Below are 71,340 nucleotides of genomic sequence, written 5' to 3'. Positions count from 1 at the left end.
ACATTTATAAACAGAGAGGCCATCAATCTACCTCTGTTCCTGAATTTGATAAAGCAGTTTTAGCTGATGCACTCAACAAGCAGGTTATATGACCAGTCATACAGCAGAAAAAGGGAGCATCGGCAGAAAATCACTCAGCTCAATGAGTAGTGCAAGCTTTTCCAAAAGGCACTGGAGTGGACTAGAAAATATCAATCATCTATAAAGTCAACAAGCTTAAAGAAACAAAATTGATGATGAACACAGTCTACAGTTCAAGACAGGCAAACACTTAAAATCAATTGACATACAGAGATATTGCAGTGAAAAGGATAGATCATGCAAAAAATAAATAAAGTATGATGTTAATCTCAGCCCAGATCAGATTTTTCCAGTAGAACATTAAATAAATTTTAGCTGAAACCTTGATTTAAAATAAAGCACTGGCACTTAAAGAGTCAAAATAACATAAAGACAACATATAAAGTAGTGTAAGAAATTAGTCTGTTTTGACCCAACTTCCACTCTAAATGGTTGATTGATGCTCATTTCCGAAAAGGGCTGACTTATGAGAAAAAAGAGAATCTCTGCATTGTTTGACGTGACTACATCTCGACCAAATGGTACCAATTGTAGAATGGGGATGGGTGTGGTGCACAGAGAACCAATTCACCAATAGCGTTGAAACTGCATTAACATAGAGAGATAGAGAGAACAGCTGGGTCAACAGCCAAGGAGCAACTTCATTAACATCTAAAGGCAAGTCTAAAAGGCAACATCTAAAACACTATAAAGGTTTGAGTCTAAGCAGTTTTAGGGTTGGATTCACTCCGGTGAACCCAAGGTACAGTTGTGTATTTTGAGACTGCTATGCTGAATAAACATCTTTATTGAGATTTTCTTCGTCACCATTTTTTCTAACAGTAGTGTTGTCACAGTACTGGAATTCGATACCAATCGTTACTGGAATTTTAAAAATGTCCACCAACATTTGAGCGCTGTTGAGCATGTTCTTAAACAGCCCTGATTTGCCATTGTGTTCATTTGTTCAATAGAAATGACTGTGATTGGCTGTGAAGGTCATCAGTTCACCAAACTCACCGCTGTTTACAGAGTGTAATCACAGATACAGAGACACTGGAGCATTTTAAAGTTGTAAAGATTAGCTGGACGAGCAATCCACTGATGAATAAACTGATCTTCACAGCTTTAAAACGCTTCAGTGTCCATGTATCTGTGGTTACACTCAGTAAATTGCGGTGAGTTCGGTGGACTGATGATCTTTACAGCCAATCACAGTCAGGACCGGAGCAAGCTAAACTGGTTCTCTAGGCAAACGACAATCATGCCCCCCTCATTCTGAAAGTGAAAACGAAAGTGACCAATTCACAAAGTGAAGACCAGAGGTGGGGGTTGTGTTGCGGACACCGGCCTCATTATTCTGTGGACTCTATGGACACGCCGGCCCTGATCATAGTAATTTCTGTTAAGAATGTGTCAACAGCGCTCACATGTTAGCGGGAAATGGATGTTTTTAACATGTCAGTACTGATTAGTATCGAATTCCAATATCATGACAACACTAACGAAGGCAAAACACAATTAATTGAACATCCAGGGGTGCCCAAACTTGGTTCTGGAGGGCCGGTGTCCTGCATATTTTAGTTCCAACCCTGATTAAACACACCTGAACCAGCTAGTCAAGATCTTTCTAGGTATACTAAAACTTCCAGGCAAGTGTGTTGAAGGAAGTTGGAGATAAACTATCCAAGACACCAGCCCTCCAGGACTGAATTTGGACATCCCTGCTGTAGGCTGCTAGAATGGGTGAAGAATAAAAACAAAAGTTGTAAATAATTTCCAGTTTCTTGCACAAAACCGAACCATGAAAACTCGTTTATCATGTTTATCACCATGAGCCACATGTTAATTTTGTTTAGCCTGAATGTTTTTTAATCTCAAAGTGCTGGTAGCTGTATGTTTGCATTTTAGGATTCCCCAAGTATTAACGTTTTACTGAAGAAATGAAAAAGTCAAGTCACCTACATCTTGTATAACTTCTGAGTAAATTAACCGCAATTTGTAATTTTTGGGTGAACTATCCTCTCAAAACCTGTGTCGTGTTAAAGGCACCTAGTTTTAAAAAGATCAAGCAACCCATAGGAAAAAAGAGTAGAAGGTAAATACAATAAAAATACATTCTAAACCATAGTGTGTTTTTTTTCTGGTGATGTTGAAACCTGATAAAATCTGAAGGCACAGAAATATCCCTTAATGCCTTGCATGCATTTCTGACACGTTTTTGGCATATGATCAACAATATGCTTTCATATGCTTGAAAGTGTCAAACTGTATGTGTTATTAGTAATACATGACATTTGAGGTGAACACAAAACCAAAAACTGGCTGGTAGAGAAATATATTAATTTTCAAAAAGCACAGTATATGAGGTTGCTGCATATTTTGGTGTACATGCACGCTTCAGTGATAGCTGCAAACTGTTCCTCCAGACCCTGCCTCTCCTCCAACAGAGCTCGGATTGTTCTTTCACACCTCTTCGTAGAAGGCCATCTGAGCCATGTAGGCAGAGTTTCTCTGCAAGACACATAAACGGCAGAATAACTAGATTGTTGCAGTCTTTTGAGGAATGTGAACTATTTCATGAAAAGAATTTGAAAGAAAAGAAAAATAAACTTTTTGGTTCAGCACACTTTTACCAAGTAGCCCAATTTCTAAATCCATTAATTATTTGAACTACTGAAATATTTATTACACATTAAATATTAATAAATGTATTGTGAATAAGTAAATCAATAAAAAAAAATACACTACCGGTCAAAAGTTTGGGGTCAGTTTTGTTTTGTTTATTCATGTTTTTCGTTTTTTAATTGTTCTGTTCATCAAGGCGGCATTTATTAAATGTAAAAAAAAAAAATTGTTAGTTATTAAATATATATTTATTACTTACTGTATGTAGTTTCAAATGAAATGATCTCTCTAGTCATTATTGCTTTTATTACTATTAGCATTATTAATAATAATATTAGTAATGATAATAACAATAATAATAATTAACACTAGAGTGATTTCTGAAGAAACTGGAGCAATGAGGCAAAAAAATCATCTGTAAATTCAATGGAAAAAAATGTTAAATTATAAACTACTTTTGTACAGTTATTTTATAGTGCAATAACATTTCACATTTTACATTTTGTACTGTATTTTTAACTAAATAAATACAGCCTTGGAGAGCAGGAGAAGCTTATTTTAAAACATTTAAAAATCCTACTGACCCCAAACGGTAGTGTAGGTTGTATTGTATTGAACAAAATGCATATTCAGTGAGCATAATAGAAACTACAAAACAAAATCCTGGTTTGTAGTGTGCTGCCACTTTTGATTAATTTAAAATTTTCTTAAAAAGACTGCTTGAATGGTTGTTTTAGTGAAAAATATTTATAATATAGTATAGTATACGTATAGTGTAGTATAGTAGAGTAGAGTATAGTATAGTATAGTATAGTATAGTATAGTATAGTATAGTATAGTATAGGGCGATGTAGTGGCGCAGTAGGTAGTGGGTTGTTGGTTCGAGCCTCAGCTGGGTCAGTTGGCGTTTCAATGTGGAATTTGCATGTTCTCCGTGTTCATGTGGGGTTCCCTACAGGTGCTCCGGTTTCCCCCAGACATGCGGTACAGGTGAATTGGGTAGGCTAGATTGTCCGTAGTGTGTGAATGAGTGTGTGTGGATGGATGTTTCCCAGAGATGGGTTGCGGCTGAAAGGGCATTCGCTGCGTAAAAACATTCCGCTGTGGCAACCCCAGATTAATAAAGGGGCTAAGCCGAAAAGAAAATGAATGAATGAGTATAGTCAACAAAGTACAATAGTATATAGTGTAGTATAATAGTTGTTTTCATACAATTATTGCTTTTAAACCAATTATACTTAATTAATTCAAGAACTGGACTGATCCAATTCTGTTCCTGAGTCAACAACTCACTGATGAGTCTCCAGGTATTGAATCACAAATCTGTCTCAAAATAAACTCAAAGGCAGAAATCTTAAGAGCTTGAGTGCCCACGACCTGTTTTAATGTGTATTATTGATGTATTAAAACTTTAAATTATTAATGATAAATTGTACAGTATCCTGTATCTCTTATTGTTTATTTCATTTGAGCATTCATATGGTCTAAAAGCTGCTTTCTCATCAAAGACATTTTGCTTTTCAACATTTCAAGTCAAATCAAAACCTGATGGCCATTTATTTTCATATTTTATAATGTGGAAAAGTAGACATGCACTAAGCAGGATAAAGTACATGTTCTTACATTGCTGGGTGGGATAAAAGGCGGTTCTGCATAACTTCTGAGATTGTAAACGCCAGCCTGCTGCTGTTCTTCCAGCTTCAGGGATTCAATCTCTGACTTGAGCTCCTTCAGCTGGTCTTGAAGATGTTTGCTCTTCTCCATATACTCGAGCCTGACATAAACAAACACAAGAAAACCTATAGTATGTTCAGCTTAAATTCAGACAATCAAATTAAAAAAACCTGTTCAAGTTCATACCGTTCTCTCTCAATCTCCATCGAAAGTCTCTTCATGTCCGAGTCTTTAAAGTCCATTTGGATGGGGTTGCCCATCTCTATTGCCATTTCTGGACTCTCTGGTCCAGCAGGTGGAGGAGGGTTGGAGTATGCTGCTATTAACTGAGAACAGATCACATGTTTTAAAATGACAATGCAGGCAATAAACTGAATAGTAAATTAGTTACAAATTGTTGATTACAAATCCTTACAGGGTATGTTGTTTTGGTGATTTCTAGAAGTTTCTGTTTTGCCCTCCGTTCTGCATCTTTAGCTTCATTCAGATCTTGTTTAAGGTGGTCTGCCTCTTTTAGCCTAAAGGTCACAAAAAACAAAAAACAAGCAAAAATTAAAATAAAAAATTATAAGCTCTTTGGAAATCAGTGGTGAATTATGGCACAGTGTGGAGAAACATTTTAGCATTTTTTTTAAAGAAAATTTTATTTTGAGTTTGTGCGTTTAAACCTTTTTAGTCAAGATAACCCTAGGGCGCCTTTAGTATTCAGCAACAATCAAAGCCTGCAAGCTAATTTTTTTAAATAGTTTTATTACCATTTATAATAATATGAGTAAACACATAATTTAATGATCAAAATTTTGTTACAAAGCCCTTAAAATAACCAGGGTTCTATACCAAGACTAAACAAATTCAGAATTATTGCATGAGTTTTGAGTTTGACAAAGCTAAACCAGTGCAATCAGGCCTTTTCAATACCTGACACTAATCTTTGTCTGTTAACTCAGGCTTTGATCCTGAGGCCAAGAGCATGTGTACATGAAGGCTGGACATCAGCAGTAAACAGCCAGTCACATGCCTTGAAACATAAAGATGCTGTGACTGACTTCTCGTGAGAGAGGCAAAGATTAAATAGCTTAAAATACAAATAATTTAAAAGCATTAATACAGCAAGATGAAAAGAGCTGTCCATAAAAGAAGACCGCTAAAATAAATAGCTAGCATTATTGCTGCAAGTGTAGTAGTTTAGTCTAATTTAGCTTATACAGTATAGCTGACAAAGAGACTCAAAAACCTAAGCTCATGTGTAATCATTTTTAAAGCTTTAGCTAATGATTAAAAAATAAGGCTGTCATGTTGCAAATATTTGTATTTATTAAACAATGTAATAATTGTGTAAATTATCTATAATAATTACAATAAATATTCTTTGCTAAAATTAATTTTATTTATAAAAATGTTTTTGATATATAGTGATCTATAATTTGGAGCAGGTGAAACTGGGGGAGTGTTTTTATCGAGTCAGATTTATGTTATGTCCAAAACATGTCCTCCACCAGAGAAGGTCATCCATGCCGTGTAAGATGTCATAGCAATAAAGAGTGAATAAAGCCTAGCTAACTTTGTGGTACCTGAACCCAAGGACGGATGCAAACTAAATTGAAACTTAATTGGCTAAACAGCTAATCTGGCTTCATGGTACGGGCCCCAGCTAAACAAGTATGTACGTGTACATATAATTGTACAAATAAAACCTGACTCTACATTCATATAAAATTGATTCATGGTTCATAAAGAATTGACACATACATGTTCACTGGCGTTTCAATTTGAAACTTTCCAATTAAAAGGTGTGATTATTAATTTAAAGGGGAGATAATCTTGTTAATCTTCAAACACAAATGAAAATATTATTTCAAAAACAGATCTACCCCTCCATTTCAAGTCAGATCTAAAATACTCAACCCAATACTGTGACACGTCAAAATGTTCATAGAGGGATCAAAAATTGAAATTGGTTTAATCCAAGTCTTTGAAGATATTTTATGAACATTAATCAAGCATTAAAAAGGGTTTCTACAGGTTTCACAAAATCGAATTTAAGACTTTAAGACCTTTTTAAAACCATTATGAATTAAATTTCAGCCTTCATACAGGGTTGAACACCAAGGATTTAAGACGTTTACTTGCAGAAAAGATCATCCAAAAAATACGAGTTATTTCCTTCATTTATTCATTCATTAATTTTCTTTTTGACTTCATCTATTTATTAATCAACAGAACAACAAAATATCGCAATGTTAGATTTTTCCAATATCGTGCAGCCCTATTATGGATCACAGTAACATTTCATTTTTGTAAATAAATTATGTAAATGGCATTACTTGTAAGCAGTTACATAAAATAATTAAACTATTATGATAAAAAGAGTTTAAAATAACCCTTTTTTTTTTTAAAAGTGTAGTTAAAAAAATTTAATAAAAAGTTTTATTGAAATGATTGTTGGTGATTGTATGGGTTTTGGCCAGATTTGGTAGCAATGCATGAACAAAGGAAATTTAAGACCTGTTTAAAAAAGATTTAAGACCAACAACACAATATTTCAGTAAATTTAAGACTTTTTAAGGCGTAAAGTTTGGATTTTGAGATTTAACACATTTTAAGACTTAAGACCCAGCAGAAACCCTGTTTAAATGAATATAGAAAAATCAAGATATAAATGAAGACCTACAAGATAATATTCCAGTGAATTTAAGACTTTTTAAGGCTTAAAATTTAGTTTTTGCAATTTAAGACTTTTAAAAAGCCTGCAGAAACCCTGTTAAATGTAAATAAATGTCTAAAAAAAATTATAAATCAATGTGTCTCTTCAAAAGATATTGAAAAAAACGACTTGATTTGTTTTATTGAACTTAGATGTTTTTGCTTTTGATTCATATGGACACATTTTATCTATGTTTTGACACATTAAAGTTTTGAGTAAACAGGTTTTCAATGAAAAAGAATGTTCTGTTCTCTCAGATATCTGTGCTTCAAAGATGAACAAAAATCATATGGGTTTGTGATGACATGAGAGTGAGGAAATGCTGACATAACTGGCAATTTTTGCTGATTTAACACCCTTTATCAAGATTATTATTGATACAAATTTTTCTCTAGTACTGATATCAATGGCCTACCTCCTCTCTGACTGCTCAACAAGCTTAACGGCCAGTTGTTCTGCTTCTCTCATCTTTTGCTCCATCAGCCTCTTCTCTTCTTTGGTTTTAAGAGCCGTGACCTCCAGCCTCTGCCTCTCCTGTTCAGCCTCAGCCGCTTTGTGGGCCAGCAGCTTGGCCTCCTCCTCAGCGATCTGGGCTTTCTCCGCCAGAAGATCGGCTGTTTCCTCAGAGCGCAGCTGCAGAAAGGAAAAAGCGATAAGAAAGACTTACAGACTCAAGCACAGGGAGTTTCACAACCTGACTGGAATTCTAATGGGAGCCCAGGACAATGGTTTAGACCTCAATATGTCTGCAGTTCATCTCAAATTTACGTCTGGACCACATACTTCTATACTTCAGGGCCTTTGAGGACATAAAACACAAGCTGGCGGGGGAAAGAAAGCTATTTGGCATCGCTCAATTTCAATCTTGGCAAAATCCTCACTAGAGCTTCATTGGCCATTCGAGCCTCGTCTTGCAGCTGAAACATACGCCGCTCCATCTCTTCTTTCGCTCGCTCTGCTTCCTCTCTCATCTGCTTCTCCCGTGCAAGAATCTGACGTTCAACCTAGACACACAGCATAAATCAAAGGCAGACATTAGAAAAAAGAGAATGCTGAATGAGAAACATTTTAATATAAATCTTCAAAATGATTTTTAGTCTTAGTCTTTTGAATAAAATTCCAATTTAGTTTTAGGCATATTTTAGTCTTCTGAATCATTTTAGTTTTAGTCTAGTTTTAGTTTTAATTTATAATATTTAGGTTGACTAAATCTACTCAAGATAGATTTGATCAAATACATTTGGTTTAATTTAAGTGTGATTGTAGCTACCCGCAGGTTATTAAACAGTCCACGCTTCCCAAATACAGATAGCCATGCATTTTATTTATTGAACATTGTGAAAACTAAAAAGATAAACAAACAAACCAAATGTTTCACACAATCACAATCAAAATAAACAAATAATAAACAAAATGTTTACCGTTATAATGTTTACCGTGTTGGCCTGATAACCAGCAGTGGAATAATCAGGAGCATTTAACATGTGTCTGCATTGAGATCTCACTATGCTGTCCATACCAACTCTTGCAGGGTACATCAATCAAAGAGGATCGTGTGACCTCTGACTCAAGCCAACCGGAAACAAGGAAGTTTATAAAATAAACAAACTAATACACTTTATTTTTTTTAATTACACTAATTGTTCTGTAAATCTGTACTGTTTATTTATGCTCAATATATGTTGTCACAAATACAATATATTTACAATATACTCCTTTTATTCAAAGCTGAATTTTCACAGCTTCTTAATACCTTTGAAATAAAAAAAATTGTTTCAGGACTCTTTAAAACAAGTATTAATTGTAAAATAAATGGTACTGGCCAAAATAACATCTTTAACAAATGAAACATGTACTGCATGATAGGGCTGTGCAATAAAGACAAAATAATCATATTGCGATTTTTTTGAACGAATATTGTGATTGCGATTTTATTTGTGATTTTGGCAACTGTTTTTGCTTTTGCAAACAAGCAACATACATACATTCTATATGTATTCAGTGCACAATATTTGCTTAACAAAACATAACATAGTATTAAGTTTAATAAACAAAACTGTCGTAAAATTGTCTTTAAAACAGACAACATAAAATAAACTTGTTGAAATACACCTGCTTAATTTAATTCATCCTTATTTCTATAGTGCTTATACAATGTAGATTGTGTCAAAGCAGCTTTACATAGAAGATTATAGTAAATTTAAACTGTGTCAGTTCAGTTTTCAGAGTTGAAGCTCAGTTTAGTTCATTTCAGTGTGATTTTTACTGTTGAAAGTCCAAACACTGAAGAGCAAATCCATCTTATGCGCAGCTCCAGAAGTCCTGAACCATGCAAGCCAGTGACGACAACGGCGAGGAATAAACTTCACCAATTGGAGAAAGTGAAAGAAAAACAACTCTTGAGAGAAACCAGGCTCAGTTGGGTATGACCATTTCTCCAATGGCCAAACGTTTTGTGCAGAGCTGCAGTCTAGGCACCAGAGGTTGGAGAACGCTGGTCATCAATCAAGGAGAAACTGCAGGTGGGAGAGGTCACTGGCTGGCGTACATGCTGGCCCTTCAAGATCAATTCAAGGACTCGTCTGTCACTGGGGTCTTACAGGAATCAGTCTCATGCTCTTCACTCCTCCATGACCACCACAGCAGCTGGTGATACAGCCTGGTCCAGGATTATGGAAACCTCGGGAATAACTTGTTGCTCTTCACAAAGCATGATGGTAAAGCTTCTTTAAAACCTTCAGATATATTTTCTCTAGTGTGGTCTTCTTGGAAGAATGCTGTTTGCAAACAACCACTTTTCATTTCAAAGTTATCATTAAAATAGTGGACCGTTAAACAAAGTATTTCACCTACTTGAGCTTGTGTTCAACGCCCGCCATACATTTCGGAAATAGCAAATCGTGTGAAATGAGTGCGAGATGGCAGCTGGTATCTTTTGTCAAGCGTTTGTATTAATTTTCGGAAGCTGTCTTTACTGACAATGTGCGCAGGCATGATATCTTTGCATATATGATAGGTGATAGCGTCGGTAATTTCTTTGTGCCGTTTTGATCCTTTCTCATAAGCCATGGCGCTTGCAAATGCTTGAACAATGGATACTTGTACAATCTGTTGTGCTTTTCTTTGTTTCATTGGATTTTGTCGACATGCATTGATCATGCAGTTTTTTATGACGCTGTTTTAAATGTTAGAACAGTCTTGCAAATTACCTTGCTCTGTGACACATCCTCTCTTCTGAATCCAAAATACTCCCAATTGACTGACGTTGATTTTTTTTTGCCACCAAATTATTTTTACTTTGACCTGCATCCATATTTTATGTTCTGTCCTCCCGCTACTCTATTCGGTTCCCCACTCAACTTTGTTGTGCACAGAGTGTGCTGGTTAACATCTTTCTCCCGCTCAGCTTATCTGTGATTGTATGCGTCAGCTCTATTTGGTTAAAATTAAAGTCGTGCGAACAAGAACATTTTCTGGATAAAAAGAAGTAAATTTTAAAGTAAATAGATAAAAATCGCAGCCTAATACGGTTTAGAAATACCATGTGCTTATATTGCGTTTTTTTCACGATTATGATTAATTGAACAGCCCTACTGCATAAGTTATATTTTAATGTTTAAACAAATAAATGTTTACTATATTTCATTGTATATCTGCATAAACATTAAATTCATAAAGAAAAGAATTAATTTGGAGTAACACCACTATGGTTAACATATGTAGAATGGAAGAAAATTACCTTCTTCCTAGCTTTCTCCTCTTTGGCCTGAGCCTTCATCTGCTGCACTTCTATTGAATCCACCTTCCTCCTCCTCATGAACAGGTCATGGTTCCCAATACACAGCTGTAAGATCTAAAATATACAGTAAAAAATTTATGTGAGCAACTACTTGAATATACTTTATTACACAAATACTCATAGAAGTAGCTCACCAGTTTGTTAACTCTAAGCTGGGATGAGTAGAATTTAAACACTTCCTTTTTCTTGTCCAGTGGTTTGATAGTAAACTGAGAATAGACAAATACAGAATGTTTAAATATTTTTGTGAGAGTTCTGTAAAATTATTTGCATATTTTGTGTTTAAAAAAAGAGGTAATCTTTCAACCTCTTTCTCGCTGTAGGAGATGTTTCGGATTCCACTCCAGGGGAAGGATTTGTTAGGGCTCAGCTTGTTGTTGGGGTTGTAAATGTGAAGACCCTGAGCATCAACTCCAAGAAGAAGCTCTGTGTCCCTCTTATTTTGCTGTGAAACATCATGGTGGGACAGTTTGAATTGTACATTAGAGTCAGAAATCAACCATGTTGTGGAAAAAAAATGGCTTCACAATGTCATAAAAGGTCAAATTAGACAATATCTATTATCAAAATGTAAAAAATAAAGAAAATATTAAACAATTATAAATATTAAATCTAAATATATATATTAGTGGTCCTTCACTATAATGCGGTTCACTTTTTGCGACCTCGCAGTTTCGCAGATTTTTTCACATGTTTTTTTTCTACAGTGCCTGACTGGCTGTAGACCGTTGCCAATCAACATTCTCCGTGCCATGTCTTCTGTACAGTACAGATCGCTAAAGGTGTGACTCTGAAGTGCTGTACTGTATGCAAGCTTTCTCCCCACAATATCAATGAAACGTTCTGCACCATCAAAGGCACTTGTGGTAGCACTCAAAAAGCAGAGGAAGATGCTAACCATTTCACAAAAAGTTAAACTTCTGGACATGCTAAAGAAAGGTAGATGTTACGTGACGGCAGGGCACCATTATGGAATAAATAAGTGAAGATCAGTTGGTTTTGATCTTTGGTTTTATTCTACAATACTAGACTTATTTTTCTACAAAGGTTTGAACTTTGAGTGTTTAAACAACAGAAAAAAGTGTGAAAATATTATGCTTGTCCGAGAAAAGTGTATAAAGTGTGTAGTGATGGGGTTTTTTAGCCTTAAAACATCTATAATTGTAAAAATAAAGCTGACAACTTTACCGATTTCACCTAGTGCGAGTTATTTTTAAAACATAACTCCTGCGAATAACGAGGGACCACTGTATACATATAAATGTATACAATTTTTTTTTTTACATTTTCAAAAACCCCAAATGTATGGACTCCACTATACTTTTATTTCATGTGAGGTTAAAATTCAAATGGATAAATCTTTTACAGTCAATATGGAATCAAAATTTAAATTCTTTTAAAATTGGATCCTTCATTTATTATTTTATTTTCTGTTCTGATGATGCGTTGACTGACATAAGGGTGGGATCAATCTGTCACTCACATGACCTCCACCAATTACAACAAACAACCATCCAATCACATTAACAGTTACTTATTTATCAGACTAAATAAATGTAAATGTGATTAGATGGTTGTAATCCCTAATATACTTAATTCTGGTTCATTCATTACTAAGGATCTCCAAATCTGTTCACGTGATTAGAAATCAGGCTTGATCAGGCAAATTCAGACTCGATCGGAATCCGACATTACCTCCGGATCAGCAACGTGTGTGGTGTGACATCACTTTGTTGCAGAGACGCTACTGGTAAAATGGCGGAAAACTAGAACACAGAAGCTGCTTAAAACGGACAGGGCAAGTATGTCTGCAGTCTGAAGGTATTAAAAGGTTGATGAGACAGCCTCAAACCTGACAAGGTAGAGATGTTAGTTTTCATTAAAAAAACATTCATCTCCTTCTGTGAAACTTACTACTGTGATGACAGTTAGAGTTAAGAGTGCAGTTCCTAAAAGCAATTTACTGATTTCGCAAACACTTTGGCACTTTTATTTATTTTTTGTTTACAAATCTGCCGGGTATTTTAAGTTGAGGTGCTATTTTTTTTTTTTTTTTACATGTGATTGTTTTTATATTTACTGTTGCACTTAAGTCCAAAGGTGAAGAATTCATGTTATTTATTAATTGATTGTTCAAACTACTTTCCCATAGATGGGTTGCAGCTGGAAGGGCATCCGCTGCGTAAAAACTTGCTGGATAAGCTGGCGGTTCATTCCGCTGTGGCGACCCCGGATTAATAAAGGGACTAAGCCGACAAGAAAATGAATGAATGAATGAATGAATGAATGAATGAATGTTCAAACTACCTCACATAAGTGCTCTGTTTGTTAACAGAATTGTTGAATGTTAAAATAAGGTGAATTAAATAAAAAATAAAAAAAACATCCTGGATCTGTTTCTTTACTCATCTTTATTTTTTTAATGTATTATAGAAGCATCGGATCGGGTTTCAGTATCGCTATATGTTCAAAATCAAATGACTCGGGGGCAAAAAAAATAGGGAAATCCCTATTCATAACTATATGGAAAAATGGACTACTGAAAATTCAATTTCAAGCCAACTTTAAAAAATAAAAAAATACTTACTGTAATCGAAAAGTAGCTAACTCCATACATGTCTAGATCCTGGGCTATTTTAAGATATTCCATCTCAGCCTCGTCCCTACAAACAAAGCTCAATTGTAGTTCATCTTTCATGAGGAAGGTGGTTTAGACACACACACACACACACACACACACACACACAAACAGCAGCAGGACGTGCACAGTTTTACCTTGTGATGTTTCTGTGTTCAGCATACCAAGCGGTTATCTTCTCCTCCCACATGTCTGGTGTCATCTGATACTGCATCAACACCTGCACAATAAAGCACACAGATCACATAAACCATCTTAATGAATGCAAATGTTGGCTTATTTTCAAGTAGTCAAGTAGAGCCATTACTCACTCTTTTGGGCAAGAGTTCATCTTGAGCTAAGAAACCTGGTTTGTGAAAGTTTGGATCGTAGTCCCCGTACTGCAGAAAGAATGTCATATTTAATAAAACGATATACATTGAGTGTGTCCCTTCATAAAACACTGATACGGAGACCTACCTTGGCTTGAACAGCATATGAGGCTAAAAGAACGGAGGCTTCTGGAGAACAAAATATCTCCTCATCTAGTATCTGCTTTTTAACCTTTGTAAAAAAAACAGAAGGGATTTTAATCTCAAGAATTTGGCCTGAAGAAAATAAGATTATTCATTCCCCCAAATGAGGTTTCTGTACAGCGGAAAAGACCATGATGGAGAGCAATCATGCCAAATTCACAAGAACAACTCCCACATACTTGTAAGAAGAAGAGGTGCTGAGTAATTTCCTGAACGAGCTCGTCCTCAACTTTTTCTGGGAAGAATTTAGCAAGAAAGTGAAATGTTATCGGAGAGTCCTTTGGAACCTCTTGATCCAAAACCTAGATGGATTTAAAAAGTCAACAAATATGTTAGGGGCCAAACAACATCAAAATAAATTTCTCCTGAAGTCAAACCAAGGTGTTATGAAAATCAAAGGTCAGTCTGTAATAGAAACTGTATGCACCAACACCACGAAACTTGACTGCCATGAACTTGGTTAGTACTGTTTTTCTAGGATTGTGGATTAATTTAGTAAATTACGTTCAGTTTTTAATACAGACCAACAATTCAATTTGCTTTACAAGATTTCAATGTCACTATTCCCTCTTGCCTATATTTCACTTGGTTGTACTAATTGATCTTGAAGTGTACATATCCACTGCACATACATGTATACATGTTTTTTATCTATCTGCATACTTCTGATTATTAATAGCAACCTGTACATAAATTCATCTATTGTAAATCTCTGTTCACAGTTAATACAATCTGTTTATAATGTTCATAGTACATCCATATGTAAATATCACCATAGTTTTTCTATAATTGCACTTTATAACCTATATCCTGCACTTGATGCTATGGCACTCTTGGTTAGGCCAAAACTGAATTTTGTTACCTTGTACTTGTAAATTTGTTATGACAATAAAGCTGAATCTAATCTAATCTATTTTGTAACTAATTATTTGTGTTATAATTAACACCAAGAAGCAGTTTGAGCAGAAATTAAATTGTATTCAATGTTACACTGCACTTAAAAAGTCAGCTACATTGTGGATAACCTAAAATGGGGAGAACTTTAACAACATATTTGTATTTTGGGTACTTGTTCATGCTTAATGTCTTCATGGGTCACATAAATCTAAAAACCCATGGTCTGAACGAAGAACCCAGATGGGTTTTGTGCCTTGGACACAGGTTAGGTTAGTAAGTTAGTAGCCTCAGGTCTCGGTTAATTTAACATTTAGTGTGCTTTTGAAAATGCACCCAATAAGAAGGCCCATGCGGAAACTGCGCGTGCAAAAATCCATCAAGCCTATTTATTTACTTCTGTAAATGTGTGTAAATTTATATTCATTCAGTTTTTAAATTAATTTCAGTAATATTATTGACTAATATGAAAATTTTTATATGATTTTTAACTATTTAATTTGTAAAGTAATAATTGTCTTTTAGTAGATCAGTTATCAGAGTTGCTTTGCTTACCAAATAAGTGGATCTAATTGCATTTGCACTGTAAACGTTAAATAAAAGTTAAAATGGTAATATTTAAAGTTTTATTTTTAAGTTTTAATATTAAGTTTTTAGTTACGATACTACCAAAATTATTTTACATAAATCTGCAAATTTTTCATTACAAAATGCTGCGTAGAAATAGCAAACAATGTCTGAACATTCTCGCTGGTACTACCAAAAAGACATGAAAACTTATAGGATGTGATCATCATAACTGAGTGATAAGTAAATGAGCTTTAAGAATTTCAGCAATCAGCATGTACTTGACCAATTAGACTACTGGTATTAAATTTTTAAGAAACTTATAAAAAAATGGAAGAAGCATTTGAAACCTCAAACAAAGAAATATATCCTCATTGAAAAAAGATAAAAACCAGGAAACGCCATTTGCTTTATTATGCAGTGTGTTAAAACAATGTGTTTGTGTGTGTGTGTGTGTGTGTGTGTGTGTGTGTGTGTGTGTGTGTGTGTAGAAGCCACTGGTCACAGTTAAAAGCTGGGCCCAGGAATAACTGGTTTTCTGGAGTCAAAACTATTCAGTTACAGAAATTGAATAATAAAATCAAAATAACATTGTATAGTCTTTATTGTATAAATAATTCAGTTAAAGTATTATTCTTTAAAGTCACAAATTAACTTTTTGTGCCAAAATGTTTTAAACTCTTATGACATTGCCTTAAGAAACACATTCAAATTATAAACTTTCACTCTGTTATGCTTATACTTTGCAAAGACTCCACAAATCTCATTTATTCTCAACTGTTGTGCTGATCAACTATAATAACAACTCAACATTGCAGATCCTGCGATGTGACTATTGCAGACACACACATAGAGATATAAACGCTGAAACAATATATTGTGCAGCCCTACTTCAATGCAGTTTACTTTTGGGTTAAAAATAAATGCCATTGGGTCAGACTCAGGTCTAATTTGATTGACTTTGTCTTGGGTCAAGATTTCCTTCTTTCATTTCTGTAGATTGGGTTCAGTGAGTAGTGATTTGGGAACAGATTTTAGGCTCTAAACTACAATTACATCTCACCCGTTTATCAGGCTTCAGCCAGGCATATGTGTCTTTTACTGTGTATCGAAGACCAAAAAACCACGTTTCCCTCAGGCCAATGGTCCGGCATACCAGGTCAAATAAATCTTTCCCTTTCCATTTGACCTAGAAGTTATAGACAAACATTAAACTTTGTAGGTAATTTTAGGACACAGAATCAGACAGACACATGTATTAAGTATTTCCATACGTTTACCTCACAACTAAACTCCATTTCAGCATCCATAGTGCTGACTTTGACTTTAAAAGTCTTTGGTTGCTTCTTTTTCAGACCCAAAATTGACATAGTGACTTTATATACACCTGAAAACACAAATAATTACTTTAATACCTCAATATAGTAAAGTATATTTAGCATTTAACAAAATGAAGCTAACATTCATTTACTTTAATATATATCTAAAAACTAAAACAAAGTGCATCAATACATACATAAAAAGATAATTTAGACATTTTAAAAAGTCTATCAGAGCTTTAATTAGAAAATTACTTCAACTTATTCCTTCCCTTATTATGCATCATTATTATTATCATCATTTATCTAACGTACTAGTGCTACTATCACAAGGCAGATGAATGAAGTCAGCCACAGGTAAGTCGCATTCACGAGTACTTTACGCAAAGTGCTGTAACTTAACAACTGTAACAATGCCCACTCTCCTTAAAATAAACACATTGTTAGTTTTCAACCTTTATAAGTAAGATATAACACAATCTGCCTTGTTATATCGAGCGAGAATGTAGAAAGCGACTCACAAAGCTTAACGTTAACGTTACATCCTGGCTAACGTGACAGAAAGTAAGCTGGCAAATTTACTCCCTTTGCAGCGACACAGTATACGTTTAAACGATAAGTATAATCCATTCTGAACACTGTTAAAAATATGTGAATGAAACTAGCCAAATATCAGTCAGTTACCTTGATTAGGTTATGTGTTAAACCAGGCCCGATCCACAGCAAGGAGTTTCCAGGCACTCCGCTAAACCACAACAATGCAAACCGGATTTCGTCGGTCACCTACATGGAAATGGTTGTAAGCTTGTCCGAAACTGTAGAAATCGTTTAAAGAGTGTCCATTTTGGTAATAAACTATTAACTGGACGATTGTGGAATATAAATACGATGTTATCTTGAGTAGAAAATGTTGGATAGGGAGTTAGCAGGACTTTGTTGTTGGTTTTCTTTGCCGCCCTCTTCCTGCTGGATGGAGAAGAGCAGTTGAGGAATGTTCATGACGGTGTGTATACAGTGATTTATGTCACTCTTTCTATGCTCAATAAGATCAATTAACGTCATTTATTATGTAAGTGTTAAATGTTTTATTTTGTTTAATTTATTATATTGGTTTGTTTTGTAATATCATGCTGTTTTATATCAAGTATTGTACAGTCAACTACACAACACAATTACTGCTAATTTAGCCCTCTGAAGTTGTTGTGATTTAGTTTATTATATTGGTCTATTATGTAATATCATTCTGTTGCAAGTATTGTATGTACAGACCATTTTGAAGCATGTAAACAAAAACAATGTGCCCTTTGCATTTCCTGTTTTGCATTTTTAATTTCTATAGCTTCGGAGAATCCAAAAAGAGCCACATATGAATAAATAATGTTATGATAGCTGTTTTAATATTAAGTTATGATTGAATTGCCTCTTTACATTTCTGATATAGTTTGATAACAAGCAGGAACTGTTCACGGGCCAATGATATGACCACATTGAAATGATCTATAACAGTTACTATTTTAGCCCTTTGATATTATTAGAGTGGTTTGTAAAATGAGTGTAAAATTGTAAAAAGTTTTTATTTTAGTGAAATGACTGTACTGTATTTTGTATTATCTGTAAAAAAATCTGTAAATCTGTATTTTGTTTTATATTTTGTACCAATAAGGGAGTTTATGCTTTTTTTAATAATAAATTTCCAACTTTTAAACAGCAACTTCCAAAATATTTATTTATTTATTTATTTATTTATTTATTTATTTATTTATTTATTATATTTTCAGATAAGACACTTGGTAAATTATTGCTTAGTTATAAAAAGTTTTATTTAGTTTTAGAGTAAATCATGATTTATTTACACACACACACACACACACACACACACACACACACACACACACACACACACACACATAGCCAAAATAAAGCAAATAAGACTTTCTCCAGAAGAAAAAATATCAAACATACTGTGAAAATGTCCTTGCTCTGTTAACTTCATTTGGAAAATATAAAAAATCAAAGGAGGGCTAATAATTCTGACTTCAACTGTATGTATGAATATATGATTTACTCTAATGCTAAATAAAACTACTTTTTTTTAAAATACTCTTTTAAAATATTTTGGTTGAGTGCAGTGCCAATTTATTCCACTCGATGAAATGTCATGTACTGCATAGCAATGGTCTCAAACTCAATTCCTGGAGGGCCGCAGCTCTGCATAGTCCCAACCACCTCCAACTCACACCTGCTTAGTTTCTAGTAGTCTTGAACACCTTGATTAGTAGGATCAGCGGTGTTTGATTAGGGTTGGAGCAAAACTGTGCAGAGACCATTGCTGTATAGTATCTGCACATAACTACATATTATAATAAAATGTCTGTAAAATGCTTCTAAAATTATCTGTAAGATATTGTCCTATAGATAGACCATTTCAATATGACAATACCATTAGTCCATGAACAGTTCCTGCTTGTCCTAAAACTTTTTCATAACTGAAACAAGAGGTGTCATAACTAATGTTAACACAGCTGTCATTAAAATTGTATTAACATGTGAAGCTTTCTGGTTCTCAGAATCTTTTGAAATGAAAGATCTAAAACAGAAAATACATTTGGACTATTGTTATTGTTTACATCCCTCAAAATGGTAAATAATGTTTCATTTCCCCTGAAGGATGGCAAACACCAGCCGGACCTTTTCTGATGTTAGGAATGTGATTCTGTCGGCTCATAAAAACACAGAGGCCCAGGATAAGGTGGGCTTCTATGACACCTGGGCTGATAACTATGAGCAGGTAAACTTTAGGCTGCAGGAATTTCTTCCTTTTTCAGAAAAGCTATTTCAATTCTAATGTTTTTTTTCTCAGGATGTAGCTGTGCTGGATTACAGAGCCCCGTTGCTGGCAGCCGAGTGTGTGAGCTCGTTTTTCAACGATGACAGAGAGAAGGCCACTGTTCTGGATGTGGCCTGTGGAACAGGACTGGTCTCCAAACACGTAAGTATTGCTTCATTTGGATTCTGAGCCTGCAATGAGCCTCCTAAATCAAAGAGTAGTGTGATTTTATTTTCTCAATTGATAATTCTTCGAGGAAAGTTGAAGAGAATGGGGTTTCGTCACTTCGATGGAGTAGATGGAAGTCTGAGGATGCTGGAGGGGGCAAAGAAAACAGGACTTTATAAGCAGCTTATGCATTGCATGCTGGGTCAAGACAGAATTCCTGTTAAAGCCGGTAACGAACCATACCATGCTGGAATGTTTTTGACGTTTACTGTCAAAGTTTAACTGAATAATCTAGGTTTTCTTATCAGAATTGTATGTTTGGATCTCATTTTTTCAGTTTATGGCTGTTGTAATAATGATAACCAGTTAGAGAGTTGTCACTAGAAATGCTGGTTTAGTGATTAGGATATTCTCAACAAAATATACTGCACATTTTAAGTAGTTCTAAACAAATAATCCTAACTACAAAACAGCACTTTCTGCTGATGATCTTTATGTTGATAAGCTCTGTTTGATTATGTTTTCTCTTTTGTCTCAGAAACGTATGATGTTGTTATAATTGTTGGAGCTCTAAGTGTTGGACAGGTGCCCTTGAAAGTCATTAGAGAGCTCTGGGATGCTACAAAACCAGGTACCGTGTAAATTTCACAAGAATAATCATTGTTACATGCATTTGAGTTAAGGACTAAAAATGGGTTTCAAGCATTATAACTGTAACAGTCCAATGCAATATCATAGATTCTATCATAGATTTTACCATGATTTACAGAAGACATCCACTAAAATGTCATTCAAATCAACCATTGGCAACTTATATATCAACAGATCTCGTCAGAGATATTTAGCAAATTAGTAAATGACATATTGATACACTCTTATTTAATGATCAGACCCCAGTCCCAAAAATACTAATGAATTGTTGTTGCTGTTTTAAATCTTTTTACTTTGCCAATATTATTCAACCCACCATGTTATATATCAGTTTTTAAATGATTTAAAATATGATTTAGGATGATCCCTTTTGTCATTATAAACCATTTTTTCAAATAATATAATTTTGTTAAGACTGTTAAGTCAGAATTTTCCAGAAATAAATCAGTTATGCAATGGAGCATTATTTCACCCATCATTTTTTTCTTCAAAGATAATTTGAATTATAAAAAGTAGATTCATTGGATTTACAATTTTTTAGGTATATGTGCTAAATTAAAACTAGCAAAAAAAGTTGTTCAGCTAAATTTATTTGTTTAAATTCAACCCATATACATTTTTGCAACCATGTACCTTAAAAAAAAAGAATCAATCCAAGGAATCATTTTATTCAGTGTTTTTAATTTGATGCAGACATCCAAATGGGGCATCTTGCTTTCCAATACACAACAGACCCATGTCCAGCCTGGGAAATATTTATCTTTGCGCTTTATATATATTGTGATATAACAAGGAAACATGCTTATCTGGAAATGTGGAGGAGAATGGCTGCTAAAATAAAATCCACTGACTTCTTTGCTAAATAATTATCAGCTAAATACCTTAAATAGTCCAGCGTTTACCGAACATTACCTCAACTTTTGATGGTTTAACTAAACACCACATTTGGCCACTACTGTGCACGTTTAGTATTATTATTAGGAAATTTTTATAAAGGCATAGTTCACCCAATAATGATCATTCTGTCATCATTTACTCATCTTTCACTTTTCTTCGGTTCAACAAAATCAGATAGTTTGAAAAAAAAATGCTGGTTGCCGAAGAGGGGTCTGGCTGCAGGTTCAGTGCAGATGCAATCTGAGCTGCATCCAATGTTTTTTTATTGCGCTCACCTAACACTACCCCTCACAGTGACGTCACTAGCTCCATTAAGTGCATTCATTGTGTCTAACATTGAATTTCTGAGTGATGCAATCTCAGCTTGCATCATAAAGGATGCATCCAGATACTATTGGGTTGCTGGGACCAAGGGCGTAGAATTGGCATGAACGGAGGGGGCATGTCCCCTGTAATATCCACCAATTACTGAAATGTCCCCACCAATAATTTAACCATCTTCAAAATAAAATATTGCTATCAACCTTTAGTACCCTAGATTTGCTCAAAGGGATAAATCCAAAGACATATAAAAGATAACAGGTGATAAATTGGTTAGGTTGTGTCACATAGCTATCTATATTTCTATACATTCATACCTCCTCAAAGCCATACTACAGTAAAATCATAAATTGACATTAGCAGCATATAGGACGTGCTTCATTAATTGTTATTTTTATTATTAAGTGTTTAAATGTTTTTAAAAGCACAAAATATAATTTGTGCTGTTCAATACACTCTACTCAAGGGATCTACGTCCCCACCAATATCAAGAGCAAATCTACACCCTTGGCTGGGACCCATTGACATCCATAGTATTTTTTTCCTATAATGAAGTCAATGAGTCCCAGTAGTAACAAGCATTTCTTTTTTGTGTTCAACAGAAGAAAGAAATTCATAATGGTTTAAAATTACATGAGGGAGTGTAAATAATGATGTAATTTTACTTTTTGGGTGAACTATGCCTTTAAGTGCTCTCAAGTTTGTATTTTTGAAAGAGTGTAATTAAGGTGAGTGATTTTCAGTTATCTTCCCTAAACCCATTATTCTCTGATACAGGCGGTTATGTGTGCATGACTACAAGAGCCAACACTGATAACAAAAAGTACAAGGCTGAATTGGAGCAAATGATCAAAGCATTGGAAGAAGAGCAGAAATGGAGAAGTGTGGCTGTTGTTGAGGTGGAGGAGTGGGAGAGAGGCGTATCAGAACTGGACACCGGGTACATTCCAGGAGCCGTTTATCTGTATCAGAAAGGGTTTTTATAATTTTAGGAGCACATGATTGCAACCAAACACTAAAACTTTTTAAAGGAATTCATAATCCACCAGCAGGTGGCGGTAGTTAATCAGAAACTGGACGACCACTTGTTTATTTTTGAAAGTTCTTTTGCTCCCCAGAGAAGCGCCTGAAATGTCAAAACCTGATCCATTAGTTTAACACACAACTATTTTCACTTCATAAACACTGAAACACACTGGGTACATTTAAAAATACATTTGTTCAGCCGAAGTGTATGAACCTAAAGGAATTTGTGAGAAATGTCTCAGGTGTATTATTACAAAGCTTTCGATCCCAGTTACATCTAACCTTTCAGTTTGCCACTCCTCGATACTCCGACCACAATTTTTTTTTTGGAGCCGCCATTTGCATTTGTGTCAAGTAAGTGACGTAAATAAACGAGAATCTGTTTCATCTTATTGACCGCAATTTCAATATCCAATTTGAAGATTTGTATTATAAATAAACACACTCCAAAAGTTTACACAGTTTAAAAATAATTTATTAGCTTGCATTTCCGGAAACATGCAACATCACAGTGTTTTCATTAAACAGACATTATAATGGCATACATAAAAGTATTCAGGAAGTGTTGTATTTATACTTTATAAACTTTTGTAGCTAATCAATTTATTTTAAACGAAACTGTTGAATATTGCTAACTTTTGTCTAAACAAGTAGCCTCATTACAGCACACTCCATTGAACTCTTTTTAAATGCTCTTTGTACTGACAAAATGCAAAGCGCTATTACGAGGTGATACTCTCTGTTGAACCGGTTTTGCCTGGATCTGCCGTTTCACTGAGGGCTCGAATTGACGTAGAAGAAAGGCTAACAAAGAAGAGAGTGTACTTTTCCCTCCCTTGTAAAATCTGAACCAAACCATTGTCCAACTATGAAAGACCACCAATGTCGGCAAGGTCATAGCAGTGCTTCATACATCAGAAATATGTTCATTCTAGTTTCCTAACAGGAAGCAAAACATGAGATTTGAATGAAACAAAAAAAATTCTGTATGCTTGTTGAAGAGGCATCAGCTTTTTTATGTTACATATAAGAACATGCTTTTGTAAGTAGCTTACTGATGGCCACATTGTCCATTGAATTTTGTAGGTAACATGAGGCTTATATAAGACACACAATGAAGAATATGAATTACTTCGAGTAGGTGTACACACATACATACTTTTAGAAATGAACTATAATAGCAACAACGATAATCTTGGCTCCTGAGGTTTGAGTGTAGTTCAGTGCAAATCCCCTCAGTCAGTTTCCTTATACCTCAAGGACCTCTTAAAGTGCCTCCACTTCTTCAAAAATGCCTAATAATTGACAAGCAATAATTTCAGCCTTCATTAGAATCCTTCATTTTATCAATAATAGCAGTAATTAATAGTGCAATGGCAGATATATGACTGTCCAAGTGCAAGTCTCTTGATCTGCATACTTTTTGCAGTCTCCACAATCAAAAGCATGTCAATGGAGCATCTCTCTTGTTGAGTTGGTCAGTGTATGAAGCCATCATGAAACAGCTGGGACTTTGTTGACATCCCCTCGTCCTGCTCAGACACTAGCATTGATTCAGAACTGGCAAGCTGCGACTTTGTAGGTGTTGGCCTGCTCTGGTTGGAGCCTACTGACTGAGGTCTGCCCTGAATAAAAGGGGCTTTCTGACTCCACTGGGACCTCACAGATGGGGCACCACTCTGAAGTGACCTCACAGAGATTGGATGCATCCTTTGAGAGCCCGGCCTGCTGGATCCTGCCTGCGAAGATCGCACAACCAGATACTTCACCGAAGGACCATGGTCATCCTCTGGTTTGTCTTTACATTTGGAGGTGCAAAGAATTCCTCCACTCAATATGAGGACAATGGCTCCCCCCCAACCAAGATAAATGGCCCCTCCAAGCTCTCTGCGCTGTGGATCCGCTAACTGTGGATTGTAAAACGCCTTTACCACCATGCCAGCCGACCATGAGGGTGGGATCAAGCAGAGAATTCCTGCAATGATTAAAATGGCACCTGCCGCTGTGACAATCTTCATTTTGGATCTTTCGGATCTGATCAGAAAAATGGTGCACTTTCCTCCAATGAAGGTCAAAATGAGGCCCACAGCTCCAACAATGACGGACATAACCATGAGGGCCCGAGAGGCCTGCAGATTCACATCTAGAGCGAGTGTCGATTCATACGGCTTGCACTGGATTTGACCTGTGCTCTGTACCACGCAGTTCATCCAGATGCCTTCCCACATGATCTCTGAGGTGACGATGGTGGTTCCGATGAAGGCTGTCACTCGCCACATTGGCAGGATGCAGCACAGGAGGGCTGCGGTCCATCCCATTAAAGCCAAAGCGCTCGCCAGCATGTGCATGCCGAGGGACGCCATTGTGCCGGGGTTAAACGTCCACAGCTATTTGAGGCCTCTTTGTTTTTCTCAAAGCCTTTTTGAAGGCCTTGTGATGTTTGCTTCCTCGCTCATTGCTGTCTACAGCTCAGCTTTCACTCTCAGGACGATGGTGAGGTGTTTATGTGCTAAAAAAAAAGAGAGAATAAGAGAGGAGGTGTGTGCAGTTAAACAGACCATGCCTCCAGTAATTCAAATACTACCAGACTAACCAGATTCCTCCTTCTAGCTCCGGACAATATGGGTGGGTCATGAAAAAGCAGGTAGATAGGCTGCTGGAAATTTGCATTAGATGCTTTGGATGTTTGTGTGATATCAGAGGAAGTTTTGATATCACTTTGTTTCTTTTGTTGTATCCGAGATTTTGAAGACCTTTATATAAGAGCACCAAGTCTCTATTTATTTGTTTAAGTGTTTATAATGGATGTAACAATCTTTTTATACTGTATTTTAAAGGGAAAGCTCAGTCATTTGGAAGAAAACTGTAAACCTGCAACCATTAACTTATGGAGGTCAATATTTGCAGGTTTTATCTTTCTTCGAAATATCTTCTTTTTCTGCTCAACAAAAGAAAGAAAGTCAGACAGGTTTGGCACAATCCCTTTAAAAAGATAATAATAATAAAATTAAAATGGTGCCTTCATATATTCACTTTTATATGATGTTGATGTACAGTTGAATTTAGAATTATTTCTGTTTAACAGTGAGATTTTTTCAACACATTTCTAAACATAATAGTTTTAACAACTCATTTCTAATAACTGATTTATTTTATCTTTGTCATGATGGCAGTAAATAATATTTTACTTGATATTTTTCAAAACACTTCTATACAGCTTAAAGTCGCATTTACAGGCTCAATTATGTAATTTTTAGTTATGCAGGTTAAGGTAATTAAGCAAGTCATTGTATAACAATGGTTTCTTCTGTAGACTATCAAAAAAATATAGCTTAAAGGGGCTAATCATTTTGACCTTAAAATGGTTTTTAAAAAATTTAAAAAACTGCTTTTAGTCCACCCAAAATAAAACAAATAAGACTTTCTACAGAAAAAAAAATAATATCAAACTGTGACAATTTCCTTGCTCTGTTAAACATCATTTGGGAAATATTTAAAAAAAGAAAAACAAAATCAAAAGGGGGCTATTAATTCTTTCAACATAGATATTTAACAAAAGTTGCGATTAAAGTTCTAAACTAGTCAATTTAATGGCAAACAGGAAAATTGCTCACTTATTTGCTTTGAATGTCTTTCCATGAGTCACTGATTATTTATACAATCTTAGGAGTTCTTAAAATGACAATGAAGCTGCTCATTGCATTTAGGTTTCATACCTAAGTGTTGAAACACTGGTTTTGAGTTAGACACGGTGTGGAAAATACTTGCTGTAAACAATACTGAGGTAAGCCTCTTCTTGATGCCGAAAAAAAATCTTTATGACACATTGTATGTCGCCATTTTCTCGTTTCATGCTTTATTTTACATTTTGCACAGATTATTGTTTTATGATGGGTTTGTCTGTCTGTTCTTTGTTTTTCTGTCTGCAAAAAAATATTCAAAAATATAATTAATTAATTAATATGAAACTTTTTGTGTTCTTTTATGAGCCGTTTTCCTCACGGGCATAAAAAGTATGTCCCCACAAGGTCAAAACGTACTTGCTTTGCTATACTTGTGGGGGCCTCTGGACACACACACACACACACACACACAAAGTAGAAGACAATCAGGATCTTGGGATTTTACTATTTTATGCAAAAAATATATTTATACTTTTTTGCAAAAGAAATGTAATCACAGATGTACAAAGAAAATACATAGTATGATATAATTAATGCTAGATCACCAATCAAATCAGCTGATTTATGACCATATAAATGATGCAGTTTTACAAGCTAAATAACTTTACACTGTAAAAAAAAATCCTGGTTGCCTTAAAAAATTTGATTTTAAGCTGAATCAAATTAATATTATGAGTCCATTGAACCTATATTATGTTGAACTGACTTAAAACAGCTTGCATAACTTATCAAATTAAGTTAGAACATTATTAACTTAGCTTAATAAGTTACAATGACCTAAAGCATATGCTGTCAGTACTAAATAATCATTTTTACATTGTACTTTTTAAAGTGAGTAAACCCGTTGCCATAAACCTATTAAAGTAAATGAATTACATGCATGATTATACAGTTAAACTGTCAGCTTAACCGTTCCAAGTTACAATTGATTATTTGATTATTATTTTTTTCTTTTGGTATACATGACAAAATAATACAGACACATATTACAAATGATCACTGGTAGGCCTACTAAATATAAAGCCAGAGTGCATACAATGCTTACTATCAACAAAAGTGCAATATTATAAAGAAAACCTGTTGAGTGATTTTCAATTGTGTTACAAGACGTCGTCACATAAGACCAAAAGTCTTCCCACACTGGGATACAGGGACCTGTGTTTTGTCCTTGTTATTTCATTAATAAAGTAAACATTCACAGGAAGCTGTTTTAGTCATTATATTGTCCCATTATTTTAACTTTGGAGTTTACCAGTTTTTTAAGATGACTCTAGCCGTTACTGAAATCCTCGCCATGATCACTGTGAACTCTCTTTTTGTAATATTTGGCATCTGTTCCCTATTTCCCAGTAAGCTTAACCTTGGTGACAGTGCTAATGTTTTAAGCCATTTACTCAGAATATTTAAGGTTTGATGCCAAAAAGGCTGAACTAGTGAACAGTTCCAAATACAAGGAATAAATGTGCCTCCCTCTTTTGACATTTCTAACGAACATTATTATTTTCCAAGCCCATTCTATTGAGTCGAACAGGTGTGAAGTAAAACCTGTGTAAAATTTTATACTGAGTAAATTAGTTTACTCGATTTTTAAAGTAAAACCAATAATCGCTTTTTACAGTGGAGACATTCATTGAAACAGTTATTGAATATTATTGCATGTAATTCTCAACAAATGTATGTATTTATTTATATACTGTGCTACATCTGATGGTTTTTTCTGTGCAACTAGTAGCCGTTCTACAGCTAAGTGTTTAATCTGAGTCAATATGTCAAAACAGCTGGCATAAGTAGCCAGAGAGGTTTGGGTGGTTTGAAAGACCCATCCCCTTTCCCACAAAGTCCAGGTTTTGACTCCAAACCGAGCACATTTGTCCAATTTTTGACAGTATGCCATCATAAATTGTGAAAATAACCAAGAGAAGAAGACTTTAAGAAGAATAAATAATAAAATAAAGAATGAAAGAAGGTTTTTATTATTTAAATAGGCAATTTATACCTATAGTTATTGGCCTATAGGCAGGGCCAGACGGAATCTGCTGAGATTTTTTGCTATCTCTGGGCAGACTTAAAAATCTGTGGATTTATGCAGAATTAATCTAGGGGTATCATAACTAGTACTTTGCGGGTTGTAAAAGAAAGCGTTACCAATATATGTAATAAAAAAGTAATAGCTTTTAAACTTTTATCTAATGCTTACAATGCAAATCCAATTAGGATCCACTTTACTTGGTAAACAAAGCAAGTCTCACATATATCTACTAAAAGTCAGAAAATATTACTTTACAAACTGTATTGTGAATAAATCATATGAATATTTTCATATTATTCAATAATATTACTGTAATTAATTTGAAAACTGAATAAATATAAATTTAATCACATTTACACAAGTAAATAAACAGAATCAATAATGGGCTAAAAATCTGTGGAATTCTGCATGTGCAGATTTCATGTGGGCCAACCTATAGGCTAAAGTTTTTCATCAAAAACTAGTTTTAACATATTCTTAAGTTTTTGTTGCTTGTTTGTTTTTTTGTTTGTTTTTAATGATGGATGATAATAAATAAGCATTTAAAAATCAGTATTTTTCAATATTTCTAAAAATTCTAATCTCAATACATTACATATAAAACTGTTACAACTTGTGAATAAACATACATTTTTGTAAACAAAAAAATAGTATTATAAGCACTTTGATGAAAATGTAGGAAGTATTTTTGTTGGATCAAAAAATGTGGTAATGAAAAATGTGGTAATGATAACCACCCAACAAGCTAATCCAGCATAAATTAGTGCTTAAAATGTGTCTAAAAATACAGTATTTAAACCTTGAATAACTGTAAAAAGATTTACTTTTAGTAGGCTGGCTACGGGCCTGAGTAAGTACTGATACACAGTATTACAAACAAACATTTGACAGTCTTAAAAACAGCTCTGAAGAATTGGGGGATCCAGAAAAAAACATTTTATCCTCCAAGGAAAAATAGAAACAATCCGGCGTCAAACTGAGTCAGTTGAGTCTTATTAACCCCAAATCTGGTCAACAACATCGGTTGGAGTATGTGCTTAAAAGCAGTCCACCGCCAATAATTAGCAAAAATCCAGCGACCCATCCTATATAGATGCAGGCTCCCAGCTCTCCTTGTGTCCCTGCTATTACTTGAGGATTATAAAAGTTCATGACAATAATAGACGTCTGCCAGCAGACAGCAACAAGGCACATTACACCTCCAACTATATACAATGCGCCAGCTGATATTCCAATGTTGGTCTTTTTAAGTTGATCTTCTCTGTAAAACCGTGTACAATTGGCCCCAACAACCATCATTCCAAAGGCAATTGCACTGACACCGATAGAAGCACAAATCAAACCACGAGCGGCCTGGAGATCTTGAGTCAGTGCCAGAACAGAGTAATACGCCATGCACTGCATGTGGCCAGTGCTTTGCAAGACGCAGTTCATCCACAAGCCTTGCCAGTAGACCTGTGCAGTCACAATGTTCGCTCCGACAAAGGCCGACACTTTCCACATAGGCAAGGCACAAATCAGGATGGTCCCGCACAGGCCAACCAAAGCCAGAAATGCAGCCACGAACTGTCGTGTCCTCATTTTTCATAGAGCGAAGACAAACCATCTGCAATGAAAGGAAGGAAAATGTGGTAGTTGTGCAAGTGAAAGACTATTTACAATGTGAATTCTCTTCCTTGTTGTGCCTCAGGTATTGGTATTTGAAAGCAAAGGGAGGGGAGGAGACCTGTGCTGAGTTTCCTGCTCGACTTGATTTTTCAGCGCTATATGTCCACAAGGATTCATGGACAAAAGACTTTGACCTACTGTATAGTGGGCCGCAATTCAAAACATTACAATCACTAGATCCTCATTTAATAAGGCTAATATCATCCCAAACCAGCAAATAAAGAAAAACCTTTAGGCATGCACTCATTTCTTTTAGAGTGTGTGCTGCTTATTTGATAGCTTCCATAAAATGATCAAAAAGGAATTTAATAAGCAGACCACATTTTATATTAAAGAGCTGGATTTACAATCCCCTCCTCTCTTCTGGTGTGTTAGAATCAGTGTGTGTGTGTTGATGTGTATTGAATGTCTGACCCATTTCAGGAATGCACCAGTGCTCTAGTTTTATAATTAATTAATTTCATGAATCATTCATTAATTACTTTTTCTTTAGTTTAGCTTTTTATATATCGGGGGTAACCACAGCAGAATGAACCGCCAACTCATCCAGCATATGTTTTACACAGTGGATGCCCTTTCAGCAACAACCCAGTACTGGGAAACACCCACAAACATACACTATGGCCATTTTATTTTATTCAATTCACCCACGCCAACATGGGAAGAACATGCAAACTCCACACACTCTGGCGCTTGAACCAGAGATTTTCTTGAAGTGGAGCAACAGTGCTAACCACTGAGCTACCAGGTCACCCCTATATATAAAGTGTGTTCTCATTAATTTTCATTTAAAAATTCACAGCTGTCAAATTAAAATAACAGTTTTATAGGTTTTATGCTTTAAATTTTGAATTTTGGTTTCCTCAAAAGAACCTTTCAATATTTCAAACATGTTGGTCAAAGTCCAAAGTGGATTGTTTTACATGAAATATTACTATTTTGATTTCCACTTTAAAAGAAATTTTGTGGACTTTAATGAGAACAATGATCAACGTTTATTGAACCACTGATGCCAATGGAGCCCTTTCACAAGACTTTTATAAAACGTTTAACGGTCATCATCATGATTTAAAAAAAAAAACAACATTTATATGCATTTTTGTATTATATCATCTTTGGTCTAGTTACAAAAAAAAAGACTCATTAACGCCTATGTGAGGCATTTTTAATGCAGTGTCTATTAAGTTGAAAGTAAATTTGATATTTGTCAGTCTCACACTATTCTTTTCCTTTTTCTGAAAGTCTTGATAACAGCATTATAGTGTTTTTCTTTTACTTCAGCAAATATAATTGTAAAAAATAAAATTGTACTTTAACTCTCTGTACTTAACCCAACCATGACGCCTACTTATACTACTAAGAAACCCAGAAATGTGGAAAGAACGTTTCAATTCTCTAAAGAAGTCTTCAACCATTTTAAAATTTCTTTAGTGCAACCTGAATATTTTGTGGATTTTATAGAACTTAAAACATTAGATGGGATAAAAAGTTGGTTAAAACTCATTGAAATGATTTACTGAATTAAATAATTGAATGAATTGAGTGCCAGTCTGCCCTTTCATATTTTATAATAATAATTATTATTATTATATTTTATTGCAAAATGTTTGTTGCAATATTTAAAATACCTTTTCATCTAACCAGTGGTGTAAAGAAACTAATTACTCAAATGACTGTAATTGAATAGTTTTTTCTCAGGAATTGAAATTTAGTAAGTAGTTTTAAAAAAAATGTGTTCTTTTACTTTCAGTCCTGCAGTCACTGTTTTATTTTCTCGTCTATGGGGATTAGAAAAATCAGTCATGTGATTCCTGTTCAAACAAATCTCACATAGAAGGTATATCGCCTCATAATGAACTACCTCAAAATAGGGTTGATCAAAAGAAATATATTAATGCAATTCAAATTTATAATATATGAATTGATGTTTACTTTAAAGTTATTATAAATATAGAATTACATTGTTCAATGATGATTAAAATATTTTTGTCAAATAATTTTGTGACTAAGAAGTATCGGTTCAGGCACCGTTTTGATTTAAAAGTATCGATTTAGCACCGGTATTGAAATAATACCCAACCCTATACTTTAAAACATGTGCACTTTATAATTGCAGCAAACTGTTTGGAAGCATTAAAAGTGTACAAGATGTCCAAAATCTATACATGCATCGGACAAAGAGACTGTTAAGATGCATGTCACTGATGAGAAGATGACAGATGTTTACTGTATGATGATCGAAATGGCCTTAAACATCCAGCAGGCACAAGATGTCAGAATAAAGTTGTACCCTAGTGTCATGGGGATGTTGCATTTGGTTTTTCCATGAAAATCATGGAAGTGTCAGCATGTGATCCCAAAATGACATTGGATATTTGCTCGACATTGGATTTGCTCACTTTCCAACATCCAAATATCAATGTAATTTAATGTTATTGAACAAATAACACTGTCCTTAGACCCTGGCTAGACAATCTAACCTAATGGTTATGTCTTATGATGTTGTGTGCCTGCTGGGCAATAACTCGATGCACTACAGAATGTTAAGTTTACACACGTGCACAAATTACATGTAAAACCATCAGCTTTTAAAAGCGTAATACTCCATACTCTAAAGGGCTACTTTACTCATACTTTGAGTAATATTGACAACAGATACTCTATTTAAACTACATTTTTAGGCAAGTATTAGTATTTTTACTAAAAGTATGATTTCAGTACTTACCACAACTGCTAGAGAGAGAGCTTAAAATGGTCACTAGTCATGCCAAAGCAGTAATAAATCCAAACTTCTAAAACCACTGCAGGAATTCAATTCAAAAATTAAAGCTTCTGGAAATGGGAAGATGCACTCCAACTGTTAATGTTAGTACAAAAGCAAAACCAAAATAGTTTTAGCAGAGCTCACAGAATAGGCATATTGCTAAAGCTATAGACTGAAAGATTCCTCTCAAATAAGTGTAATAGTTACTATTTAAAAGTAGTTAAATAGACTTTAAATATTGTTTTTCAACAATTGTGAATTTACCAGCATGGCAGTGTAGTTAAATTTAAACCGTTAAGCATGTTTTCAGAAACACGTTACCAGATCAAATTGAACCAAATCACTTAAGCCTGTTCTGACTTTTGGAAACGGAGCAACTTCACTTAAAATAAATCCCAAGAGACAAATATATAAAAATCATTAAGACGTTTATTAAATTAAAAACGGTCATGCAAGACCAGAAAGTAAAACATAAAATCTCTTCCTACACAAACAGGAGACGATAACACTAGTCCAGAAAGTCGGTGCGTCACACATAAGCTCCTGGAGCAGACCTGGGAGCAGAGTACTTAACAGAATAAGCGCGACCCTCGTTCTTCGGGCACTGGCAGCAGAGCAGTGCTCCGCCGAGCAGCAGCAGACCGGACGCGCACCAGCCGATGAAGAGTGACGCTCCCAGCTCCCGTTTCTGAGCATCGGACAGGGTGGGGTTGTAGAAATCCTTGATGACGGAGTTCGCGGACCAGCACACCGGGATCAAACAAAGAATTCCACCAACCAGGAAGAACACTCCAGCGGCGACCACGACTTTAGCCTTCGCGTCCTGGTCCTCAATGCAGTTGGTGCACTTTCCTCCAGCGATGGTCAGGAAAACGCCCATGAAAGTGACGATTATGGAGATGACCACGAGAGCTCGGGCGGCCTGGAGGTCTTGAGGTAGAGCCAGCATGGAGTCATAAACCTTGCACTGCATCTGACCTGTGCTTTGCTGCACACAGTTCATCCAGAGGCCTTCCCAGAAAATCTGCGCGGTCACGATGTTGTTGCCAATGAAAGCCGTCACCTTCCACATGGGCAGCGCGCAAATGACGATTTCACCCAACCAGCCGATGATCGCCAGGACAGTGGCCAGAAGCTGAAGCCCAACAGATGCCATTGTAGATTTTGATAATGTAAAGAACCCGACTCTATCTTTCGAGTAGACGGCACGATTATTTATAGTGGCCTTTGGAGGTTGGGTTTTAATTAATGGGATTGGATGCAGCTGGTGGTGGTTCACGCGCTCGTTGCCTAATTGATTTCACGTACAAGCTCTTCCGAATACTAACTAGCTCGGTATTGCAACTGAAGACTTTTTTACAGTCAATAAAGATGAAAGATTTGTTTAACAAATATAATAAAATAATAAGTATAAAAAGGTGTTTAGTAGGTAGTGAATGAGGTGCAGATAATTAGCTTTAAAGGCCATTTATTGTTGATTGATTAGATCTGTGTTAGATTATGGTTGTGTGGTATACTGGGTCAGCAGCAGAGACATCTCTGAGAACATTAGACAAAAAAAAAAAACAACATGAGGTATAAGATTATGTAGAAGAGCAATTACATCTACACCAATTGCAGTACTACAAATTGAAATGGGGACATGTGTATAGAAATAAGAAGAGTTCAGTTATCAGTTATTGGGTAAATTTGAAAGGTCATAGTCAAGAACATCCAGAAAACACTAAAGTCATATTTGGGGAAAAGTGAGGAGGCAAAATAAAAGTTTTGCATAGACTTTTAAAAAAGCAACATAAATCTATGTGAGTCATTTGAAAATTAGTCCTACTGTAGGCTACCTTTGCCAGTAATTAAATCATGGTGACGAGACACAACAGTATACGCTATTAGAGAAGAGACAAGGATGAAGAATGTAATTTGTTTATATTTGTTTTATAAAAAATATTGCTAATATTGTTAATCTATTCTCAAAGTTGGGTTGGGAGCTGGGTTTGTTCTACGCAAGCTATTATGACTTTCACCTTAATATTTTAGCGTACGTATACCTGGCCGAATTGCACTGTAGGTGGTGAGAACGAGTCTTCCAATGAAAGATGATAAGATGATGATGATGATGATGATGGTGATGAGTCTTTGTGTGTATTCCTACTGTGAAATTACTGCATCAAATGTGACGTGCTTACATGGATGCAGTTCACTAGTGAATCTGATCAATGTTAGCTCCACATCTAACTATCAGGCACCTTTAGAGTTTATGCGTTTGAGTACAACATATACAAATAAAATGGACCGAGTACTTTTTAAAATGAATGATGGTGAATGAAAGTCCAACCGGTGAGCCATCTGACAAAAAAAGTGACCTTCTGAATCAAATCAGCAGGATCTGGATCTTTCACTAACTTTGAAGACACTATTGGCCACACTTAAATGGACATGACCTGTAATCTAGTTATTTTAGCTGGATTTAGCTGGTCATTTATCAGCCTGTCCAGCCAAGACAGGGCTGGAAATGGCTGGAAACCAGCCTGGAAGTGGCCAAAACCATGTTCAAGTGTTTTTTAGTGCAAAAAAATGTTTTTTAATTTTTATTATGTTTTTAAATCTAAATGATCTTTTGAAGAACCTTTAATAAAATGTTTTTAGGGAACAATGCAGGTTATTCTCTGGTAACACTGTGAATCACTCTTTTGGTCCTCGTTTTTTTGTTAATTGTGCCATTTAAATTGTGGTGAATTTGCCCTGATCTGATTCTGAATGCAATCTGATTGTGATCATTTAAATTTTTTTATGTATTTTTAGAAAGAATCATCTTCATCATTACAGTATGATGACAGTCTCCCAGAGTTTGAGGAAATAAAAATGTAAAGCAGAACAGAATCTTCATCAGTCATGAAAAATCTTGTCTACTTTACCAAACCCACCCTGAGCCACATGCTTTTTTTCTTTCAGAGGGTATTTACCAAAGCCGGCAGTGTCAGTGAAGAGGAAGAGCAAGATATTTGGTGTGTGAAGACAACACTGATAAAGTAAAGGTAATTGTCATGACATTTTGTTGTTTTTATGTAGAAGAAATTTATTGCTGTCATTTTACCATGATGCAAAATAGTATTGCTTCATTTGTGTAAATTTACAGTAATCTACATTAAATTCAAGAATATCTATTTATTTACTAAAAAATTCACTTTCATATTTGACCATGGACTACTGAGGAGTCAATAACTAATACTAGTTCATTTTAAGAAACTGAGATTATACATACATAAAAGCTGAATGAAAAAAGCTTTCCATTTCTGTGTGCTCTGTTAGGATATAACAATATTTGGCTGAGATATGCAACTAATCTAGAATCTGAGGGTTTAAAAAATCTAACTATTGAGAAAATCCCTTTAAAAGTGTCCATTTAGCTTTTAGCCATGGATATTACTAATCAGAATATAGGTTTGGATAAATTTAAAGTATGTTTGTGGACCAGGGTCACATTATTCAGCATGTTATCAAGTTTGTATTTATATTTAAATACTTTAATGCATTCAGGGAATATACATATTAAAAGCTGCAACAACCAATAACCACTGAATGTGTGTGGTAAATATGAGGAAAATTAAAAAGGCTGTGATAAAATTACTTGATTGTTAAACCTTTTATTATTTTTTACCCTTTTATTTTTTATTGTTTGAAATTTTTGCTTTCATTGAGAACAAGTAAACAGAACCATTTCATGTGTCTTAAACATATACATGCCACAATTATTGAGAATTGCCTCTCACTGAACTCATATCACCACATTGTTTTGAAACTTTTTTCACATATTTTACATAAGGGTTATTTATAGGCATTTATGGCAATAACTAAAGCCGATAAATAAATAAATAAATACATATAAAAAAAGGATCTGAAGGAGAGTTTATGTGACCAGAAAAAGTCTCTCTTTGATAGTTCGGTTGTTCAAATCCCACCCCGAACAGTTGAGTGGGTCTTATATAACCCCCCACTCGTGCAAAATACAGTTAAATGAAAGGAGCGGGACAAAATGGCATCTTTGGGGATGCAGATTTTAGGAGTTGCCCTGTCGTTTGTTGGGACGCTTGGGTCGATCATAACCTGCGTCCTCCCTATGTGGAGGGTCACAGCCTTCATTGGCAACAATATCGTGACGGCGCAGATGATCTGGGAGGGTTTATGGATAGTCTGTGTGGTGCAGAGCACTGGTCAGATGCAGTGTAAACTCTACGAGTCGATGCTCGCGCTGGAACCGGACCTGCAAGCCGCGCGCGCTCTGCTCGTGCTCTCCATCCTGCTCTCAATACTGGCTGTTCTCCTGGCGGTCGTCGGAGGCAAATGCACCACCTGCATCGAAAATAAATCCGCCAAGGCAAGAGTTGTCGTATCTGCAGGGGTGATTTTTCTACTCTCCGGACTGCTGTGCCTCACTCCTGTCTGCTGGACGGCGCACAACACAATTCGGGATTTCTACAACCCGCTGCTGCAGGACGCGCAGAGGCGCGAGCTCGGAGCTGCGCTCTACACCGGCTGGGGCTCCGCGGGGCTGATGCTCATCGGCGGAGCAATTTTGTGCTGCCAGTGTCCTGCCAAAGACCAGCGAGCGTTCGTGGCCAAATACCCGGCACCGAAATCAAACGGATCGGACAAAGAATTTGTATGAAGGACATTTAGGGGACGATCAGAACTTTGGTCGAAATGTGCCTTTTATTGGTGTTGTATCGAGCATGCTTGCCGTTTTTATATAGCTTATGTGTTTTTTAGTTTTAATATAGAACAGAAAAAAACTTTACAATAAGGTTTAATTTGTTAACATTAGTATAATTAATCACCAACTAACAAACTTTTACTTAAAATCAAGTTAGTGCTGTTATAGTGATGTTAAGTAAATGTCCTGTTAAACATGCACTTGAACATTTTAATAAACTAACCTAGCAAACTTCATGCAAAAATGTATTTCGAATTTTTAGATAATGCATCCACTTATGTTAACACAAACTTTATTGATATCTGTTATACCATTTTATGCAACTTTTTTTCTAACTAATTGCACAAAGCAAAAATAAACCTCTGTTGAAATAACAGTCAAGTGACAATCTTTTTTTGTTTTTAGTTGGTAAAATACATTAGATTTAGTGCATACAATCATTCAGCTCCTTTATATATATATATATATATATATATATATATATATATATATATATATATATATATATATATATATATATATATATATAATTAAAATAAAATCAGCCTCTTTGAGGTCAAGTTATTTTCATTTAATAGAATTGTACTGTATATTGGCCTGTTAATGTTATATTTTATTATATATCCATTATTATTTTATAAAATATTTATGAAACATCTCATTTAGAAACAATGTTTATTTACTTATGTAAAAAATCAAACATTAATTCTGCATTTCATAACCAAAATAAATATTTTGGTTTATGAAACAACACATGCATTTTTAAAATAGAGTTATAATATTTTTAATAATTTCAGGAATTCTTTCTTGCACTGATCTAAAAACACTATTTGCTTACATCTCTAGTTTTGCTTGTCCTAAACAGAGTGCTGTTATACACAACTGTATAATTAATTCTTCCTCTTGTTTACTTTGCAAAGAAGTTGGAGTGCAAAGAGTTTCTCCTTGACAACGGTAATAACTTATCCATTGTGTGCAAGTGTAATAAAAACAGCAGCACAAAACAGCAGCTGTAGGATGGTCAACAGAGAAGCGCTTGCTCACTGTATGTAAATAGATCTGTATTTTAAGACATTCATAATCAATTAAACACTAGATTTTTAGAATTTTTATTGCATACAAACAATAATTCACTTTCACATGCATCAACTCAGTCATTTTCAAGCATTTAACCAATGACAGCAGTAATTTGCATGTTAGCCAACTGCAGGCACACAGTAAATCCATTAGCATTCGCTTTGAGTCATTCTTTACAGTAAGTGCCTCATATCTTCAACTTACGCTCATTTTCTTACACGTAGTTAATTGTTGGGGTCATAGATCTGCCATGGGTGTACTTGGCTGCAATGTAGGGCCTTGTATTATTGGAAGGGCAGTTCCAACAAAGTAACCCACCGCCCAACAGCAAAAGGCCTCCAGACCCCCAGCCTATATAAAGACAGGCTCCCAGCTCCCGCCGCTGGGATGCTGTTAACAAAGGGTTGTAAAAGTCTCTAATAAGAGTGTGCGCTGACCAGCAAATAGGTATCAAGATGAGCAAACCAGCAATGATTAAAACCACCCCAGAAAAGATACACGCTTTTGCTTTTGCTGCTTCGTCTTCCAAACAATTGGTACACTTCCCACCAACCACAGCCATGAGGAACCCAAAGATGCCCACCATGATGGAGATGATGACCATGGCTCTGGAGGCCTGCATGTCTTGTGATAGAGCCAGCATGGAGTCGTAGACCTTGCACTGCATCTGTCCGGTGCTCTGGACCACGCAGCTCATCCACAAACCCTCCCAGATGATCTGGGCCGTGACGATGTTGGCGCCAACGAAGGCTGTGACTCTCCACATGGGCATACCACAGGCGATGATGGTGCCCAACCAGCCTATCATGGAGAGCATGATGCCCAGGATCTGGATGCCTTGAGATGCCATCGCCGCCGGACACAAATCACTTCATGCGTGACTGAACGAAAGTGTCTGAGGGGGTTTTATAGCACGAAAACCTTGGGCGGGGTTCAAGACAGAATAAAAAGAAGTGGAGAATAATGGATATTTGATATTCTTTGGCTATTGTGTATGGGGTTTAAAGAGATAATGTATGTAGACAACATGAGACACCTTCTGGCAGCTCAAAAAAGTAATGAAGCAGCTAATATATGTGTTGATGAGACAGCTAAATCAAATCAAATCACTTTTATTGTCAGATCATCAGCAGCATGTGGGCTATGATGAGTGAAAATCTTAGGTGCTAGCTGCAAGCAGTGCAAAAAACGACATACTCCCCAAAAACAAAACAATATACATTTAGCAATATTGACAGTATTACGAATATGACAAATGCTGCTTCTCAATCTGCATACTATGTCCTAAATAGTATTTGAAAATAGAATTAGTATGTCCTAAACCATAGTATGTTAAAAAGAGTATGCCAAAGGTTCCCGGATGGTTTACTATTTCCGGTAAAAATATTAAGAATAGAAGAGTCCATACTCTAACCGCTGATATTGCCCACAGTACATTGCACGATGGACGTGAATTCGATTAGAACTACAAATACGGGTGAAAAGTGTAAACAAACTACAAACATTATGGACAAGCGAGACCAACCGTCAAGTAGAGAGGCTTCGGTAAAGTTGTTTGTATGACTGTTAATTAATATCTAGGCCACTGGAAAAAAAATTAAATCACGTTTTCTGTGTTATATTTCATCTGCAACAACAATACTGAACTTATTTAAAGACTTGTTTGGATATTAACGTCTGAATGCATAATTACCCAAAGACCTGAGGAGATTTCACTGCATGAAATACTCGTGAATGGGAGATTAACCTGCTGTCCTAAACAGATTAACTGTCCAAATGTATCTTTCTTCGTTTCTAAATGCTACCTCCTAAGATCTGTCTCCCCTGAAAAGTTGTTTGTGATGTTTTGTGTATGGTCTGGGGGGTCCAATTTCGCTATACGAAAGTGTAGTGACAAATAAAGGCTTGATTGATTGATTGATTGATTGATTGCTGCTGCTTCTCTTGAGGTGTTGTTGTGCCTTCCCCAGCACTGCATCTGTGTGAGCAGTCCATGTCAGATCCTCAGCAATGTGGACTCCAAGAAACTTGAAAGTGCTGACTCTCTCAACTGGTGCCCCGTTGATGGTGATGGGAGTGTATTCTTTTTTTCTCTCTCTCCTGAAATCCACCAACAGCTCCTTGGGTTTGCTGATGTGAGAGGTGGTTTTCCTGACAACACTGCGTCAGAGTGTGCACCTCCTCTTAGTAGGCCATCTCCTCATTATTGGTGATTAGGCCCACCACCGTTGTGTCTTCAGCATATTTAATGATGACCTTGGAGCTGTGTTTGGATGTGCAGTTGTGAGTGTACAGGGAGTACAGGAGTGGGCTGAGAACACAGCCCTGTGGAGCACCAGTGTTGAGGATCAGTGTGGATGAGGTCAGGTTGTTCATTCTGACCACCTGGCATCTGCTTGACAGGAAGTCCAGGATCCTGCTGTGTAGGCCCAGAGCCTGGACCTTCACAACCAGCTTGGCCGGCACTATGGTGATGAATGCTGAGATGTAGTACACAAACAGCATTCTCTCATTTGTGTTTTTGTTTTCCAGGTGGGAAAAAGCAGTGTGCAAAGTGTAAACAATTGCATCATCGGTGGAGCGGTTGTTTCCGTATGCAAATTGCAGAGGGTCAGTGTGAGCGGGCAGTACAGAGCAGATGTAGTTTTTAATCAGCTTTTCAAAATACTTAAATTTTTCAAATTATTTGATAAATAAGAAACGTGTGGTTGTGTTTTGGATGTATTGAATACAGCATTGATAAAACACGTTTTTTAAACTCAAATTTGGGGAAACAGCTGGACAAACCCAAGCAAACGGTTACAGTTGAGTTTTTTATTTGAAATTTAACCCAGTGGTTGGTTTAGGCTGGCTGAATCCACCCCACATTTTTTCAAAGTCAAGGACTGCATGTCTTGATAAAGTTTGTTTTTCTGGTTAAAAATTACCAATTAATCTTCATGGTAATCTGGCTAATCACACTGAATCTGTATTCTTAAGCGATCTGCTTTTCAGTTTGGTTTAAACCTTGTAAAGCTTTGTGCTTTAATTTCTAAATTCATATATATATTTAACTTTTTCCACAGAAAAACTTCAGAAAAGTTAATTGCACGTTGCTGGCATCCATTAATTATCTTCTCAGTTGTATGTTTTCATACAGTCTGCTAGGAGACACACCCCTATCACAGTTAAGGCTATATAAGCACCTTATCCTTGCATTTCTATTCAAAAACATTGTTTAAATTCATATGAAATCATGTATTGGTGCTAATTCATACAAATATGGACCTTTTCCTTCATATGTTTTCATACAATCCGCTTAGCCTACCTGCAGTGATGTTTAAGCTTTGTTGCAGACCTTAATGTTTGAACTTGTTTTGTTCAAATTATCATATTATCAAACCCTGATGGCAAATACATATGAATTTTGTATCATCTCTTTTATACAATTTTATATCTTATGAATATTATGAACCTTCATGCTCGCATTTTTATTCTGAATAAAAAAATACAAGTTTATATGAAGAGTTCAGATGCAAAAACATTATAGTGCCATCTGAATTTTTCTCTTAAAATTAGCATTTTCAGTAACACTTTATTTTAATGGTCCATGAGTATTAGTAGACTGTCTGCTTAATATTTGTTGATACTGCTCCTTCAACAGACATTTATCTGACTATAAGAAACTTTGCAGTTACATGTCAGCATACACTAACCCAAACCCAAACCATAACCCCAATTTAACAGTCTATTTATAATCCAATGACAATTAGTTGCAATGTAACTCAAATTCAACAAATGGACCATCAAAATAAAGTGTGACCTTATTTTTTGTCAAGCTCCTATGTATAAGTTGGGTAATTTCCCTTTTTTATCAATTAATATGTTATTTTCATTGCCTTTAATAGGAATTAAGTGAACACAAATAAAGGAGTCTCTGAAAAGGGCTAATTTTAGAAGGAAATTTCGGATGGCACTTAGAGGTTTTTGCATCTGTATATATTCTATATAGCTTGTGTGTTTATGGCTAATTCATATACATTTTTTATCTCATTTGCACATTTTTATATGAATTAATGCTGTGTGAAACACCTTCTAATTCTGCTTCTATACGTTTACATTTGATTTGTAATACTCAATTCATTTCACTTCAATTCAATCAAATTCAATTCATAAGCTGTTCCAAAGCAGCTTTGCAGTGCATCTGTTTGCCTCCTGAATTCAAATTTTGTTGACTAACAAGTAACTGTAATAATTGTAAGTTCATAATGTGTCTAATTATCAGCAGGTTTGAGTACACAAGCCAAACCTCAGATCAAGTTTAGCCTTGTCCTTAATGAACTGGCTCCAAGAGAAAACCTGAAAAACTACATCTAACCTGCTGTTTGCCAACTCCCTTTGGGAATGTTTTGCACACAGAAACTCTTTTGAAATCTTTAAAGTGCCACAGGGTTAGTGACACATAATAGAGGCCTGTAATGCAACACCCATGTCAACGCCCATGCAAATTCAAAAGACAATCCACAAGACAGGTGTGATATTAACAAAATGTATTTATTTATTAATTCCTTTAAACATATATCAAGAAATAAACCTGTACAAAGTTGTAGAAAAACCTGTACTTAGGCTGTACAAAAATGCTAATATTTACAAAATCATACTTGAAAACATACAAAAGTGAACACTTTTATAATGACCACGGTACAAAAGAACATTTGACCAAACTTAAGCAAAAATAATTTTCAGGTTAACCTCCTTTAACTGCAGAGGCTGTTTCAAACGTGGTTCCCCATTTTCTTTGTTTGTTTTGCATATATATTGGTAAAAAAAAAAAAACATTCAGCATCTGCTTTTCAAGTCCTGCAAACTCATTTTGAGCCTCAATGTCCAACAAACTAAGACCGTAAACATTGTAGAGTCCATTTTCCTGAGTTGATCATTTACACAAAGTTCTTTCCGGAGGGTGCAGAGGCTTCAGAGCGAGGGGTTGCGTTGTATTTAGCTGTGTATTTTCCGCTGTCTGATTTTTCGGGGCAGTGGCAACAGAGCAGACTTCCACCAATGATCAACAGAGCTGAGGCACCCCAGCCGATGTACAGTGACGCTCCAATCTCCCTCTTCTGTGCCTGGACCACTAGCGGGTTGTAGAAGTCCTGGATGATAGCGTTAGCTGTCCAGCACACCGGGACCAGACATAGCACCCCAGAGATGATGAAAATCACACCTGCCGTGATCCCAACCTTGGCTTTGGAGCTCTCCTCCTCGATGCAGTTGGTGCATTTTCCACCAGCCATCGACAGCATGATTCCCATGACTCCGATCACGATGGAGATGACGGTGAGAGCTCGAGCGGCTTGAATATCTGAGGAGAGAGCCAGCATGGAGTCGTAGACCTTACACTGCATCTGTCCGGTGCTTTGAACCACGCAGCTCATCCAAATTCCTTCCCAGGATGTCTGTGAAGTGACAATGTTGGCGCCGATGAAGGCTGTGACTTTCCACATGGGGAGTGCGCAGAGCACAATGACTCCGATCCACCCAAAGATGGCCAGGGCGATGCCCAGCATCTGTAGGCCGGTTGATGCCATGCTTTTTCGTTTTCCTTGTTGGTTGGTTGGTGGTTCTCTTCGCAGTCTTATCAAGCGTGTGTGTGTGAAAGGGTGTGCGCTAATGCTTTAAAAGACGGTTGGGGGAGGGACTTCTAGAGAAGGACCTGCTCTACTGGTTTTGTTGTTACTTCATGATGTGCGAACGGACCTCACTTTGAATGAGTCACTGCTAAGAGACTTTCCGTTGTGGAAAGAAGGACCTTATATGGGTTTCCTTAAACAATTATTTACTGTTTAGGGTTAAACTATATGTGTGTGAAAATTTAAGGATGGGTCAAGAAAATGGATCAAGATTATGTGTAAAATAAATGGGTTTTTATTTTTATGTTTTGATTATTTATAAGGTCTAGTAAAGTAAACCATTTTTAATAGCTTTAAGTGACAGAATGTAACAAAAGAAGAGTTGTTGACAGGAAGTGATCTCTATGTTTTTAAAGGGATAAAAAAACAACATTGAAACTACAAAAACAACAAAGTTCTGTCAATAGAAACCATCACTAAATAATTGACATAAATAATTAAAATTAATATGAACTAATATAAAAAATTGTAATATCACTTTTATGGCAAAGAATACTTTCTTTTCTTGGTCTTTAAAATGAAATATTTCAACATAAACAATGAAGGCAGAGAAAAATGTTAATTTTCCATCTAAACTTCAGACGCAACTTAGAAGTTTTAACACACTCATACACTACAGACAATTTAGCCTACCCAATTCACATGTACCGCATGCCTTTGGACTGTGGGGGGAACCGGAGCACCCGGAGGAAAACCAAGCGAACACAGTGAGAACATGCAAACTCCACAAAGAAATGCTAACTGACCCAGCCGAGGCTCGAACCAGTGACCCTCTTGCTGTATTTTCAATAACTTATGTTAACAAACATTTACCAATTCTTTCTGTAATAGACAGTTCATTGTTTGATCATGTTAGTAAAAACATTAACATATATAATTAATGAAAACAATGTAACATGTTTCCAAAAAAAAAAAAAACATTTTAATTGTATTGTTAAATAATCTTTGTATTCTTTACTACTTCAGAAAAGTTATTTATAGCATAGAGTGAATATTTTCTACATTTCTACATTAAAATATTTCCTCCTTAGTGGTCTACAAACTATTGAGTGTCTGCCGGTTTCATGTGACACAACAGAGAGCAGACTTGGAGATTCCTGGAATGTTTTCTGTTTGCCGTAGTGCTGACCATACCTCATCATCACACTTTCTGAATCTAAAGTGAAACTTTATGGCTCCTGGACATGACGCATTTGTACTAAACATGCTTTATGTACGTAGTGTCCTACTTAGCACATAATCAGTATTTCTCAAGAGTCCTGTGTTGCTGTGTCTCAGTGTGGGGGAGGAGCAGCTCAGTGCACCTGTAGCCACCTGGTCAAACCGGTTTTTGCTGGAGAACAGGTGAACTGACTCTGAGCCAGCGTAAGACTCGTCATAAGCCATTGCTCAGGCATGTCTGTTCAACTGACAAAAACACAACAACAATAGGGCAAATTTTGTGGAAATATTGGTATATGTTATGTGGGTGTGTGTGTGACATAAATTTCTGTATAACGTGCATTTGACTCGGGTGTAAGGTGAATTATGAGGGTATTGCTGATGTCCAGCATATGTTTTACACAGCGGATGCCCTTCCAGCTGCAACCCAGTACTGGGAAACATCCACACACATTCATTCACACATATACACTATGGCCAGTTTAGTTTATTCAATTCACTTATACTGCATTTCTTTGGACTGTGGGGGGAAATGGAGCACCTGAAGGAAACCCACGCAAACACAGAGAGAACATGCCAACTTCACACAGAAACATCAACTGACCCAGCTGGGACTCGAACCAGTGACCATCTTACTGATAGGTGACAGTGCTAACCACTAAGCCACAGTGTCACCCTTATGAGTCATACATAAGGATTTTTTTCTTCAGAAAATAAAGTTGTAAACAATTTACCTAAAGGTGTAGGGTTGGGGTAGTTCAATGTGAAATACAGTTCCAAAAACTATGCAAACGTAAAAAAAAAAAAAATGAAAGTGTGTGTGTGGGGGTGTGGTGGGGGGTTATTTAAAATGTAAAATGTAAAACATTACCAAACTTTCTTTCAATCACTATACATCTCAATATAATTGAATAAATTAAAAATTGTGCATTCTTAAAGTGTGCTTCACACAGGTGAGTGGTCTTGACAAACCACCTGTAGAAACACCCTTCTAACTCTAACACCATTCTAACTCTAACACCCTTCTAACTCTAACACCTTCTAACTATAGCACTCTAAGGCTGAATGCCTTTTCAAGTCAATTTGGACAAAAGCGTCTAAGTGACTAAATGTAAATGTAATTTTTTTAACAAAAATGATAATTGGTCTGAATAACCAATATTTTAATTTGTTGTGATGGAAAATAAGGGTTTTGCCACCAAATGTTGATTCCTTAACTTTTAAAGACATTAAAACACATTTTTAATTTAAATTCTGAAGAAATGTCATCATTAGTTTACAGAATGGAGTATTACATTTAGCTCCTAACTGTAACATTCCAGCGTGTTGTAGTAGAAGAATAAAAAATAAGGTGAGGATCCAAATGCAATATAATCAATTTTTTAACAATTTAAAGCAAAAGCATAACAATCGGGGAATCAGACATCATAAGAGTAACTTAAAACATTAGTTAACAAGAGGCAAACGCAAAATGGTACGTATGTGAAAGGAAACAATTAAGCTAAACTAGATAATGAGATGAGGGATGGAAACAATGAGTAACAATAAATAACTAACAGGTTAGCTAAGGAAACAAAGAGTAACAAAAGAAACAGAACTAAAAAGAAATAAACACAAACACAGGCTGTGAACGTGACAATAACTCTAAATTGTGAATACTAAGAATTTTCAAGTTTCTCTTTAATTGTTTCTATATCTGATAGCTGTATTAGCTTCATTACACACATAATTTAGATACTAGCTATTTAGATACTAGCTAAATTTTGTTGTGCAGATGTCCTCAAATTGAAAGAGAAATAAGTTGTAAATACAAATAGCAAATACAAAAAAACAAAAAACAGATAGCCCATTAATGTGTTTAATAACATCAGATATACTGTGTAATTATTTAAACCATTAAAAGGGACATTCTATCGAAACATTACATTTTCACTTAAAAAAAATGTGACAGAGCCTGACCTTTAGCTTGTCTTCCTCAAAAAATCATACAAAAAGAAGAATTCATACAATTCAATAATAGAACGCATCCTTGATCACTGTTAGCTTCTCCATCAAATGATGTCACTTTCGAGTCATAGCATTAATTTTATGGGAAATTTAATACAAATATGACAAAACATGGAGGCAGTTGTAAATTTATTTATATTATATATTTGTAGTATTAATTTGTAGAATTTAGAATTTCATGTTTTTAAAGTGATGTGAATGATAAAAACTTAACCTTGCTATTTCTGAAGTTTTTTTTTCTTTTCCTAAATAACAGTTTTTAGTCATAACAAAGCTATTAAAGCTCTAGGTTCGTTTAGTTGGGCAGAGGACAGGGGCAATGACAGGATTTGTACATTTGTAAAGTGTTTTCAATAAAAAATCTGAGACACGAATGAAATATTCCTTAACAGAACAGCTCACAGAAGTCAACCATCAGTCCATTTTATAAATTTTTGTGATGATTTTTTTATTGTTATTCAGCTGTGCTTTTCAGAAACAGATATACGTTTCTATAGAATGTCCCAAAAGTAAGGATAGTCTGTGTAATAACCTAACCCACACCCAGCTATAAGGTGTGTTCACCTCGAGTATTTAAACTTGAGCCGTTTCAAATGTCGCATTCAGAAAAATAAACATGATCTCCTGATGTTAAACAAAGACACCCTCCTGATAATGAGCTGTTTCACATGAGAAAAATGCAAGCCTTTAAGATAGCTACAATACTTTCCGATCACTAAACTGTTATTAAGGCTATTGGAGCAACATAAATTAGGCTATGAGAAACATAAATTACATTTATGCAACTGTATATGCTTACATCCACATGCTTGAACAAAAAGGTAAACATGCGATTTAGCTAACACAAAAATAGGCTATGATTAAAAGCAGCTAGTAATTAGCATGTTTAAATGAACACATAATATTCACGATTAATATTGCCTAATGTGTTATGTATAGCATCACGGAATGTTTTGTATGGTTAATGTATGCCAGCTTGTGGCTACGGATGTAATTGCATTTAACGGAGTGAGTTATTTATTAGCAGGCGCTCCGTAAATTATTCATTTATTAAGTCATAATACGCTACAACAATCACAGCGAGAGTCGGTTCTTTAACTACTTGTGCAAACGGTGGAGGAAAAGGAAATAGGAAAGCAGTCCAAACCAAACGCAATAAATTATTGACATATACTTGTCGTAAAAACTGGAGACGACCTGGTGTGGCTTTCAGATGCCCTTTGCGCACTATTCCATTTTTACAAAGAGAAAAATGTAGGTGTCGTGCGCAGGTTTAAACAATAGCCTAAATATGAAATGATGTTAATAAACTAAATGTTTGCTTCATTTGACTCTGAAACGTTTTATTATAATATTATCAGTGCCCATGAACCATTGTTTAAAGCAGGGGTGCCCAAACTTTTTCTTATGAAGGGCCAAAAACCAATTGGGCTGGTGGGCCGAAGGTAATATAGTTGCCACGGGTAAATTCCTATAATAATTATAAGTTAAACAGGTTACCTCAAATTAGTAATGACGATCTCCGTGTTAAAAGCATTCATCCCAACCCTCTCCATCATTCTCACTCTACTCTCAGGGATGGTGGGCCAAAGGGACAATGGGCCAACTTTGGCCAGCAGGCCCAACTTTGGGCATCTCTAGTTTAAAGTATACGTAATACCATGGAAAAGCTATGTTTAGTGTGGCAAAACACTTTTAACAATTTTTAAAAAGAAAGTTACTTTAATACTGAACAATCATCACTGTGAAATGTTTAAAATAAAATGTATGTTTACCAGGATGTTGATGTACCGCAGAGGTTGAAAAGTGCCACTAGAATCAATTAAAAATTGAATAACTCAAACATAAATAAAATAATTCAACTTTTAAATTAACAAATTAATATAGCTATTTAAAAGTAGTTTATTTAATTTTTGCTTTGAATTTCACAAGTGTAGTAACAAATGCAAACAGCATCAAAACATGTATGTTTATTGAAATTTTAATACTTCACACCGATTTGATTTCATAAAGCTATTTCATCCCAGTGTCATTTAAGTAATAAGTGTCACACACTGTTTGTTAACAAGCTTCCATTGTGTTTAGAAGGTTTTTAAACCTTTAGTGTAAAAAATGCTGGATTTGTCATAATTTGGCACATTTTCTCAGGACTTTTATTTTATTTTTCGTTTGTTTTGGCACATCTTCTTAGCACTGTTGGCCAAATGTTTCAATTATATAATTATATGGGTGTGTTGGTATGATTTGGAGTTTGTTTGTTTGTCAATGGAAGTTTGTGTGTGTGTGTGAGAGAGAGAAAATCTAATAATAATAATGCATTTAAACTAATGCTTTTTTTAAATCATTGACTTATGAAAGACTAAAGACTTTACTAATCTGAATAAATTGCTTAGCCTTGAGTATTTTTCTCATTATTGGTTTTCATTTAAAAACAATAGCAGTGGCATTATGTAAACAAACTATAATTGAAAAGCTTTATGTCTTTTTAAATGATTACATTTTTGGTAGACATCACCAAGTCCAATGCATGTAAAGAAATCTATCTCCATTAAACTGCAGAAAAGTATTCAAATATTATACTTTTATAATTTTCTTGTCCTCTATGAACTTATAACTTTTTTATTAACATGGGGTAACAAGGGTTAAAAAGTAATAACCAAAACTAAGGGTGTGTAGCCAATGGAGTGTCACAGGCATCAGCTGCCTCTCCCTCAACTCCGCCCCTTTCAGAGAACAACATCTTCCCACTGAAACTCATTAGTCATGTCTACTGCTCCACAGAAACTCATTTAAATATAATCAGCCTCTTTCTGAAAGGGAAGTAGGCCAACACATGCTGATGATGTCATGTTCACCTATCAAACTCAAACCAGTTTCAGGCAGTCTCGAAAACACTTGGTGATAACGTTTTCTTCTTCTCTTTCACATAAAAGGTTAAAAGGGTTTATATGGGTGTGGTAGTATATTTCTTCTACAAAGCTATCAATATTTCCAGCTTCAGGCTCTTTGGGTGTATCCTTTTTAAAGAGCTGTACTTTTTATTGAATGTTCAGTAAAGTGTTTAGTGAGTTCCTCGTGTCAAATTATTCATCAATTCATCAATCAAATGTTGGCATTAATCAAATTGTATGACATTGTAAATTGTATGTATTTACTTCAACTCTTGTATGGGAATTCTCTGCAGTTTAAACAAACATTGTGGCTTTACTGATATATAAATTAAACAGGCAAGTACTTTTTTTTTGTTTTAAAGGGCAAAATCAACTGTTGGAACAGTTTGGACAAAACTGTGTATAGGTCCAGTGTGTCCACAGACATATCCTGCATAGCAAAATAATTCTGGCCCAGCTCTGGCCCACATAATCAGCTTTTGCTTGGCCCACATGCCACAGTGAATTATGGTACATAACTGGACCATGTCTGGCTTCCAAACAAGGCTAATAATTTTGTCCTTAAATGACTTTTAACATAATTAAGTGCTAACTGCTAATTAAGTTAACTGCTTTTATTCTTGCCAACATTAAACAAATAAGACTTTCTTCAGAAGAAAAAATATTAATTAGACATACTGTGAAAAATTCCTTGCTCTGTTAAAAATCATTTGGGAAATATATAAAAAAGAAAAAAAAATCAAAAATGGGCTAATAATTCTGACTTCAACTGTTGGTGAATTGGGTGAACTAAATTGTGTATGAATGTGTTTATGAATACAAAAAAGTATGGGTGTTTCCCACTACTGGGTTGCCACTAGAAAAGCATCCGCTGCGTAAAACATATACTGGAATAGACGGCAGTTCATTTAGCTGTGGTGAGCCCTGATAAATAAGGGACTAAGCCAAATGAACATGAATAAAGGAATGTTACAGACACATTCCAGAGACACCAAAGGCTTATCTTACATCTTGTAAAAAGGAAAAATTGGTCTTTAAGTCTTATCAGGGATGTATAATATATATGGTTACAGTAATTCAGTAATTCAGCAAATACACAAATCCTGCATTAAAACCCAAAAGATTGAATCTTGCATTAAAAAAATGGGCAGCACGTTGGCTCAGCAGTTAGCACTGTTGCCTTACAGCAAGAAGGTTGCTAGTTCGAGTCCCAGCTGGGCCAGTTGGCATTTCTGTGTAAAGTTTGCATGTTCTCTTATTCACTTAATGTGCCCCCACTTAATGTTTCCCCCACAGTGAATTGAGTAAGTGAATTCGGTAAACAAACACTGGCTGTAGTGTATAAGTGTGTGTGTGTGAATGAGTGTGTACGGGTGTTTCTCAGTACTTGGATTGTGGCTGGAAGGGCATCTGCTGCGTAAAACATATGCCAGAGTAGTTGGTGATTCATTTCACTATGACGACCCTTGATAAATCTGTAGGAAAATTAATGAATTTGTTGCTTTTAAGGCAACATGTTAACTCACTTTTTAAAGTAAAGTAAATAATCACTTTTTACTGAGCAGGATTTTATTTTCAGATCTGCGCTCAGAGGCACTCTCTAGTGAACTTTCTTAATTTTGGGCCAGTCCAGCCAAAAGCAAAATAGCACCTACTTGGGGAGGTAGGTATAAAGTTAGTAAGGCCCATCTGATTGGTCAGTTTGAACAAACAACCTATTTAACACACAAGTGCTTGGCAAATAAGGTCTATTTAATTAAATTGCGATACAAATAAATTTTGCTTATACTATTATTAAAAAATATATTTTTTATAATATGATCTAAGCTGAAGGAAAATGAATAAATTAATGTATTTTAATTTATTTTATGAATATTTATTTTAATATAATGTATTACAATTTTTTTTAAGTATCTCAATTTAATAATAAAAGAGTTTAATACTTCCTCTTTTTTTCTGCTTATATTTAGATATTAAAGATATAAAGATATTTAGAAGAATGCTATAAACCAATGGCCATTTACCTCCATAGCGAGAAAAATAACATGGAAGTCAATGGCCACAGAAACAGAAATTATGATACTGTGGGCTTTTTGGGTAAGCTATCTTTTTAAGGCCTTCAACATTTGTTGGTTTTTTTAGAGCTGTTGTCGTGAAATTGATACATATTTTCTATCTATGATGCCTTGGTTTAACAATTCCATTCAGATTTGTTTTTTACGTTGCATAACTTTCCCGCTTCCAACATTGCCACATACTTCTGCTTTCCTAATTGTGTACACACCTGACGAAATGTGTCTTTATGTTCTCTTAAGTGCACCAAGCTTGACCTGCAAAACACATATTGACATAATATAATGAGTTACCACAGTTTCACTTCACCTGATCACTCTAAAATTCTTTTATTCTGAAACTCTAATTTCTGATTGTCTAAGCTGCTCTTTTACACTGTTTGGATATCAGTTTATCATTATCTTAGTTTCACTTCTTTATGTATTGTTTTGGAGTTGCATCACTAAATTCTTTTACTTGGACAACCAGGAAATGGCTATTTGAAATATTCTGACTACAGGCATGTTTTATGACGGGATTTTATGGACAGCAAGATGCCTTCGAGTTTTTCCAGGACTTTGTATTCAGTAGTTAGTGTGTTTACGCGTACTTCTAGGAAGGAAGACTTTGTGAAAAAGTGTAAAACTCTAAAGCATTTATTTAAAAGTTATTATTAATTTTGAAAAAAAAAAAACATTTTAAGGTCAGATTTATTAGCCCCTTAAATTTGTTTTCAATAGTCTACAGAACAAACCATCATTATACAGTAACTTGCCAAATTACCCTAACCTGCCTAGTTAACCTTATTAACCTGGTTAAGCATTTAAATGTTACTTTATGCTGTATAGAAGTGTCTTGAAAATATTTAGTAAAATATTATTTACTGTCATCATGACAAAGATAAAATATATCAGTTATTAGAGATGAGTTATTAAAACTATTATGTTTAGAAATGTGCTGAAAAAAATCTTCTCTCCGTTAAATATGTATATATAGCATTGTATTTGGTTTTATTTTAACTTATGTATAATGTAGTAATATAATATTTAATAATTATATAAAAACAACATTAAAGTTTCAGCATTTTTCTCATTTATATTTAATGTAGGTCACTACAGGTGATAGACTACAAAAGTAGTGTATGGCCTGAGTCATCCAACATACAATCTTTTTAGAGGGCCTCGTTTGTCTATTTCATTTAGATAAATGTATAACCATCGGTAAATAGTTTGAAATATCTAGGTAAACTCTATTCCTTTAAGACTTCACTATGCATGCATTCCAGCCTACACTTACAGGTAGCTGTTTACATTGGTGTTGTCAATGATTATCCATTAGGAGCATTTTTACACATCTACCCAAGGTTATCTATTAACGCCACCAAAAAGTTACAACCTTTGGTTTGAATACGTTTCACCAGAAGCTACTCTGTTAAAGTGCTCAACAGAAAGCAGCTCCCCTTTTTTATTAGGACGCCAACCAATACTTGAATCGCACCTTATCATCTGATGTCAGAAGGCAGGTAACTCAGCCCTTTTCTCAGAAAAGGGGAAGTTTCTACCAGGACAGAACATTCCAGCCGTCCTTGTTGAGGAGATTCAGTGTGTCAACACCCACCTCCATGCCTGAACGGTCTTTTGGTGATTTTGGAGATTCCTGATGTAATTGTCTCAAGGACTTGGGCAGACTTTGTGAGAGCTTCAGCGAGCATAAGAGAAAGCAAACTGAACATTCAACAGGAGAAAGAGACTGGAGACATGGCGTCTTTTGGTTTGGAGTTAGTAGGTGTCACGCTCTCAGTCCTTGGCTGGATTCTCAACATTGTTTGCTGTGCTTTGCCCATGTGGAGGGTCACGGCGTTCATCGGCACCAATATCGTCACAGCACAGGTGTACTGGGAGGGAATCTGGATGAGCTGTGTGGTTCAAAGCACCGGACAGATGCAATGTAAAGTCTATGACTCCATGCTGGCTCTTCCTGCAGATCTACAGGCGGCTCGCGCTCTGGTGGTGGTGGCCATCATTGTCGGTGTCCTTGCGCTTTTTGTGGCTATTGTGGGAGCCAAATGCACCAACTGCATTGAGGAGGAAGCAGCCAAAGCCCGTGTGATGATCAGCTCTGGAGCCGCTTTCATAACTGCTTCAGTCTTGCAGCTTATTCCTGTGTGCTGGTCAGCACATACGGTCATTCTTGAGTTCTACAGCCCGCTGGTACCAGAAGCTCAGAAGATGGAAATTGGAGCATCGCTGTATCTGGGCTGGGCTGCTTCGGCAATGTTGCTTGTTGGAGGATCAATACTGTGCTGCAGTTGCCCACCAAAAGATGAGACGAGGTACCCTCCGCAAAGTCGTATCGCCTATTCAGCCCACCACTCAGTGGCTCCAAGTACCTATAACAAGAGAGACTATGTCTGAGAAGCTCAGAGGACATTTGTTTTGTAGCTGTCAGTCTTTCCTTGAAAGATAATTGTTAACATGTGTGTTGGAGGTAACTCAGTATTGTTTACTTTTGCTCCATGTAAAAGTTTTGGTTTTGTCCATTGTCACTCCACAATGTAGTTTTATAATTCATTTTGCTGTAGTTCTCTGTTAGGATTGCGTTTCAAAATCCATTATATAAGTTGATTTAAAGTGAGAAAATGTCAGTGCTTATATTTGTGTAGCCTTGTGGGCTTTCGTTTTTTGTTATTTTTCAGTTTTTACTCTTTCACCAAAGCTAGTTGAGAATGAATATTTTTATACTTTCATCTAAAAGAATTAAACACGATCTGCTAATCCTTGAATCGAGAAATCTTTTACTAATATGCTTGTACATTGCTTGAGTTGTGATCAAGTCTGTAAATGTTTAGTTGTGTCTAATGTTTATTTCAGTATTGTTCTTGTTTTTATTCACTGAAGTGCTCAAAAATGGACAGAGAAGAGTTTAGATATGGAACATGTCTAGAGAGCAACTTTATCCTTTTCGTTTTCCTCTCCTATCTGTGTACGTGTTACAAAATACAATACTAGTGAATGTATGTAAAACTACAAAATGGGAAAATGTTTTTGATTTATTTCCCTCATTCAAGAGACAGAAAAAAAGACTGAATTCAAGCTCCTCTGGACAAAACAACTCTGAGAAACTCTGAGACTCTGTGCAGGCACCTCCCAAAGTTTCCTCACATTATATACTTTGCACACTTTCATGTTTGTTGTCGTTGTTTTCAGCACTACCATGTATCTTAATAGCCTTGTGATAACCATTTTCACTTAAATTGTTGATTATTAAATATATATCAGTGATGAAAGAAAGAAACTGTCTGTTTTCATTTATGATCATTGATCATTTGATTTTTATTAATGGATTTCCTTATTGCACCATTAACCTATATTCTGTTCAAACAACGAGTAAAGGCCACTTTTACCACTGGCGTAAGCAACATTTTGCTTGTAATGCTGAAAGATTGTTTTCATGATATCAGTGTGAAATAGTGTGCTGCTTTCAGCAAATTTAAAAAGAGCATGCTTACCTCGTTACATGCACTTTGTACGTCTTTAACGTGTATGAAAATGATATATGGTGACAGCACATGCTTAAAAGCCTGGAAGACTTTTTTTCTTTTACTTTGTAGGGTTTGACCGATTTATTGCAGCTGAACAGCTGGCTGCCCCTGTTTTCTCCAGTCATTACTGTCCACATTAATATGCTATTAACACCACATGAGTTTTACCTTAAATCTCAAATAATTAATACAAAGAAATAGAAATGATGTGAGTGAAGTGCAACTACTTAAATCTCTTGAATTAAGAATGAGTTAGAAAAAGAAACACAAAGGTTTAAAACCACCTCAGAGTGAGTAAATAGTGGTTACAAATATTAGTATCATGTTTACTGGCCCATCAGTAAGTTTGACAATACGTATCATTACAGCATTACCTTTAATACTTCAGTAAATTAAAAATGTTGAAAATGGAATTACCCAACCTCTTGTCATGCCCTAACTCCCACACTGATAATTCTGGTGAAAACATATGAAACCACATTCACACACAACTCTTTTCTAATCAGTTTGTAGAGTGAATCGTTTACTGGAGACTCACTCAATGCTTTTCTCTCTATACTGTATATATTACCATCACAATCTCACAACAATTTGTAACTATTTGATTTAGTGGCTATTTCATATGAATTTATGCGATCTAATTCGTACAATTTTGTACGACTTGCTTATCCCCCAATGACGGTTGGGTTTAGGGGTGGGTTGGGTGCAATGCCTCCTTTTTAAAATCGTACAATTTCGTACCACTGAACTTGTATGAATTTGTACGAATTAGCCACTAAACTGGCAAATGTAAAATATTTAAGTAAAATACTTTCGTAAGCTGATAGTACACACAGACACATGCTGATCATACTTAAATGTATATCTCTGTTAAAGAGTTGAAGCCACTCTATCAGCGTGCTTTCATAAAGTTAAAAATGGATGGCACCAATTTTTTTTAACTTAATGAAAACTAAATGAGAGAAATTGTTTAACCCCCCAAAAAAGCAGGAGGCCATTCAGCTTTTAAATCTCTTTCTAGTTTTGTAACAAATGTAGTGTGAAAAACATTTTTGTTCTGTTATTGATAGCAACTTAAAGTTGGACAAACAACTAAATGTTCTGTTAATGTCTTGTTTTTTTTTTTTGTTTTTTTTGTCTGCTAGGTAAGCCTAAGCCATTTTTATCCAATACTGACCTCAAGAGAGCTATTATTGCCATTGTCTTTCTCCAGATGGACTATTGTAACTCCCTATTTTATGCAACTGGAGTTTGCTTTGGGTCATGACTCATGACCAAAAGGACAAGATCTCGGAGACAAGCAGCAAAATGAGTTTCCTTTGCAGGGTGGAAAGGCACATACTTATAGATAGAGTGAGGTACTCGGAGTAAAGCTGCTGCTCCTTCACATCGAGCGAAGGCAGTTGAGGCGGATCATGCATCTGTTTTAGATGCGTCCTGGATGAGGTTTACCAAGCTTGTCCCACCAGGAGAAGACCCAGAGGACAACGAAGGACATGGTGGAGAGACTATGGCCCGGTCAAAAAATTCTACTTTTGTATCCCTACCCCTTGCTCTTGGCCTTTGAAACAGAATGTGTAGGAAAGGGCTTCAAAAATTACCCCTAAGAAATGGTACACCACTACAACACCTGCACGTCAGCATATTTCATCATGAGCTCTTGCTTCATATGAGATCGCGACTGCCGTTATTCCAGTTGTGTTTTTTTTTTGGTATTTATCTTCAGGAAATCACTGAAGGCATATATTATGTTATCATAACGATCTAATCTGGCAATAAGCTTGTGTACTGTGTATTTACACCCTGGCCATATTCATCTACGTATGTAAACACACAAAAACAACATTAACATTATAGCAGACTCTGTAAAAAGCTTATTCCCAGCCACTAGACATTTCTGACAGGGGATTTGTGTGTCATTAAGTGTCAGATGTGACAGAATGTTGTGGGACTACTGTACAGGATTTAATACTAAGGATTATAGATAGCAAAATTTAGCGGTTATTATTTTAGCAGGTTTTTTAAAGCTTGGCGGTAAAACACGAACATGTTTATGAATGTATTAAAACATATGCCTTTGCTTGTTTGTTGTAAAAATTCATAATAATGACAAAAAAAATTGCATCTCCTGACTCATCCCCCTTTCGAGGGGTATCTTGCGCTTTCCCTCAGCCCTACATATTCAAGCTAAAGAGAATTAGGATACCTCTACCCCTTCACGTGAACGTGCAAATTGAGGGGTAAGGGGAAGGGCTAAGGAGGAGAATTGGGATTGGGCATAGTCTCTCGTCTTGCCAGGGAACATCTTGGAGAAGTCTGGATTTTTCTTCTAAGATTGCTGCCCTCACTATCCAGACCTGGATAAGCAGCAGACAATGATGATGATGTTTGTACACTAATGTGGCAACTGAAAATTCTAAATGCTGCAGCAAAAAAATGATTCTGTAATCCTATTATTAACTTCATTAAAATGGCTGACAATAAGATCAGGATTATTTATAACATTCTTGTATTTGTTTTTAAAGCCATGCACAATTTAGTTCCAGTTTATCTAGCTAGTATAGTGGCAACCTACAACCCTCCTAGATCCTTAAGATCTGAAAAGTATTTTTTTCCTCTGTACTACAAGGACAAAATTGAAACATAAAGAGCATTTTCTCATGTAAGCCCTAAATTGTGGAATGATCTCTGCTGAACAGGTGACTCATGAAGAGATGTCAGTCCTGTTCATATTTTTATGTGACATTAGTATTGATTAGTACACTTTTGACAAGAGCTCATTTGAGTTCACTGTACTTCTGTTCTCTCTTTGCATTTCATACAATACTGTATCACTGAACATGCCTATAATATTGCTGGAGAAAAAGCTTGTCTTTTTCTGGATTTGTTTTGGGACTAATTTGGCTGTCACAGAATAGTAATGTCCAAAATAAAAATGTCTTCAACACTCAAAAAAATCAACTAGGCATGTATTGGATTTACAAAATAAAAATTTGTCAGATTGAAAAGAACAAATCAAGTTTACGTATGTTAAATGATTAATTCATGTTATTTGAAACTGAATCAAGAAATAATCAAATGAATTTGATCAGAACATGTTGATTCAATGAGACTGAGACGCTTCAAATCGACAACTCTCACTCTGGAGAGTCACTTCGCGCATATCAGTAGGTGGCGGTAGTGCGTTTGGATGTCACCATACGAAAACAACAAGAAGAAGTATTACCGCGTTTACTTCCGCGTTTTGTCTAAGGCCGCGGTCCAGCTTCCGGTCTGGGTGATTTTAAGCGGAGGTAAGCAGTATTATGGCAGAGTCGTCAATATTTACTCGCTGTTTGCGAGTAAATTATGGTCAACGATGTGCAAATGATTGTCCGGATGTGCTCTACAACACCGCAGAGCAAAGCTTGAGAAAGGTTTCAAGTTTTATGCATCTTCCTACCTGTGCAATTATGAAGGTAAGTTCAGCTAGCCTGAAGGCTAACTTTAGCGTTAATACTCTTACGATTCGTCCATCGGCAGCTTTATCACGTAAGTAAAAATAATCATATGTGTACGTAATTCTGTCTCATAGTGTCAGGTAAAAACAGGGCAGGAATAAGATCTCAGTGAGAGCTCATTACTACCGATAGATCTATGAAGATATCGGAGTCTCCTCACCAGCTGAGAGTAGGACAACATACATGTGAAGTTCTGTCCCATTCATACTTTTACTGTTCTAAAGTGACCACCACTGTTCAGTTCGGATAATTACAGAAACACAGATGCTGTCTTAGCTTGTAAGCATGATTATTGAGCAAGATATATTAGGAATAAAATAATACAATGCCGTTCCATCCACAACAGACAAATAGCACTATGTCATTGCTGATATTTATTGCTGAAACAGTGGAGATGACAGATGCAGTGTAACAGTGTAGATGGCATGCTTTCTATTTAGTCGATAACATTGTGATTAAATTGGAGGGTGACCCAAAACAATAAGGTGTCATTAGTTAATTTCACATCAACAATTTGTCTATTGCAATATTTATTAGTTTTTTACATTAATGAACAAATGCTTATTCATTGTGCTTGTTAACTCACAATGTAATAGCTAATGTTAACAAGCATTACTTTGGATTTTTATTCATTAGTAAATTAGTTTAACAATGCTAACTATTAAATATTAAATAGTTATTTTAATAGTGAGCAAATACATTAACTAATGAAACCTTATTTTAAAGTGTGACTAAAGGGAGCTACTTTTAAATAATTTAAATGAATGATTTACTGTGTAGTTTAATCTGATGATATTGCTGCAGATGCCTTTCAAAAGAAGATATTTTGAAGAAAGCTGAAAACCTGTAACCATTGACTTTTATAGTAGGAAAAAGAACTACTATGAATATCAGTGGTTGCAAGTTTCCACCTTTCTTCAAAGTATTTTTTTTTTGTGTGTTAAACATCAGAAAGAAACTCAAACAGGTTTGGAACAAGTGAAGGATGAGGAAATAGAATTTTCAGTTTTGAGTGAACTGCCTTTAATGACTCTATTTAAAAACCTATTAATATTCTTGTTTCTGTTTTCTAGGTAACATTATGAGATTCAGAGCTAGAAAATTTTATGTGTTACTTCATCCTGGAGCGGACATCAGTCAGAAGATCCATGCCATCGCCTGCTAGTTTATAGCTCCTGCTCTTGTGTGGCTGAGAGTGGGATATGCAAACATTTGGTTGCTTTGCTTTTCCAGACAGCCCATTACTCTGAAATGTGTAATGTGTGTTATCACATGAACAATTGTTTGGAATGGATCAATTATGTGTTAAGTTCCATGAAACAGAGGGGTGATTTTATTTATTTATTTAATACGTATAAGCCCAAATACCTCTCTATGCACAAGTTACAGAAGAAGCACCTAATTCAAGAAAACAACTGATTCAATGTCATTGTTTCTGTTCATCTGAATAAAATATTTTTTTCAAAATGTTACATTTTTTTGACAATTTTTATTTCAAATTCTATGCAGTGAATTATATTTTATATGTACAGTGAATAAAATAAAGGTCTTTATTCTGAATTAAAAATTGCACTTAGAAAGTAGCTTAAGAAATGTTTATGTATATTAATGTTCAGTTTTTTTTTTTACTTCAAAGGCAATGAAAATAAACTATTATTTGCCATAAAAGCTCCTTTCTTTAAATGTCTGCATCCGGTTGGCACTCGAGCCTCGATCAGTTTGCTAGACTGAAATTGTCAGCTACACTCTTGTTTTTTTCTGTTTCTGTAAAATTCTCACGTTTAATATCAACAACCCACCTCTTCTGCACGACTTTGTCTTTTGGAAACTTGTGGAAACTAAGGTAAGAGTTCAATTTTTGACGCTGTGCATTGCTGAACACAGCTGTGGTATCTACAAGAACTGTTCTCACGTCTTTGAAATGACACTTTTAAACGTTTAGATGTCATATTTATGTAGCTGACATAAACATATATAAGTGGGCTATAATGGCATAAAACATTAAGACAACTGTCCAAAACATTACTCGTTTTTATCAGCAGCGCTCCTGTTGTAGCACTGTACTGTACGATCGGCGGAAGTAGGCTCGGGGTCTTAAATTTTACCGGAAATGCGTCACGCGCCGACGTGCATAGAGCCCATTGGTTTTCCCAAGAGCTTTAATGTTATGCATATTATGTTGTTGGCTATATGTTTTCTATACATTTTATACTTGTACATTTTAAATAGGAGTACCAAAGTGAAGAAAGCTGTTTAAACTCTTGCTTGGGTATTGCTTGGGGATCAGTTTTTTTGTTGGCTAAATGTTTCTTATACATTTTATATTACATATTACAATTTTGGATATTAAAAAACATTTTGTATCAGAATATTATATATATATAAAACATGTTTTCTGTCCTTTTTGTGTTGGATTACTTAATTTTAAATCTTGCTTCATAGTATTGTCATTTAAAAAATGTAATTTTAACAACAGGGCGACGCAGTGGGTAGCACTTTCGCCTCACAGCAAGAAGGTTGCTGGTTCGAACCTCGGCTCAGTTGGCGTTTCTGTGTGGAGTTTGCATTTTCTCCCTGCCTTCGTGTGGGTTTGCTCCGGTTTCCCCCACAGTCCAAAGACGTGTGGTACAGGTGAATTGGGTAAGCTAAATTGTCTGTAGTGTATGAGTATGTAGTGTGAATGTTTCCCAGATGGGTTGCGGCTGGAAGGGCATCCGCTGCGTAAAAAAACTTGCTGGATAAGTTGGCGGTTCATTCTGCTGTGGTGACCCCGGATTAATAAAGGGACTAAGCCGACAAGAAAATGAATGAATTTAAACAACAATATTGAACAAAAAATTTACTAGCTGATTTAACAAGACATTATTTTGTTAAAGTAAAGCTTTAGTGTTACATTGAGACGAGTAAATTAGAATCATTTTAATTAGAATAACACAATACAAACATTTTGAGTCAATTAGTTGCAAAGAAGTTACACTGACATATTGAAACCATGTTTTATCTACAAATGTGCTTTGTGTTCATACAACATGTTCAAAGCAGTTCAGGTTTACTTGATTGGATTAGATGCATAAAGGGTGCCACGATTAAATCATGTTCATTTAACAGTTTTTTTTTTTTTTTGAGTGAACTAGCTGAATTAGGCCAATTCATTTGATAATTTTTTTAATGTAAGTGATATAGATATATATATGTGTGTGTGTGTGTGTGTATGATCAATCTTCCCTTTCTTAGGCCAGAGAGAGCAGTAAAAAACGACAGGTCACAATAGGCAAAGATCTTTTTTTAATATCTTGTCTGTCATTCTGCTTGGGCAAAATCCATATAAAGACACTTTGAAGGGATATTATCTTAATAAAATGTGATGCCTCTTATTTAACTCTACTGGTCTAGTTACATTTAGCAACCTTACTAATAATGAACTACCTAATTGGTTAAACTTCAGATGAAATGCATGATGAAAACTTGTTATATAGGCTTGAATTATTTTATAAATTTTCTTCTGCTACATTTAGTTTTACATTAATGAACATAAATGATCAACTGACTACCTAAAATCACCATTGTTTGTTTCCGGAGCTATAACATCTGGAAGGGCTCTTTGTAAGAGGGTTCAGATGTCTGTGTCACTTTTGTTTGGAACACATCTACAAATGGTACCATCTTTCTGCTTTTTGGAATTGTAATGGAAAACCAATACAACATTTTTTTTTCCCCCACAGTGGCCGCAGTAAGCAGTATCTCATCCCTTGTGTCCTCACATCAAGTCCTTCTCCATTCAGACCTGGCTCTCTAGAATATAAAAACTGGTCATCTTCTCAACATCTTCACAAGCTACACAAAAGTAAGAATTTGCATACATATTTCACCTGTATCTCTTGGTAAATTACATTCATTGCTTCATTTATTCGCTACTGACCATTGCTCAGAAAAGAGATTTTGGTGCATCCATTTACTTAGGGTTCACTGCTGCTACTCTCTAAATCAATGAAGGAGCCATGCTATGCTGCACTTGTCCTCCAAGAGAGAAATCGCCAAGAGTTAACAACTCTGAATTAACTACTACAAGAGTTATCTACACACTCAGTCAGTGCTGAATGACATGAAGATGCTTAAAACTATTTTTTTTTTTTTAAGAAAAAGTAGAATAAATCTAAAGATCTTACGCAAATACTGTGTAGATGCTTCTGAAACGACTCCACAATAAAAAGTCTAGAAAAGTTGTATTTTATTTGCTTTTCATCTGTGTGTGTCTGTGTGTTACGAGCTGGATTTATAGGTTTACCTGTCAGAGATTTGTCATTTCGGTTCCTCAGCTTGGCTGCAATGGCACTATTTCTGATCAGAGGCTCCATCCTGTGCTGCAGTTGCCCAGTTCAAGATTATTTGCCACAAAGTCATGTAATAAAGATTTCACAGAGCCAAACAGAATATCTCACAGAAAGAGTTTTTAAAGGAGGCATGGCACCAAACCCCTAAACCCAACTGTCACTGATGAATAAGTAAATTGTACTAAATTGTACAAATGAGATTGTACAAATTCATACAAATTAGCTACTAAATCAAAAATTGTCATGAGATAGTATTGGTTTCATTAAAAGCATGCATCATCTTATTGGTGACAATTGCTTACTTTCATTGGCTATTGTGGGTATCCATAAACAGTGTTTGGGTAATATATTAAAATCTTAAGTCTATTTTAATATTTAAACAAAAATGCAAAATAACATAAAATATACTGTCACATTAGTCATTTTAGTGACGTTTTTAAAAAGATAGGCTTAAGATTATATTACTTTTTTACCAAACACTGTGGGTATATCAGGCATTTTGGGGGAAGATGCAAACACAGCTGCAACAAGTCTTGAATCAGGCCATGCAAACCAGCCCCAAAAACTACTTTAAAATCTTCATCTTTGTGAGCAGACATAGAATATTTATTATGGCCATATGAGTTGCTTAACTAGTCTTGTTTGCTTTTGCTTAATGTGAATGTTTATATTGTTTTGATCAATCACTGTCACTTCACAGATGTATTGATATGTTTTAGCACAGAATGATTCTGGTGATACTCTGTCTAGAGTTTTGTTTAATTTCAGCTGTCAAAATTGTCAAATCAAAGTTGATTTATGATTAAAGAAATGTAATTGTTGTTGTTTTTTGCAGTCTTGTGTGCTTTCATTTATGTTACTTTTCTTCTACTGTTTCTTTTACTAATGCTTTGCTTGAAATCAAAGTCAGCAAATGTTTACATGTGTTCAGTGTTTATTTCAGTGCTAATTTTACAGTTTTCTTCAAGAAAAAAAAACAGCTTTGGTTTTTACACAGAAAAATAAATTAGATCTGTTAAACCAGGCAGAAAAATTGTCAAATCATATTTTTTTTCCTACAGTCTATCTGTCTAGATCTAACACAGCATAATACATGTCTACTTCTGTATATCTATAGAAAAGGGAATATACACATGAGATATAGAGACAGAAACACAGGCTGAATTCAAGCAGTAAGTTCAACTTCCTCTGATCAAAACAATGGAGGAAAAGAGGCTCTGTACAGGCATCTCCCAAAGTTCACTCACATTTCACATATATACTGTTCTTTCTAATGTATTATACAAATGTGTATTTTAATAAGTATGATTCAATTACAATTAACTTATTGACAACTAAAAAAAAAAACAGTAAGAAGAAATGTCTTAATATCAGTGGCTGCATTTTAAGAGATGGACAGTTAAAGTCAGAATAATTAGCCCCCCTTTGAATTTATTTTTCTTTTTGAAATATATCCCAAATGATGTTTAACAGAGCAAGGAAATTTTCACAGTATGTCTGATATTTTTTTCTTCTGGAGTCAGTTTTATTTGTTTTATTTCATCTAGAATAAAAGCAGTTCTTAATTTTTTAAACCTATTTTAAGTTCAAAATTATTAGCCCCTTCAAGCTATATTTTTTTCGATAGTCTACAGAACAAACCATCATTATACAATAACTTGCCTTGTTACCCCAACGTCCCTAATTAACCTAGTTAAGCCTTTAAATCTCACTTTAAGCTGTATAGAAGTGTCTTAAAATATCTAGTAAAATATTATTTACTGTGATTATGGCAAAGAGAAAAGAATTCAGTTATTAGAAATGAGTTATAAAACTATTATGTTCAGAAATGTGCTGAAAAAATCTTCTTTACGTTAAACAGAAATTGGGAAAAAAATAGACTCAACAGACTTCAACTGTAGTTCAAGCTCTGGAACTATTAATTTTATAAAGACATTTTATCATTCAGATGCTAACTGCACCAAACCAGCAATTTTTGTGTTTAAAAAAAGTCTAAAAGACATCTAAACATAGATCAACATAGACGTCTTGGCAAAAACAAGTCAAAATTTGGGCTGTGGCCTGGGTTAAAATAGACTATAGACTAAAAATAAACTACACTAAAACTAGACTAGTAATGTGAAATCTGTCTTATCTGTGTATTTGATAAATAGTCTAGTTTTGAGTTAATCTTAGATTTTCACTGACAGCCCAAAATTAGCCTTGTTTTAGCCAAGACGTCTATGTTTAGACATCTGTTAGACATTAATTAAACACAAAACTGCTTCAGAGGTAATGCAAGTTTTACCATGTTTAATTATGTTGAAGACTTAATTTTAGAGCGTTTAATTTTCTGTACTTCTATACAATCCCAGTCACCATAATATTCATTCACAAATACACTACGTCCAATTTAGTTTATTCAATTCACCTATAGCACATGTCTTCGGACTGTGGGGGAAACCCATTTGAACACGGAGAGAACATGCAAACTCCACATAAAAATGCCAACTGTCCCAGCCAGTACTTAAACCAGCAACCTTCTTACTGTGAGGCAACAGTGCTAACCACTAACCAACCCTCATCACCATAATATCTCCTGTATAAATAAGTCAATAAAATAAGCCCAGTTTTACATGAAAGACTGAGATCCTTCATATGTAACATCACTAACTGTTGTGTAAAACATTAAAACCAATTCAGGTGAAATATTAGCCGACTTCTCCACCCCTTTGCTTATTGGCCTGTGCTTCCTGGTGCTTTTCCTGGCTGAGCCAGTTTCTCCACTTTAGTAGGAATTGGATTACAAGGGAAAAGCAACACCAACATATTGTTATTCAACCCCACAGCGTCCATAGCGGGCAGGTGCAGTGCACAAATCTGTATCTCTTCCCCCATGTCATCGCATTTAGGTCCTCCTCCACTCGCACCTGTCTCTCTGGGAATATAAAGGCAGGTCACCTTCACAACACCTTCACAGGCTACACAAAGAAAGGAAAGATTGAGACGGCTTCAACAAAGACATCTCAACACTTGGTAAATGACATTCATTACTCCATTTTGGATTATTTTATGTGATATTATTGCTTTGTTTTGTTTATACGATTACAACTAATGAACTTTTCCATATCTTAGATACAAAAGTACACCTAAAATGTCGATGGGACTGGAAATTGGGGGCATTGCCCTGGGTATTATTGGTTGGATAATTAGCATTGTGGCTTGTGCTCTTCCCATGTGGCGTGTCTCGGCCTTCGTTGGCGCCAACATTGTCACGGCGCAAGTAATCTGGGAAGGTTTATGGATGAACTGTGTCGTTCAGAGCACTGGACAGATGCAGTGTAAGGTCTACGACTCAATGCTGGCTTTAGGTCAAGATCTGCAGGCGTCCAGAGCCATGACTGTCATTGCCATCATCTTGGCTGTTCTAGGTGTGATGATCTCCGTCATGGGCGCCAAATGCACCAATTGTATTGAGGATGAAGGTGCTAAGGCTAAAGTGATGATCGTCTCTGGCATCATGTTCATTATTGCTGGCATCCTGGATCTCATTCCTTCAGCCTGGGTGGCAAACCAGATCATTCGGGACTTTTACAACCCGTTACTGCCCGGCGCTCAGCAAAGAGAGCTCGGGGCATCCATTTACATAGGTTTCGCTGCTGCCGCTCTCTTAATCATTGGAGGAGCCATGCTGTGCTGCACTTGTCCTCCAAAAGAGAAGAAGTACAAGCCGGCAAGAATGGGCTATTCTGCTCCACGCTCAGCCAGCGCTGGATATGACAAGAAGGACTATGTTTAAATCTGTAGAAGAAGAAAAAAAAAACAAAGACGGATGAAAAGGGTGAACATGCATATGAAAGGACTCCATAATGAAGGGATGTGATGCTGTTAATATTTGCTTTTCGTTGGTTTAAGACTTTGTGTGTGTAAGGGATGATGTCTATCAGGGACTTTTTTGTTTGTATTTCCTCTTTGACATCATTTTTAATTTGCCTATTTTTGTTTAGCTGTTTGCTTTGTTTGTGTACATGGTGTCAAAATGTATCATAAATGATTTGAGTATTTCAGTATGGATATCAACGCATTCTTCAGTAATTTCAGTCCTTCTACTTGAGCTAAATTCAAAGCACTTCAGATATTTCATCTTGCCTTCTGATGTACTGATCAAAATTAAGTAACATGATGCTCTAAACAAGAAACAAATATCAAAATGTTTTACATTAGATTTTTGCACTGTAAAACAAAAATAACTACTAAGAAAAAATGCCATTTCCACAGTGAAGGTGCTCACTAGTACCAAATGATGGATAACAGGAAGAGAAAAAACTCTTTACATGTATTTGCTTATGAAAATTTCATGGGACACCGAAACTGAATATTTGTGTATGATTTAAGTTTCAGTTTTGTCTTATCTTGATGTTGCACACGACCAACTTGACTATGTATAGTTCCCTTAAAAACATTTAATACACTTCCTTTATTGCTCAAAGAATTTTTATACAGAGTTTAATAGCGCTCTTGGGTGTATTTTCACAACATTTTAAGTACTGTGACTAATATTTGTCCATTGTGTGTCCTTTATATTATTAAGTGTGTGTGGTAATGTAAAATGGTTCATTGGTTGATATATGAAACAAATGGTCAGTTACAGTAAACAAAAGACTGCTGGAGCGGTTTTACCTGCTTTGGCCCTTTGTTCTTGAACCAGGGCAGTAATATGAACACGGTTTATGAGAGAGACCACTCAACAGACAAACCTTACACAAGCTGTACTGTTTGCCATAGGTGGTGCAGACAAATCCAACCAAAACCGGTCTGGACAAACTTCTGACAAGATGAGGGATTGTGATTGAAAGTAAACTTAAGGCACAAAATGTTTACTTTACTATGTATATCTGTATTTAACTCCACTGTAATTTCAAATCAAACGTCAATAAAAAAGCTTAATTTATGCTTCGAGTGTTGAGTCGATCCTTTCAGCTGATGTGCGATTGAGCAGCAAACAAAATATGAACTATGCATGACATATGAAAGAAGTTACATACTGTATTAAGCATTATTAAATTACATTATTCTTTTTAAAAGTACGTAAAATTTTTTAAGGCAAAGCATTTCCCTGACCCCTGAAACAGAGACTCGTGTGTTCTGATTTATATTACAGGTAATGAAACCATGGTGAGCTGCAAACACATAACCCTAAGGGATATTAACTGGAGTCAGCTCTCTGTAATGCAGTTGCCATAGAGTCAGGCTGATACTCTTATCTCCACCTGTCAGAGGGGGAAGGGAAACTCCACGTAGGAAAATGACTCACCTGCTAGAGCTGTAGTGCGCACTTCAGGTTCAGTAATAATAAGCATTTCAGTCCTGAACATAATTATTGTCTAGTGTGAATTCGCTGTTTATGTTATCTGTCGATTGAACAAATCCTTTAAAAACTGTAAGTAAAATGTTACAAAGGATAAAACTGAATGTAGTCAATGAGGAAGAGTTAAAATGTCTGGGGTATTAAGGCTTGTATGGCAAAGTTTAACATAAATTACGTCTCAAGCTGAAATATGTTGATGAAATCTGAAGGATTCACATTCATCAGTAAGTCAGAAGTTTGTACTTATTGAGCAACTAGAAACGCTTAATGCTAAATATGCTAACACTATGCCCACCATCTGCATTGCTGATTCGTAACTGGAGAACACTGGACACTTAAAGCTGACGAAAAGTGCACTGATTCAATATGTTAAATTGTCTGATATCTACATAGTAGGTAGCTTGGGTAAGTTAAAAAGTTTACAGAAAAGGTTTTATATGCTCACTTATAAACAGAGGAATTACCCCTTGAATCAGAAGCTCAGGTTTGACAATGGGATATGTAAGATTATGGGATTGGAAATATGAAGCTCTGCAGCTTGTCAGTACCTGCTCTCTCTCTCACACACGTATTATAAAGTATATATATATATATATATATATATATATATATATATATATATATAGAGAGAGAGAGAGAGAGAGAGAGAGAGAGAGAGAGAGAGAGAGAGAGAGAGAGAGAGAGAGAGAGAGAGAGAGACCCAGGTGAAAAAAATCTATAATTAAATGCAACTAAAATACACTTAAATACCCGCAATTACATTTTTAGTACATTGTTATTTTTTTGTGTAAAATAAAAGTTTGATGGTTTTACACTATAAATATACTAATTAAAAGTATGTTTATCCTTAAATACATTTTTTGTGTACTACAATAAAGTACACTACAGAAAAAACATCCAAAAGGATTTGATTAGTGTGTTTTTCAAAAGTGTGCTTTAAATGCTTTAAACATTAGTTGATTTTTAGTGCAATGTTTACATACTAATCCTAAGTTTAAAATAAATTAATATATAAAAAATCTATTAGTAATGTATTGTAGTAGAAGCACATTTTCCCAAAAGTTGTACTTAAGTACACTTAATGTGAATGCAATATTATCACTAACACTTAAATAGATTTTGAGTGTGGTAATTTTAAGTTTATATTAAACTGACTTTATTAAAAATCCATTAGTAATGCATTGTAGTAAAAGAACATTTGCCCAAATATTGTACTTAAGTACACTTAATGTGAATGCAATATTATCACTAACACTTAAAGGGCACCTATGGTAAAAAATCTACTTTTCAAGCTGTTTGGACAGATCTGTGTGTTGGTATAGTGTATAGACCGTCATACTAGGGTGATATGAACACACCCAGTCCTTTTTTTTTCAATTTAACTACAAAAAAAGGGTCAGCCAATTGGAGCTGTTTTCAAATCGATCGCACCATTACGTAGGTGTGCGATCCCCCCGCCCACCGAATTGATTGACAGCTGCGGGCATTAACATGTTCCGGTAGTCACGTGTATATGTCAACAAGACCAGACAGACATACGCAAAGCAACCGGGAATAAAAGCTCTGTTCTGTTCGCTAGGATCAGCAATCATCATCAAATGTGATTAAGAGTAAGTTTCACATGTTTAAAGTGTTTTAAAACAGAGTATGTGTGTAATTAATTACAGCGTTTTACTTCAGCTTTACTTCATCAGCACAGCCGCGTGTCAGAACAATTATAAAAGAAGACGCTTCAATCCCGGTTTGTGGAAGTTAAATCAGGTTTATTTTGTACATTAACATAACAGATATCCACACAGTACTTGAGGTTAGCCTTAACTAAGCTAAGCACGCTCTGTCTGTCTGCCTGCGTGTGTATCTGTGTGTGTGTGTGTGTGCGCGTGTGTGTGTATGTGTGTGTGTGTGTGTGTGTGTGTGTGTGTGTGTGTGTGTGTGTATAACGATATTGTGTGTGACTCATCAATGCAACTTCACAATACTGATTAGTAAAGGTTAGTTCTTACTGTAGTATCTCACAAACGCTACGTGAGACCTTCTTCGTCTGTCTGTTGTCTGACGCAGCTGAGGGAGGAGGCATGTAGAAATAGTGGGCGGGCAGAACTCGGCTTAAAGGCACAGTACGACAAAACCACCCCCTGCTGGAAATCAGTATAAAACAGCATCTTGTAAAAGGTATAATGAAAAATCTGATGGGTATTTTGATCTGAAACTTTATATACACATT

At 35.5% G+C, this 71,340-nt stretch overlaps 10 protein-coding genes and 3 long non-coding RNA genes across 19 annotated transcripts in view; 6 read left to right on the top strand and 7 right to left on the bottom strand.

Moving 5' to 3' along the window:
• The window catches only part of nf2b (NF2, moesin-ezrin-radixin like (MERLIN) tumor suppressor b), an 18,590-nt gene extending 841 nt beyond the window's left edge, over positions 1-17,749 (bottom strand). The window contains exons 1-18 of one of the 2 annotated variants that reach the window (XR_015519543.1): positions 17,483-17,749; positions 16,760-16,866; positions 16,543-16,668; positions 14,198-14,320; positions 13,963-14,046; positions 13,815-13,883; positions 13,641-13,723; positions 13,453-13,528; positions 11,173-11,310; positions 11,000-11,074; positions 10,806-10,919; positions 7,948-8,070; positions 7,482-7,699; positions 4,778-4,880; positions 4,549-4,688; positions 4,312-4,462; positions 1,499-2,574; positions 1-977 (exon numbers count right to left, since the gene is read on the bottom strand). The exon at positions 1-977 is cut by the window's left edge and continues 841 nt beyond it. Coding sequence is in view for 1 of the 2 variants with exons in the window: in NM_212951.1 (NP_998116.1) it covers positions 2,527-2,574; positions 4,312-4,462; positions 4,549-4,688; positions 4,778-4,880; positions 7,482-7,699; positions 7,948-8,070; positions 10,806-10,919; positions 11,000-11,074; positions 11,173-11,310; positions 13,453-13,528; positions 13,641-13,723; positions 13,815-13,883; positions 13,963-14,046; positions 14,198-14,320; positions 16,543-16,668; positions 16,760-16,849 (1,761 nt within the window). In the remaining variant the exon portion in view is untranslated. Of the gene's footprint in view, positions 978-1,498; positions 2,575-4,311; positions 4,463-4,548; positions 4,689-4,777; positions 4,881-7,481; positions 7,700-7,947; positions 8,071-10,805; positions 10,920-10,999; positions 11,075-11,172; positions 11,311-13,452; positions 13,529-13,640; positions 13,724-13,814; positions 13,884-13,962; positions 14,047-14,197; positions 14,321-16,542; positions 16,669-16,759; positions 16,867-17,482 lie in introns of those variants that run through there. The other variant, NM_212951.1, reaches the window with a different exon arrangement.
• On the top strand, positions 17,103-23,145 carry mettl27 (methyltransferase like 27). 6 transcript variants are annotated; one of them, NM_001040381.1, is given in 6 exon segments: positions 17,103-17,155; positions 19,466-19,586; positions 19,659-19,787; positions 19,887-20,022; positions 20,332-20,424; positions 22,440-23,145. In NM_001040381.1, coding segments are annotated over 5 exon segments (687 nt in total). In that variant the 5' UTR covers positions 17,103-17,155; position 19,466; the 3' UTR covers positions 22,649-23,145.
• On the bottom strand, positions 23,146-25,147 carry cldn30 (claudin 30). The gene is given in 1 exon segment (NM_001040360.1): positions 23,146-25,147. A coding segment is annotated over 1 exon segment (885 nt). The 5' UTR covers positions 25,052-25,147; the 3' UTR covers positions 23,146-24,166.
• A 4,130-nt stretch (positions 25,148-29,277) lies between these two features.
• Positions 29,278-30,073, bottom strand: cldn28 (claudin 28). Its single transcript, XM_087301381.1, has one exon. It carries the CDS (start codon positions 29,979-29,981, stop codon positions 29,412-29,414), a length of 570 nt encoding a protein of 189 aa, XP_087157507.1. The 5' UTR covers positions 29,982-30,073; the 3' UTR covers positions 29,278-29,411.
• Positions 30,074-33,244: 3,171 nt separating this feature from the next.
• Positions 33,245-33,998, bottom strand: cldnd (claudin d). Its single transcript, NM_180964.2, is given in 1 exon segment — positions 33,245-33,998. A coding segment is annotated over 1 exon segment (627 nt). The 5' UTR covers positions 33,989-33,998; the 3' UTR covers positions 33,245-33,361.
• Positions 33,999-35,758: 1,760 nt separating this feature from the next.
• Positions 35,759-58,953, top strand: LOC147831926 (uncharacterized). The gene is made up of 2 exons (XR_015520368.1): positions 35,759-35,864; positions 57,084-58,953. It is a non-coding gene; the product is annotated as an uncharacterized LOC147831926 (long non-coding RNA).
• Positions 36,842-37,916, top strand: cldn29 (claudin 29). Its single transcript, NM_001017771.1, is given in 1 exon segment — positions 36,842-37,916. A coding segment is annotated over 1 exon segment (633 nt). The 5' UTR covers positions 36,842-36,862; the 3' UTR covers positions 37,496-37,916.
• LOC147831927 (claudin-4-like) lies at positions 38,472-41,909 on the bottom strand. Its single transcript, XM_087301378.1, has one exon. It carries the CDS (start codon positions 39,465-39,467, stop codon positions 38,832-38,834), a length of 636 nt encoding a protein of 211 aa, XP_087157504.1. The 5' UTR covers positions 39,468-41,909; the 3' UTR covers positions 38,472-38,831.
• On the bottom strand, positions 43,132-44,252 carry cldnb (claudin b). Its single transcript, NM_131763.2, is given in 1 exon segment — positions 43,132-44,252. A coding segment is annotated over 1 exon segment (648 nt). The 5' UTR covers positions 44,185-44,252; the 3' UTR covers positions 43,132-43,536.
• On the top strand, positions 53,840-55,683 carry cldn3d (claudin 3d). Its single transcript, NM_131764.1, is given in 1 exon segment — positions 53,840-55,683. A coding segment is annotated over 1 exon segment (657 nt). The 5' UTR covers positions 53,840-54,154; the 3' UTR covers positions 54,812-55,683.
• Positions 58,954-59,184: 231 nt separating the features above from the next.
• Positions 59,185-64,594, top strand: si:dkey-17e16.18. Its single transcript, XR_015520367.1, has 4 exons — positions 59,185-59,396; positions 60,512-62,078; positions 63,161-63,282; positions 63,399-64,594. It is a non-coding gene; the product is annotated as a si:dkey-17e16.18 (long non-coding RNA).
• Positions 64,595-64,683: 89 nt separating this feature from the next.
• LOC147831925 (uncharacterized) lies at positions 64,684-67,549 on the bottom strand. Its single transcript, XR_015520371.1, has 2 exons — positions 66,002-67,549; positions 64,684-65,796 (listed from the first exon to the last, which is right to left on the bottom strand). It is a non-coding gene; the product is annotated as an uncharacterized LOC147831925 (long non-coding RNA).
• Positions 66,742-68,699, top strand: cldn3c (claudin 3c). Its single transcript, NM_131767.1, has 2 exons — positions 66,742-66,784; positions 66,884-68,699. The coding sequence occupies exon 2, from the start codon at positions 66,903-66,905 to the stop codon at positions 67,545-67,547; it is 645 nt and encodes a 214-aa protein (NP_571842.1). The 5' UTR covers positions 66,742-66,784; positions 66,884-66,902; the 3' UTR covers positions 67,548-68,699.
• Positions 68,700-71,340: the final 2,641 nt, after the last annotated feature.

This window comes from Danio rerio, chromosome 21, assembly GCF_052040795.2.
Source record: "Danio rerio strain M-AB ecotype USA chromosome 21, GRCz13ab, whole genome shotgun sequence".
NCBI lineage: Eukaryota > Metazoa > Chordata > Actinopteri > Cypriniformes > Danionidae > Danio > Danio rerio.
Note: the sequence above shows the minus strand (reverse complement) of the source record. Positions and strands in the feature narration are given on the sequence as shown.

Coding starts and splice junctions, on each gene's coding strand:
- mettl27 (XM_087300247.1), top strand. CDS start 19,467: ATGGCAAACACCAGCCGGACCTTTTCTGATGTTAGGAATGTGATTCTG. Junction 19,788..19,886: donor CAGGACTGGTCTCCAAACAC/GTAAGTATTGCT, acceptor CTTCGAGGAAAG/TTGAAGAGAATGGGGTTTCG. Junction 20,023..20,331: donor CAGAATTCCTGTTAAAGCCG/GTAACGAACCAT, acceptor CTTTTGTCTCAG/AAACGTATGATGTTGTTATA.
- cldn28 (XM_087301381.1), bottom strand. CDS start 29,981: ATGAGGACACGACAGTTCGTGGCTGCATTTCTGGCTTTGGTTGGCCTG.
- cldn3c (NM_131767.1), top strand. CDS start 66,903: ATGTCGATGGGACTGGAAATTGGGGGCATTGCCCTGGGTATTATTGGT.
- LOC147831927 (XM_087301378.1), bottom strand. CDS start 39,467: ATGGCATCTCAAGGCATCCAGATCCTGGGCATCATGCTCTCCATGATA.